Source organism: Schistocerca americana, chromosome 3 (assembly GCF_021461395.2).
Source record: "Schistocerca americana isolate TAMUIC-IGC-003095 chromosome 3, iqSchAmer2.1, whole genome shotgun sequence".
Taxonomy (NCBI): domain Eukaryota; kingdom Metazoa; phylum Arthropoda; class Insecta; order Orthoptera; family Acrididae; genus Schistocerca; species Schistocerca americana.
The window spans coordinates 555,556,549-555,628,637 of NC_060121.1; positions in this window are offsets into that span (position 1 = coordinate 555,556,549).

Genomic DNA, 72,089 nt, shown 5'->3' on the forward strand with positions numbered 1-72,089 from the left:
TTATGAAACAAGCGTACAAAGAAATATGCACAATATACAAATGTATAAGTACAGCTGCTTGACATGTGTACAACGCGATTTTGTAAATATCTCTATGGCAATGCCTCTGCACAAGTCTATGGACAGCTATTGTTTTTGCCTCAGTCGTTCGCGCTTTGTGGTTGAGAGCTGTCAAAAGCGTTGCCAGGTGTCATGGCTTTCCGTAAGTTGACTCAGCTGTGGCAGTTGCTTAGTGGTATTAAAACTTTATGCATCACACGGCGATTTTTAACGCATCTCAGTGTTTATGACGTCATATCTCCTGAATTTTGTGCCTTACAAAGACTTATTTGTGTAGTTACATTGGCCGGGCTGTGTGGCCACGCGGTTCTAGGCGCTTCAGTCTGGAACCGCGCGACTGCTACGGTCGCAGGTTCGAATCCTGCCTCGGGCATGGATGTGTGTGATGTCCTTAGGTTAGTTAGGTTTAAGTAGTTCTAAGTTCTAGGGGTCTGATGACCACAGCAGTTAAGTCCCGTAGTGCTCAGAGCCATTTGAACCATTTTTTTGTAGGTACATTCAGCGGCTAATGTGGATACAGAATGCGGAATAGAGTTAGTAGCAAAGACATTATAAATTTAAACATCATGCATTATAGTGGCAGCAATTCACATGACAAAAAATGGCTCAAATGGCTCTGAGCACTATGGGACTTAACATCTGAGGTCATCAGTCCCCTAGAACTCAGGACTACTTAAACCTAACTAACCTAAGGACATCACACACATCCATGCCCGAGGCAGGATTCGAACCTGCGACCGTAAGTCACATGACAGGAGGGATATTTGTACCAAGTTTGGTTTAAGTCTGTCCAATTGCTAAGCAGCAGACGTGCAACATAAACACATAGACTGAGGTGGCAAAAGTCGTGGGATACCTCCTAATATCGCGTCAGACCTTTTGCCTGGCATTGTGCAGTAACTCGACGTGGCATGGACTCAACAAGTCATTGGACGTCCCCTGGACAATTATTGTACCATGCTGCCTCTACAGCCGTCCGTAAATGCATAGGTGTTGACGATGCAAGATATTGTGCACGAACTGACCTCTCGATTACGCACCATAAATGGTCCAGTATCTTCTTCAAACCAATTGCGGACGTTTGTGGCCCGGTGACATGTTGCATTGTCATCCATGAATATTCCATCTTGGTTTATGAAGTCATAAATGGCTGCAGATGGCTTCCAAGTAACAGAACATAACCAGGGCTCAGTCCATTCCAAGTAAACACAGCCCACACGGTTATGGAGCCACCAGCAGAAAGCACAGTGCCTTGTTAACAACTTTGGACCATGGCCTCGTGGGGTCTGCTCCACACTCTAAACGTACCATCAACTCTAACAAACTGAAATCGGATCTCATTTAACCGGGCCACGGTTTTCCAGTCGTGTAGGGTCCAACAGGTATGGTCGTGAGTCCAGGAGAGACGCTGCAAGCGATGTTGTGTTGTTAGCCAAGGCACTCGTGTCAACCGCCTACTGCCATAGCCCATTAACGTCAAATTTCGCCGCACTGTCCTAACGGGTACATTTCTCGTTCATCCCACATCGATTTCTGTATTTATTTCACGCAGTGTCGTTTGTCTGTGAACACTGACAACTGTACTCAAACAAGACTGCTCTCGGTTGTTGAGAGAAGGCCGTCGGCCACTGAATTGTCCACGGTGAGAGGTAATGCCTCGGCACACTCTTGATACTTCCGACATCGGAATACTGAATTACCTAACAATATCCCAAATGAAATTGCCATGAGTCTAGCTCTAGTTACCATTCAGCATTCAGAGTCTGCTAATTCCCCTCTAGCTGCCACAATCGTGTCGGGCACCTATTCGCATGAATCACCCGAGTACAAATAACAGCTCCGCCAATGGACTGAAATTGTATACCTTGTGTACGCGATACTACCGCCATCTTTATATGATCATATCGCTATCCCTTGACTTGTGTCACCTCAATATCCATACATGCATGCATTTTTATGATACGTATGGATACTCAGAAGGTATCCTTCAACAACATTTGAAAGCTTGTCAGTGGAGTTCTGGATCCGCCTGTATACAGCGTCTTGTTTGTTTACTCCGATAACATTTTACTGATACCTCCCAAAAAGTATCCGATGAAAATAAGGTTTTAGTTTGTTTCGCGCTGCATCCTGTAGCGGTCTCAGTCCTCCCTGTGAGCTCATTAAAGATTCTAGCTCCATAAATGAAAAACGAAAAACTGCTCTTAATTCATTGTGATTCATTAGTTTTATTAAAGAGATGAAAAATTGGACGAATCTACGGCGAGATTGAAGCACGTGAAATTCTTGAATGGAAGCGGTCAGCCCATCGATATGCCAGCGGAATGCGAATAGCTTTAGTCCATACTTCACTCCAATGCGATTTATAGCGAATATTACCATTTAAAATGGTTTTCAAATCGTAGAACTGGATGGCTTTATCGACAGAACGCTCATATACTTCGATATACCACCCTCTGCACGCAACTAGTTAATTAAACACGATAAATTTCAACAGCGACCTTCGGCCAGGATCATATGTGTGTTTGTGTACTTATAAATATCAAGCAGCTATTCCTAAATTTAAGTGTGTGCTGTGAACTACAAATTTCACCGCGTATCTACAGTACACATATCTGCAGCAACGGAGAGATTATAAGTCTGTGAACTACTTTGAAAAATTAATGCACGAGTATATTTAAATAAAATTCAAAGCTTTTACCTTTAATAGTAATTAAAAGTGGGAAGCGAGACTTTTGTATTGTAATTTTTACATTTTTTTTTATCTGAGACTTTTGTTTAATTTACGACACTTGACATATCTATGGAACAAGAGGACAATGTGTATATAATATAACTAAAAACAACGATAAAAAGTAAGAGTGCACTAACCACTTGCAACCGAAATAAAAAAAAACGAGCGCACGACTTAATGATAAAAAAACAAACTCAATAATTTTCCAAACAACCCTAAGATGTGCTTTTGTGATCTAAGGAAAAAGCGGAATACAAATGCTGCAGTCAAGCTAACGGGAAGATCTCCATAGTATTCCATGCTTATTCCTGATTTCATCTGAAACAAAACAACAGTGGTCCTAGCCCCCCCCCCCCCCCCCCCCTATTGTCCACACCGATACTGTGTTTATTGTGTGGTATCTCTCCCTGTCATTCTAGAAAACTCAACCAGTACCCTTAGAGAGTAGTAGCGGTCCCATTACTAGACCTCTGTTAGCCACAAAATAGTTCGTGAATTATTAACCCAAATATTTTGTGCCTTTTCTCCTCCACGCTTCGCGCTGGAAAATTAATTGCGGTGCTGTTTCGTCCCGCGTACCAAACAGTCTGCACTTAGGCCTTCTTTCTCTATATCCATTGTGAGCAGGTCTTTCCCGAAATTCCAGTTGCTACTCATTGGACCTACCATGACTATAATCTGCCTCCTGATCAAGCCCAAGATTACAGAACTTCTCTTAAAACATGGTTTCGACATCATCATCTAGCCATGTTTTTGTTTTTGGGCTTTATCCAATATTCTACGTGCTGTGTTCTGATCCAGCTTCGCAGCTGAGATTTTAACACCGCCTTGATGATGGTTAAGACAGGTTCCGGTCCATCAAACGCAGTCACCACACCTGGCCTGGCCAGCCTATCAGGTTGTTCATTACCACAAATTCCTAACGGTCTAGAGACCCACGGCAGGTTTACACTCTTACTTTTTCCTTGTCTCGCAACAGTTTCCTGGCATTTCTGCAACGATCTTTGATCCTGATACCTGGATAATTAGAGACGGGATTATATACATTTGCATGTTGCATATGTGTTTCATATTTGGCTCCTTTTCACCAGTTATTGCATATTTTGACTAAAACTAGTGATGATGCATATTTTCGCTCGGTGTTTACAATATTTTACAAAATTTTAAAAATCTAGACGGGCAAGTTCTAACTCGATTTCGTTTTGAGGCCTCACAGAGTGACCGCGATCTTCAGCTGTGTGCGATTGTTGACAGAGGGGCTACTGGCTAGCGAACTGATTGCTGAACAGGGATGGGGAGAGTCAATGTGACCCCGCTTAATGTCCTCCCCTGTCATACCACACGCGTCGACAACAATTAAATTAAGCAAGTTTTTAAATAGAATGTCCATTGTTTTAGTTTAATTTTCTTTTTATTTGTAAAAAGCTTAACATGTTTACGTGTAGTGTGTAACGCGTTCTGCACCACGACGTCAGAAAAAAGAATGTCGTTTCGTTGTTAGATGACCACCGTGGAATATACATATGGCAAAAAAATTTTATATTGTCGAGTTTTCGAGAAAAATGTTTCGTGAAAAAAAAAAAAGTTTCAAATAGAGCAGCATGTCAAGACAAGTCTTCATATCGCAGGAATGCAAAAGAAAGGCCCGCAACAACAATTTTTGTCAGCGGGAAGTAGCAGTAGCAGTGATTTAACGTCCAAAGGTAACCAAAAAAATCGCTTTACGTGCATTTAAGTGAAGCATTCATTTCAAGTAATATTCCTCTTCACAAACTTACAAGCCGTATCCTCAAAGGTCTCCTGCACAAATATTGCTTAAATCAAAATATATCAGGTGAAACAAAATCGTGTAAAAATTGCAAACAGACAATTTACCTACATGTTCTGGAAGAAATACGCAATGAATTCAAGGACAACATAATTTGGATTTCAGTTGACAAAACTACCGACACTTTGGGTCGTTACTTAACAAATTTAATTGTTGGTGATTTAAAGCAAGAGTCTTCTTCTTCCTATTTAGTAGCCCGCAAAGAACTTGGAAAGACAAATCATTCTACGATAGCCAGATTTGTGAATGAGAGTATTAGAAAATATTTCCTGGATCTTCTGCAAATGAAAGGGTGTTTGTGTTTCTCACAGATGCTGTTCGGCTATATGATCAAAGAACGAGAAGCCTTCCAAGTATTTTATCCTAATTTGATTCATGTGGTGTGCTTTGCTCACAGAATATATCGCCTTACTGAAGAAGTACGACCCACGTTTGGAAATGTAAATAAACTGATTTCATCTGCAAAGAAAGTGTTTCTTAAGGCACCTGCTGGCATCAAGACTGACAAAGTAAAATTACCAAAGTTCCATAACCAGTGCTAATTCGGTGGGGTACGTGGGTCGATACGCAGTAAACGATTTCGACAGCGTACAGGCTTTGGAAATTTGCCTGTGAAAGCGAACGTTTAATGATTTTAGTATTAAAAAATCATTGCTATGATCAGCACTCATTTTTCCCATATACCTGTGAGTATTAAAAAGCCTGAAACTCAAGGTTTGACGTTGAATGAATCTATTCAGTTAATGAGCAAAATTAATCTAATAACTCCTTATTGCCGGAGGTATTGCCGGGGAAACTCAAAGAAAAGTTTGAAAACAATTTGAACAATAACCCGGTCTTTGAACCCTTGTCCCAAATTGATACTCTTACTAATGGGACGGGTGAACTTTTGCCAGAAATAATGAGTTCTAACATAGCAGTAAAATTCAAATATTGCCCGTTACCTCAGTTGACGTAGAACGGACCTTTTCTGCGGGTAAAAATGTTTCGAGTGATCGAAAACACAATCTTACTACCGTACATTTGGAACAGTACCTGATCCTTTATGTTTACAATGCCAGCTAAATGTGAAATAATTTGTAAACGATACTCAGTCCGATAATGTTAATTAAACGTCAACTTTGTTAAAAAATTTCTGGTTATACGTTGTTTCTTAAATAAAATATTACGGAGTTCTTGTGCATGCCCCTCTGCGTGCGATATATCTCGAAGCTGCTGTCATTATCGATTGTTTCGCGGCAACTAACTCGCATCGCATTCGTTTGTTACCGACAACAACAGCAAAGAAGGAATTATATTTGAAAAACGATGTGCGCCTCCTTCTTGCAATTTTTAAAAACTAATCTCAGAAAGGCTCCTGCCTAACCTCTACCACAAAGTGCACTGATAATGACATCAGCATTCTAAATGTCCCGATTTTACGCGTGGCCAGCGCTCTTCCTCGCAATCAATATGCACAGGCACGACTACGAGATAAATTGTACTCAGTAACTACTATATTTTTTATTTTATCTTGCATGTTTCGACAGTTTTCAAGCAAATTTTAAGCATTTTTCATTCATATCTGCATGCATATTTTGAGCTTTTTATGTTGGATATAATCCGATTTCTACTGATAACGAATTTCTCCGCCTGGAGTACCGTAGGAGGGCTTCCCTAGAGAGATTCCGTTCTCCAGTCGAGGCCAAAAACCGTATGCGCCATCCACGACAGCTTCGTCAATCTTCAACCCTTCAATAAACCAGACTCTGTCACCTAATCGGTATCGTGGTTCTTTCTTCCACTGTTTACTGAAGCAGCTGGAAATTGTTGTATAGTCAAACGACATTTCCCTGACCGTTGCTGCGTTTATAAAATGCATTGTATTAATGGGTGATTCCACATCTACACAACCGTTGTATCCTCTATTGAAACTGAAAGACAGAATTTTGGCATGTACGGAATGGTCTCCAACGCAGCAATGGTAGTACTGCCAATTTCACTCGTATCAAGATCTATTCGTCCCATACGTTTGCTACAATGTCTGGAGCTGCTGCGTTCACTGCTGTTGCTAGTTACTCGAAGGGTAGGCTCATAGGCGGAGAGTGTGTGTCACAAAACTCGCAAAGGAAATCACATACTGTGGGATCGGGCGATTTTGGAACAATGCGAGAACCTTCCATCGGTGAGGCATCTCACTGCTAAGACGTCACGCTGCACAGTTGTAACTGAGTTGCACATGTTGAAATGGAGAACACAAAAGGCCGTTTTTTTCTTTCTTTCTCGCCACCTCGAAAAAGCTGACAATGAACGAACGAAAAAACGAGTGAGCTAGCTAGCTGCACGAGAGAGATCCCTATCAGTATATACACGAATCAGCAAACTTAAACTAATACCACTGTTAACTTTCAGTCCACTCCAAGTTCCTGTCATCATTAATGTATAAGATACTAACTTGTGAAACCGGATGAATGTTTTTGAATCACGTTGTGTTTGTTATAAGAATACCGGTATTAAGGGAGTTTTAGAACATTTAACAGGGCAAGACTGAGCAAAAGGTAGAGTACGTCGCAAATGGTTAAGAAATACCGGCAAGTATTCGTTAATTACAAACATTTCGCCGAGCGATGCGGCGCACTGATTCTCACAGTGCACTCGCAGTCGGGTTAGATTTTCTGTGGGGTGTCTGAAGCGTTTAAGGCAATTAACGACATGGATCCTTTGAAAAGTACACGGCCGATTTCCTTACTCAACTTTTCGAAATACGAGTTTGAACTCCGTTGCTAATGACCATGTCGTCGCCGTCGTCGTTGTCATCGTCAACATCATCAGACACAGAAGGTACTGCCTTGTTGATATGCTCATTCTTCTGTGTCTCGCCATCTTTACTGTTAGGTTGTAGCTGCAGCACACATTCCACTGATCATACTTTGTAATCACATTCTAAGACAAAAAACAAAAATAACACCGCAAAGGAATTATGTGAAGAAAGAAATGGCAGCCCAGACCATCATTCTTGGTTGTTGGGCCATACGGTAGGCAACAACCATGTTGGTATCCCACCGTTGGCCATGGCATCTCCAGATACGTCATCTCACTGAATGGAGTAGAGCTGTCTTCAGTGATGAGTCCCGTCGACCAGCGAAGACGGGTGTCGAGACGCCCTGGACAGTGGTGGTATACCAATTCTCGCCGACCTAAAGCTCGTTAATCAGAAATGATGATCTGGGATGCCATTTCATCTCATAACAGGACCTCGTATGCTGTCATCCACAGCAGCCTTACAGCACAGTCGTACGTCGACGGTACCCTACGCCCCGTTTTGTTGCTCTTCATGGCAAACCATCCTGGAATTACATTTCAGCAAGATAATTCCCACCTGCACACGGCTAGAGTGCCTGATGCTTGTCTTCGTACTTGTCAAACCCTACCTCGGCCTGAAAGGTCCCGGATCTCTCCCGAGCTGAGGACGCGTGAAGCATTATTGGCAGGGACTTCCAACCAGCTCGAGATTTTGGTAATCTAACGCGTCGATTAGACAGTATTTGGCTCGATATCCCTCAGCAGGACATCCAACAACTCTATCAATCAATGCCAAGCCGAATAACTCCTTGCATAAGAGCCAGAGGTGGACCAACCCGTCATTGAGTTGCTCAATTTGTGAAGCTCTTTCCCTTGAATAAATCAAACAGTTTTTCTGAAATTGCAATCATTTATTTGTCTTTACATGTGCATCACATCTGTCGATTTTATTCCTATTCGGATAAATTCTTCGTGGTGTGTCATTTTCCTTTTTTCCCCCTAGAGTTTATAATACTCTTCCTCTTTTTTTCCTCGATTTTTGCTTCTAAACTATAGTTTTACGAAGCCGTGGTGTCGAATTAGGTATCCAGTTAATTGACGTTTCCTTCTCTGTGTCATGTTAACTAATGTCCTCTTTATTTTTTAATAGTTGTTCATTAGAATCTCTTCCAGGTGTGGATGTGATTGTGGTTATTCTCCATATCCACACCTGTATTGGCTCTACTCTTTTTCTTTTCCTGTTTCTCAAGAGTCCACTTTTCACAACATACATTAAGACGGTTGTTTACTCATAAATTACTGTTATTTCTAAGGATTTTTGGTCATTGGAATTCTTCTTTCAATATCAATTTTTTTTTCTGAAAGCTTGTTTAGCTATTGAAATTTTTTAATACCATACGTTACTCCAATTTCTGAAGCCTTGTTTTTCCATTACAATCCTCTTTTAACACTCACCAAACTAGTGTTTTCATCAGTTATTGTGCTTACGAAGTAGCGGAATTTATATTTGCATTAATATTGAATTTCCTATGTTAATGTTTGCTCTTACCTGCCTGTTAGATTCATCTGTCACCATTATTATAGGCTACTTTGTATTTCTCAGTTTGTCGTTGTCGAAATCCTCGGAAATTTTTTTAACATGTAGTTCACCTCCTATTCAGAATCTGATATACTGCTACATCATCAGCAAATCGAATACAATGAGATTAGTCTATCATTAATTTTGGTCCCTTTGGTCTCACTTTTCATTGCACTTTATAATGATAAATAAATATGGTGAGAAAGGACGGACGGCCTTGTCGGACATCTCTAAACGCTATTCATATCTATTTCTGCACTTCGATTTTTCTCCAAGTGTCTCCAGTCTATTGCAGTTTTATTCAGCTCTCCAAACAGTATCATTAAGTCTACTCCGTCAAAAACAGTCTCGACACCCAAAATTTTAGTTAATCTTAGGTTTCAATATTTCTTTAAGAACATTGAGTACATTTTTTGAGGTGTGGCTTCGTAATGTCTAGCGCCTATAATTTTTAAAATTACTGGCATTTATTTACTTAGATGCATTAATTATTTTACTTTTTATGAATTCCATTGGTGGTGTGCTATCCTCACTGTAGAGACACATTAATTTGTTCAGTTGTTTTTTTCGTCTTATCTGTTACATGCAATCTGCATCGTTTCCGAGATCTTTTATATCATGCAATTCTTTGTTCTTTCCTCCTATCTGTTATTTTCTCGGGTTCAAATACAGCATTACCTTTCATCGACTTGATGATGAACAGTAACATACCTTCTTTTCAAGCTTTTTCCATAGGAAGAGACGTATTACATACTTATTTGGACAAGGAATGCGTTGTTACATTATCGTAAAGACCATTGTGGTGTTAGCCGCAAGTGATTTTAGGGCGTCAATAAAAACCTATATCGCGGCGATCCCATGAGAATTTGAGTCCTTCCTACTACAGGCACGATTTCCCAGCCACTGTGCGATCTCGCTTCTTTTCTCAAGCAGTGAAGTCGTTAGTGACGCAGTTAAAATTATAAATGATCTCGATTTTTCTGTAAATTAATAAAGTTTTGGCGTGTAACAATTGGTAGTCTTTCGCCATTTAAGGAAGATTTTGCCACTGCTCAGTTACTGGAGTCTTCCCGTCAGGAACAGGAGTAGTAAAGTAATGAAAAGGAAAGGACCAAGGCACATGATCAAAGACAGCCTGCCGCGAGTACCCGTTCAATAACGGCTGCTGATGGTCGCCGGGGACGCAAGTCCGAAAGGAATACAAGGCGGGAGAGGCTGCTCCCAGTCGCAGGCGACGTAGGCACGGCAGTTGGGCACGCTAGTAAGAGAAAACATGTAAAGTGGAGGATCGTAGCAACTATCCCATTTGGTTTCAGCGTATAATCCTAACGCGCATTATGGCAGTAACTGTAAGACAGAGAATGAGCCTATAAAACGCCACTATTATTTTGTGAATGAAAGACGATATACCGGTTGGTATTATTAAACTTTTCCTATTCAAGACTTAGTAGCATTAATGTCCAGAGTGTGGGGTGCATGATTTCCATACGTCACAGCGCCACAGTCCAGTTCCAAATATGGGCACCAGGTGACGTGATCAGTCACCGTGATTCATAGTCTCATAGACATGGCCAGTCGCAGTGCACTTGTCGACGTGCCAACATTAGCGTGGACAAAAGGAGCAGGGCATTATTGGTGAAGCTCTATTATCAAAACAGCAGTAATGCTGCAGCTGCACTTCGAGAATATCGCCGGATGAAAGCATTACGGAAGGGTCTTCCATCTCCACCTGCCGAGCGGAGCATGACGAAGAAGTTCGAACCAACTGGAGTACTGGCCGTCGCTCCGGGAAGATGCCGACGACAGGTGGTTGATGGAGAAGGTGCTGCTGTGGCGGACAACGCTGCACGAAATTGCCGATTGTCAGGCAGTGCGCGTGTTTCTGCGTCACCACAGTTGAACGTCCCGTGGTCCACTGTACGGAAGGTGCTTCGAACCACTCTCAAATGGTATCGGTACAAGATCCATATTGTACAGCAGCTTGCACCACAGGACACACAGCATTGTGTTGACTTCGCTTTCCACTTGCTCGCAAGGAGTGAAGTTGACGGGGGCTGGCTGGCCCTGGACCATCCTATGGACAGACGAAGCTCATTTATCTTTGGCGGGTTTGGCGGATGAACACGCAGAATTGCCGAGTATAGGGATCTCCAACTGCAGTCACTGTGCATGAAGTTCCGCTGTATGGTGATAACACCGTATGGTGTGGCTTCACGGCTGCGTTCGCCACTGGCCCTTTTTTTTTTTTTTGAACGCTGAGGGACGAATGATGTGCACTGTGACTGGCCTCCGATACTGCGATATGCTTCGCCATCATATCATACCCGCCCTACAGGAGAGAGACGCATTGAACTCAACAGTTTTCATTCAAGATGGGGCCACACCGCACATCGCTCGTGAAGTTCACCTGCTTCTCCGAAACATATTTGGAAATGATCGAGTTATCAGTCGATCGTTTCCAAATTCTTGGCCGGCACGATCAGTTGATCTCACTCCCTGTGATTTCTGGTTGTGGGGCTACCTGAAAGACACGTTTTACCACGGTATTATTCGCAGATGTGCTGATCTGAAGTGCAGCATGTAAGAGAGATAGCCAGCATACCTTTGGACATGCTTCGTTCTGCTATGCAGAATGCAATCCTCTGCTTTCAGACTCTTCTGGACACTGATGGGCGCCATATTTGTAGCAGTAATGGCACCGGTATGTAATGGTATGATGTACCATAGCATCACATTAAAAGTTTTTCAATTGAATTGATTCTTCATTATTTCTCTTCCCCGTGTCCTCGACATTAATGCTATCAAGTTTGGTACTGGTACGGTAATCAGTTTCTGTGTTATATCGTGTTAAATAGAGAAACTTTAATTATAACCACCAGGTATATACCCAGTAAAAAGTTAGACTTTGATGGCCGATTCCATTAAGATCTTTAAAGATAAGTAGCATAACTGCATGATAAATTTGCACCCCATTCTTTCTAAGAAAGATTCAAGCCCCACAAAACCTCGATCGAATATCACCTCGAGTCAACTAGATTTTAAGCTCCGATCCTCCCTGTGGTTTCCGCTACATATAAGGCGGAATGTGAATGTGAACTGCAATACCGTATGATTAAAATGGTTGCTCAGTTGTGGGAAAACCATATTGTGAGCGATCTCGTTGTCTTTTTCGGCGAGTTAAGTAATACAAGGCTCTCGCGTTCCCAGTAAAATAAGTTCGTCGAAAAGGCGCTACCTTTCGATGAGATAGCTCCCCTCATCTTCTGGCGAAGCGTGGCGAGACAGCACGGCGTCTTGGCTGTGTTTGCAGAGCCGCTGCAGCGCGGCGAACCGCCCCTCCCATCGGATACTTGGGATCTGAAACCGTGGTGTTTCCGATCCTTTCGTAGGTGGGACTTCCGATTAAGCAGTTCCGCGTCGTGGGTCATCCGACCAGAGCCTTCACCGCTGCTTGTTTACGCCAGTCATTGAACAGCAGCAAGTGTGTTGTCACCGTCAGTCAGGCAGCGTCCTCGCCGAGCGCCTTCGTTCCCTTAATTTCGTAGGACTAAGCTACTTGACTCTACTCGCTGTGAGTAACGTAAATAATTACAACAATGAAACGGAAGCCGGGTCTTTTCAAGGATGGCATCATTGCCTGGTGCAAAAAGAAATATGATGAACATACGAAATGGTTGTGCGTGAATTCCGAACGGATTAAGCGCCGAGGCTGTTTAAAAATTGTGTAATGCATCTGCTTCATGTCAATACAGGTTTAAAATTTAAATGTGGAAGTAAAATGTTGAACGGAGAATACATCACGTAGTCGACAAGAAAAGGAAACTGTATTGTTGTAAAATTTGGTAAAGTGCTTTGAACTCTGTTTGGTGCGTGGATTGATTTTTCCTCGCATAGCTTTTCTTACAGTGTGTTTCTGACAGACGCCCACGACAGGTCACTCCAGAGGTATGTTTATCGAAAAAGCTATCGCTGGACTGAGTGGTACTTTCTCCCGCCCGCTACTCCTCGAGAGGAGAGAGATTTTCAAATGAACAGCATAACCGTAGGACCGAACTATGTCGCGAAATCGCGAGTCCTAAAATTACAAATAGTTAGCACAGTGAGTGATCTGCTTTAATAATATAGTGCAAAAAAAGAAGAATGAGGACTGCTATTAAAAGAAGACGTACATCTCGAGCTAAAAGTAATGAAATATTATTGTTGCTACAAGGGGAAGAGGCCGGGATTGTGTCGGGGATTTGGCGATCACCTATTGGAGCGGCTGAGAGCAACACGGACGCCAGCCTGTGGAACAGAACGTCACTCCCGAATGCGACTTCGTAGACAAGGGACGTGCCCCCGGGGCTGCACGATATTGGTTAAGTAATATGTAGCACGGGTGTATGGTAGACACGTGGATGAGTAACTACACTTATGCGCCGGGTGTCCCTCCTAAGAGTCGTCAGGTGCATATTCTCTGGTGCTTCAGCAGATACTTCCAATTTAGTTTTTACAATGTGTAGCTGGACTCAGCCCAACCAAATACTGCCCATTACGTCTTTCATACTAAGCCCAGTATCGACGGAAGGCGTCGGCTTGTTTCCCGTAACAAACAAAATGATTTTTGAAGTAGTATTTTACGTGTCCATTCGACAGAGCGGTCCCAGTTTAGTCCAGTGGAATATTTGCTTTATTGATGTATGTTAACACGAAGAATAACCAGTACTGCAGCAGTGCTGCTGCATGGTGGAAGCAGTCAGCGCGGGCCAGGGCGTTGCTGTCGTTGTGGAGTACTGGTTATTCTTCCTTCTTCACTGTTCCTGTTATACCTATCGATAAAACAAAATGTCACACTGGACTAATTTCAAACTCGACTAATTTGGGAGCACACAATTGAATAAACACGCAAAATGCCTCTTTAAAAATCATTTTGTTTGTAAATGGAAACAAACCGACGCTTTCCGTCGACATTGGACGTCGCATGAAAGATGTGATGAGCAATATTTGTTTGACTCCAGCTACACAGCGAAAAAACGAAATTGGATATATATGCCGAAACACCAGAGAATATGCGCCTGTCGACTCTTAGGAGGGACACTCGGTCTGTACACACTTCCATGCTACTCCTATAACTAAATATATGTACTAATAAATGACATTTCACATACAAAAGAGCATCAATATGTATAGGAGTAACATGTATGTGTGAATGTATTAGGATAAACGTGACAGGAAACTGTATGTGCTATTCCGTATTCTTAAAGTAACAAAAGTGCACTTTGTTCACTAGTAACAAATGTTTTACCGTGCCTCGCGGTGCAACCGTCGTTTAACATGTTAGTAGATGTACAACCTCACTGTTCAGGCTCTGAGACGAAGATCAGTCAAACTTTCTTCATCTTTTTCTTGTTAATAATGCCTAATGGTGACCCTCTTATTCAATATTTATTTTGTTTGTTACATTTCAGAATTAACAGTGGACTTGTTACAGGGCTATAATTAATTCACACTCTGGCTAGCTGTGGGGCAGTGTGCAAGAGAAATACAGTTTCTTAGGCAAACACGAGCTGATACTGGCAGGAAAGAACTTATCCCTTTCCCACCTCATACACGACCATGTTCCACCATTCTGTACTTCACTTTATTTCATGTTTTCCGCCAGTTTCTTTCCTCGCCGTGTCTGCAGGCAACGTCATCATTTCTAATAAGTCGACTCAATTTTTGGTACTCACCTGTTACAACACGTCTCAGACACATCGATTGTGTTCTTTTCCCGGTTTTCGTAGTGCCCATTGACTTCCACTCAATTCTGTATTCCATACGTGAACTCTCAGAATTATCTTCCTAAATTTTTAGATCTGTATTGTATAATAGAACACTTCTCTTGGCGAAGAATGTTCTCTTTGTCAGGGCTGGTATTCTGCATATGTTCTCCTTGCTTCCAGGATAGCAGACTTCCTTTACTTCGTCTTCTACGTGAACACCAATGTTGACGTTAAGTTTATCGCTAACCTCATTTTTTGCTGCTCCTCAATACATACAATTTTCTTTCGTTTATTTGTTATCCTACATTAGTGTATTGCACAAGGTGATAATGTAGACATGTTATTGGAATACACAAAATAAAACAATTACAGTCCAATCTACACTGACATGATTTTGGCAGGAATGAGCCATTGGAGGCAATATAGACGGACTTGATGCGGCAAACATACGATGCAGTCATCAGTCTTCCACATCAAGCCAGATCAGCCATACTAACACCTCGGTATTTGCCAGTGAGTGCTCGAGTTCAACTGACACGTGATCACGATACTGATGAATAGTCTTCTGTAAGACCATGTCCGGAAGCAGCACGTGTCAAGGAATATGAGCCGAAGCAAGACCTTTCTTTGGATGAACGTTGCCATAGTTTGATGTTCACATTAGAGCTTCCAAGATGTGGACATCTGTAGTTATTTTGTGAAATGATCTTTTCCGCTATTTATCTGTCCGCATTGCTAATTAAATACTCCTAGACGATGATATGGTTTACCGGTAACGTACAGTTCCGTGTAGAGCCACTGATTTGCTCAGAGAGTGTCAAAATGTTAAGAACGCCAGAAATAAAAATGATAAGGCCATCAACCTAGGTTTGTTGAACCTAAGTGTATTTGTCTGCACAAAGCTATCATTAAATGATTTATACCTGTGTTATCAGTGCCTATTAACATATGATGATGTCTATAGGAAGGTTGAAAAGCCAGACGTCTGCAGAGGATCAGCAACTAATGACGGGAATGGCAATTGCAACTGAACGTACATAAATCTATTGGACTTAAACAGATGAAGAAATCCACTAGAGTTTTATTACAGCGAGAAACCAGTGGAAAAAGTAAGTAGTTTAAAATGCCTAGAAAAACCGAGTGGATCGACCTACGGTGGAATGATCTCGTTGAAGAAATTACAGGAAAAACAGATGTCGGGCTGAGTTTGATTAGGGGAATCGTCTGGAAGTTTAACTCTTGGCACCCTGCTAGGCGGATATGTTAGACCTTAGAGGGCACGGGATCCTTCCAATTAGTAAACCATAGCAGAAATCATTTCCCCAATATCGCTTGTTGAATGGTGAGCTGCCACTATTACCAAGCAGAGGGAGGGAATGTATTGAACCATTCGTAAGTACAAACAGTAAACACAAAAGTGATGTCATTTGTGTAAGCAGAAAGACACCACGATACATACTCAGATTTGCGGGTAATTTGCTGTGTAGTTACGCACACTAACACAAGTTAAATAAATAGCAACGCAACACAAGTTAAATAAACAGCAGCGCAACACAACTGAAACCACACAACTAGCTGGAAGCTTCGTAACCCTCAAACTAATGTGTACCTAGCGTACTGTGACAGAGGAACATATCCAAACACTATGTTGACCGAGCACCAGAGCAACGCCTCTGATCATAGCCGCACCCAAACGTCTTTCAGCCCCTCCTATAAGCAAGAAGTGTTCATATCTCAGAAAGTATACCATTCCGGACACATCTTTACTTGACTACTTCCTTTTGTTTCGATGAGTACCATCTCTCAAAATTTTCGGCACTTTTTTTTAATATCCTGTAGGGGTAATATAATTCATCTTTAGTATTAGTGTCTAAATTATTTCGTTACTGAAATTTGTTTTCGTATTTTTTCTTAGTGAAATTTCCATGTGACGTTTTATTGCGTCTGTGTCAAATTGATACTAAACAATCGTGGTCGCATGGCAAACAAATGGTTGAACTTATCCTGCATCTTCAACATTACGCATGATCTGAGGTCAGTTTTAGAGTATCGAAGCAGATACAAATTTTACTCCCACTCATAAGTATAGAAGGAACTAAGATTTCACAACATGACGAACGGTTCAAGTATCCTATGGTGATTACGCTCATGTTGCGTGTATCTATAGAGAATAGGCTGGGCGTGTTTCTCGACTATACCAATTATTATAAGTATCTGACATAGAATGGAGATGGCGATATGTAAACTTGATTGTTGTAGATTTTGTTAAAAAAAATTATTTGGCCAAGATCGCAATGTAGATAACACTGATTACTAGTTTCAACTGGTCAAACGGTCGCCTTCAGAAATGGAAGTTCTAATAAGGTTACAAGTCAGAAATATTTCGGAATGCAGTGGCACTGACCGGAAATAATTATGCAAAAGCTGAAAGAGTAAATACCTGAATGCAAACATGCGATGTCTAAATCAAGGGAAAATGGTAAAACACTTTGTCATTATATTGTTAACGTACTTAAGAAAATGTCACTGTGAAACAACGCAAATTTACATGGGTGAGATACAAAGTCAGTGATACGAAACTAGCACAAATTTACAGTGACAAATACAACTTAATCATATTTTCAGTATACGAACACGAAACGTTGCACAGACATCGTTATAGTATATGACATTAGCCATCTTACCCGTCTGCAGTCAGTCAAAGTTAACCGAATCGAAGTAGCACACATACTCACTAATGTTTATCTGGGCTCAGTGGTCAACAAAAACACCCCTAGGTGGCTATATAGCGTAATGAAGTGGGTTACAATAATTAAAAAGAGAGAGATATACAAAAATAGTAATTTAAAGTAACTGAAAACCAACAGTTATAACTACAAAATTTTACAATTTTGTATAATAAAAAATAAATAATGTAAAACAAGATAAAATAAACTTGCACAAATAGATGTCTACACATGGGGCAGTATTATGGTGAAACTAATAATGTCAAAGACAGAGAATTAACATTACTAATATTTCGTTCCTTACATCTACATTATAAAAGTACTACCTATTACATAACCATAGCTAAATGGAATTATTAACGACTACACTGTACAATAAGAAAGCCAGAAGACACAGTCTCTATATATGACAATGGCCTTATAATTAAAAGCAATGCCATCCGATAAATGCTGTTGTAAGAGATATATAACATGCAATACAATATGTGTAATATTCAACTACACCTTGTAGTGCGAAATAAAATAATTCGAATAAATAGGTAGTAGTGAAATGATACATGGCTCAGTATACTGAAACTTTTGCTGATATTCAGTAAACATACTGATTGCTTTCTTACTATAAGTTTTCTTTAGGGCGTGCCTATGGTATTGTACATAAAACATACATAAGTATTACCATTAGTAAATAATTATAACAGTTTAGATCGGAAGGCACATTTGTTGAAAGGTGACCGGTTTCCATTACCACATGATCAACCTCAGACCTACAGCCATATCGGTGGACAATGGCTGTGCATGGAGCAGGAACCGCTGAATGAGGTTAGTCAACTGCAGTCATCGTTATTCAGCGGTTCCTGCTCCATGCACAGCCATTGTCCGTCAGTATGGTTGTACGTTTGAAGATGATCATGTAATGACCGAAACCGGCCACCTTTCAATAAAAGCAATAAAAGTGTCTTGCAATCTAGATTGTTATAATTATTTCCAGAGATTATAATTAGATCGCAGTCATGTCTCATAATGTTTTCAAAAATAATTATTACCACTAGAGTTATATAAAAGATAACACATACTCTCAAAAATCAGCCTTCGCCAAACGCCGAACTGTAACAGGGATCAGTCTGTGTGCTACTTACTATAGATCCGATAACTTCGACTAACACTGTGGCCAGCGTAATGTCTGTATCTCATGTCACATACGACAACAGTGATTATGTAATATACTTGTGAGCCTATGTACACAGTACCAGTCAAACCGCGCTGCTATTTTAATCCGGTTAACTTTGACTGACACTGCGGTCGGGTATGATGGCTGTGTCTCATGTCATATACGACAACGATGTTTGTGCAATGTTTGACGTACGTGTATTGAAAATACGACAGTCGGTTATGTTTTCCGCTGTAAATCTGTTACGCGTAGTTTCATTCCATTGGCGTTAAGTCTTTCCCATGTAAACTTATTTTGTTTCACACTGATACTTCCTTAAGGATTTTAACACTATAAAGACAAAGTGTCTTAGTTATTCACTTGATTTAGACGCCGCATTTTAGTATTCTGATTTTCACTCTTACAGCTTTTGCATCATTATTTGTGGTCAATGTCTTTGTATTACGAAATATTTCTGACTTCTAACGTTACAACAACTTCCAGATCTGAAGATGACCGTTTAAACAGTTGAAACTACTAATCAGTGCTCTCTGTATTGCGATGTTGGCCAAATAAAGGCTTTCAACAAAATTTGCAAACGTCTGTGTTAATTATGTTCTTACTGATAGTGCCTACAGTATGTAGACAATCAATCATCTGTAAGTTTCCAGTGAAATTTCGCCGTTTGACGAACATTTCTAATGAAGCAGGCCACTGTTGCGAGCGGTTTGCTGCGATGACGTAAGCCAGCAGCCAGCATAACACTCAGCCGAAGCAGGCATTGCAGTTTGAATTTTTTAGTGTAATCTCGGCATACAAAACAGAAGCGTAGAGGCTGCAGAAACGAGCAAAGAGAAGTGCCTGAGTTTTCTGAGAGCGCTCCAAGCATCTGAGAACTTCTACTTCGGGTCGATCGAGTCATTTCCGTGGCCGGTAAAATTCGCCCCTTTTGCTGCTGGTATATTAAACATCCGAGGAAAGAGAGCAGAAACCTGCTACTGGACGAACTGGGTCTGCCGCAGGTGTTAAATAACCAACTCCTTATTTTTTCAGAGACAGCCTGAATGCTTATTGTGTTTATGTCTAATTTTATTTAATCTGACCAAGTCTCTAAACGAGTAATAATCAATGTAGAATTTTCGAGAAAAGTCTTTTCAATTCTAAGACTCAATAGATACGATAGCTCCTGCTGCAAGTGTTAACAGTTGGTTGGTATAGGTGAATATTGTTAGTCTGAATTGAAAATGGATTTTTTTGTTATTTAGTTCCATAAAATCACCAACAGAGTGCAAAAAGGATCTGAATTCTACCAACAAGTAAGATCACTTTTATGGGATGACTTGATTCCAAAACCGGCAAAAGCGATGATGTTTAATAGTTATTTCATACAAATATTAAATAGTATTGAAATGTGAACCCTCACAGAAAGAGAATCATCAAGACTGCAAGCATCAGAGGTGAAATTTCTTAGATCCACCATCCAGAAGATGGACAAGTTAAGGAATGAGGAGATGAGGGAAGAAGCTGGAATAAAGACATCCCTACTAGACCGAAATGGCGCATCTAGACTTCGATGGTACGGAAATGTGATGAGAATGGAGCCAACTAGAAGAGACAAAATAAATTTGCAAAGCCAGGTGGATGGGAAAAGACCTCAAGGAAGACCTCGAACCAGATGGATGGACTTGATTGAGGCTGATCTAGTGAGCAGAGGATGGACAGTGGATGATGTTCACCATGAACAGGTGTATTTGGACACGACCAAGTGGAAGAGGCTCATTACCAGTACCCGGGACACTGTAACTGTTAAATGATGATGGATCCCATGTTCATAATTTCTTTTCTATATGATAGCTATTGCAGAAAATGCTATCAATTCCTGAGCCAGGAGCTCGTTCCAGTTCTATTTCCTCAATATATACGCGTTACTCGTACTTCAACCAAAAACATGAGCGCGTCCTCCGAATTTATGTCAAAACTCTTAGTGCATTTCAAATAAAGCAGACGTTATTAACATTCTAAATCTTTATTGTTCATGTCGATATATTTACACAGGGACCAGTTTGTTGACACCGCCGCTGTAAAATGTTTTGATTGTTCATGGAGCCAAAACCTTATCTCCCATTGCACCACTTCATCACTGTCAAAGTGAAGTGTTGTTTAAGTTCTGGGAACAGATTTAAACAGATGGGCCCAAGCGGGGACAAAATGAGGATTATCGATGACGGTGAACCCAACGTGTCGGTTCAAAAAATGGTTCAAATGGCTCTGAGCACTATGGGACTTAACTTCTGTGGTCATCAGTCCCCTAGAACTTAGAACTACTTTAACCTAACTAAGCTAAGGGCATCGCACACATCCATGCCCGAGGCAGGATTCGAACCTGCGACCGTAGCAGCAGCTCGGTTCCGGCCTGAAGCACCCAGAAGCGCTCGGCCACCGCGACCGGCGCCAACGTGTCGGATTATTGCAGATCGCTCGTTTGTAGTCTGGCATTGTCATGCTAAAGGAGAGGGTGCTTCATGTGTGGAGAAACTCTTCGAATTGAAAGGAAGAAAGACTGGTCATTAGAGACGTAGCACAAGCTCGGATTGTGTCAAGGATAGGGAAGGAAATCGGCCGTACCCTATCAAAAGAACAATCCCGCCATTTTCGTGGAGCGATTTAGGGATATCACAGAAAACCAAAATCTGGATGATCGGATGCGGGTTTGAACTGTCGTCACCCAGACTGCGAGTCCAGTGTGCTAAGACTCTTCGAATTCTTGCTTTGTATTCTGAGGGTCTGTTTCTCACGACCAACATAGTTACTTTACGAGGTGCATTCAAGTTCTAAGGCATCCGATTTTTTTTCTAATTAACTACTCACCCGAAATCGTTGAAACTGGCGTTACTTCTCACGCAATCGCCCTGCAGACGTACACATTTTTCACAACGCTGACGCCATGATTCCATGGCAGCGGCGAAGGCTTCTTTAGGAGTCTGTTTTGACCACTGGAAAATCGCTGAGGCAATAGCAGCACGGCTGGTGAATGTGCGGCCACGGAGATTGCCTTTCATTGTTGGAAAAAGCCAAAAGTCACTAGGAGCCAGGTCAGGTGAGTAGGGAGCATGAGGAATCACTTCAAAGTTGTTATCACGAAGAAACTGTTGCGTAACGTTAGCTCGATGTGCGGGTGCGTTGTCTTGGTGAAACAGCACACACGCAGCCCTTGCAGGACGTTTTTGTTGCAGTGCAGTAAGGAATTCGTTCTTCAAAACATTTTCGTAGGATGCACTTGTTACCGTAGTGCCCTTTGGAACGCAATGGGTAAGGATTACGCCCTCACTATCCCAGAACATGGACACCATCAATTTTTCAGCACTGGCGGTTACCCGAAATTTTTTTGGTGGCGGTGAATCTGTGTGCTTCCATTGAGCTGACTGGCGCTTTGTTTCTGGATTTAAAAATGGCATCCACGTCTCATCCATTGTCACAACCGACGAAAAGAAAGTCCCATTCATGCTGTCGTTGTGCGTCAACATTGCTTGGCAACATGCCACACAGGCAGCCATGTGATAGTCCGTGAGCATTCGTGGCACCCACCTGGATGACACTTTTCGCATTTTCAGGTCGTCATGCAGGATTGTGTGCACAGAACCAACAGAAATGCCAACTCTGGAGGCGATCTGTTCAACAGTCATTCGGCGATCCCCCAAAACAATTCTCTCCACTTTCTCGATTGTGTCGTCAGACTGGCTTGTGCGAGCCCGAGGTTGTTTCGGTTTGTTGTCACACGATGTTCTGCCTTCATTAAACTATCGCACCAACGAACGCACTTTCGACATATCCATAACTTCATCACCACATGTCTCCTTCAACTGTCGATGAATTTCAATTGGTTTCACACCACGCAAATTCAGAAAACGAATGATTCCACGCTGTTCAAGTAAGGAAAACGTCGCCATTTTAAGTATTTAAAACAGTTCTCATTCTCGCCGCTGGCGGTAAAATTCCATCTGCCGTACGGTGGTGCCATCTCTGGGATATATTGACAATGAACGCGGCCTCATTTTAAAACAATGTGCATGTTTCTATCTCCTTCGAGTCCGGAGAAAAAAAATTGGAGGCCTTAGAACTTGACTGCACCTCGTACAAGCTGCCATGTAACACGATACAATTCGGAGCCCTCTATGGACAGAGGGTTGCGCCTTGTCAGCGAAGTAGAAAAGCTGACCGTATAATATGTATGGCATGTAATAACTCAACCGGTATAGAGAGCAGAATAAAAATTTCGGAGGCATCACTTTTCAGCTCGCCCTCGTATTATGCCAACGCCTGAATATTATATTTATGTTTGTTCTACCCTATTTTGAAATTCGCTATCGTATTTTTACTTGGTCGCTACGAAACAGGTGAAAGACAGTACAGTGATCCACCAATCATGTGATGATTTAGCGTTCATTAAAGTTAACTAACCTCTTCTCAGGATATGAGCTGTAGTGAATCAGACATACAAAACGCAAAAAGAAGTACTACTGAAGTTTTCGTTCAAGACTTACGTATCTAATAGAACATACGTATTGTGTCATTCAGAACCAGACAGAGGTGAAGTCCATGTCGTGTCATAATCCGGGAATCTGTTGACGAGTTCGATTAGATACCAAGCTTCGTAACTTGGGGCAGGCTTTGGATACGTCTCCAAAATTATTTTTATAGAATAAGACATAGTATTGATGAGGTACGTCGTGTATAGAAAGTTGGAAATTGTGGTAAGGTTTTATGGGACCAAACTCCTGAGATCATCGGTCCTTAGGCTTACACACTACCAACTAATCTAACTTAAACTATCTTACGCTAAGGACAACACACACACACACACACATGCCCTAGAGAGGACTCGAACATCCGACAGGGGGAGCCGTGCCAACCGTTACAAGGCGCCCCAGACCGCGCGACTACCTCGTACGGTTATAGAAAGTTTCTGTGTGTATGGAATCCATTATGTTGCTAAGGTGGAAATCAGCTTCGGAAACGAACTTAACGCCTGATATGTGTCATGAAAAATGTGGTGTCACCGCCAGACACCACACTTGCTAGGTGGTAGCCTTTAAATCGGCCGCGGTCCGCTAGTATACGTCGGACCCGCGTGTCGCCACTTTCAGTAATTGCAGACCGAGCGCCACCACACGGCAGGTCTAGAGAGACGTCCTGGCACTCGCCCCAGTTGTACAACCGACGTTGCTAGGAAAGGTTCACTGAGAATTACGCTCTCATTTGCCGAGACGATAGTTAGCATAGCCTTCAGCTAAGTCAATTGCTACGACCTAGCAAGACGCCATTTATCCTTTGCTATGTATCTAATGAAGCATGTACAGTAACAAGACCAATGTTCACCAATTGTGGATTAGGTCTAGAGAGACGTCCTGGCACTCGCCCCAGTTGTACAGCCGACGTTGCTAGGAAAGGTTCACTGAGAATTACCCTCTCATTTGCCGAGACGATAGTTAGCACAGCCTTCAGCTAAGTCAATTGCTACGACCTAGCAAGACGCCATTTATCCTTTGCTATGTATCTAATGAAGCATGTACAGTAACAAGACCAATGTTCACCAATTGTGGATTAAAGTTAAGTATTCCAGCAGCTACGTACTTTTCTTTATAGCATTCATTACGTATCCTGTTTCAGACCTCACGCCAGCCTGCGTGAGTTTAAGCGCGTGCCTTTCGGCTACCTTTGTAGCTCACTAAAGTGAAAGAAAGAAAACCACTACATTTTCTTTGACTGAATAAACTATATTTTCGTTGACAGAATAAATTATTTTTCTATCATATGCCATACGTTTTTTTCTTTGTATCACTCGTCTGACGTTTGAAGGCTCTTTCACAAATTCCTCTTCTGTGCCAAACTCTTCATCTCAGAGTAGCACTTGTACCATACGTCCTCAGTTATCCATTGGAACTATCCCAGTGTCTTTCTTCCTTCACAGTTTTCGCCTTCTACAAGTCCCTCGAGTGCCATAGACATTAATGCTTGAAGTTACAACAAATGACTTACCACCGTACCCCTTCTTCTTGTTAGTATTTTCCACGTATTCCTCTAGTCGCTGATTCTGCGAAGAACCTCCTGAATTTCTTATTAATCCACCTAATTTTTAACATCCTTCTATAGCTTCACATCACAAACCTTTCGCTTATCTTTTTTCTGGGTTTCCCACGGTTCATGATTCACATTCATACAATGCTGTGCTCGAAAAGTACATTCTCAGAAATGTCTTATATTATTGCTGGTGTTTCATACTATACGCTCGGTCTCTTCACGGTAACAGTGTGCTGTTTCTCCGTCATATGTCATTTCGGTTTCGAGATAACTTTAGTGCTTCACTTCATGTACGAGTTCGAGGTTCCCCAGTTTTTATAAGTTTATCGCTGATCTCATTTCTGCTACTGCTCATTACTTTTATATTTCTTTCAGTAGCAGCAACATAAATCATTCAACGAAAATATGGCTCTCTGAAGTGTCATTTTCTCTTTTATAATCGAAGCAAGTGCAGAGTTATCGTATCATCAGGGATAAAGTATGACTAGATTCATAGCGAAATTGTTACTTATTTACAAGCAGAGCTCAGTCCCGATCCAAGCATGCTCTCAAAGCCAAAGTCCATTGAAAAAAAGAGAACAATTTGAATTTTATGACAGGCATCCTTAATTAGTGAATGAACAACGAGCACATGGAGACAGCAGTTTGCGCGCGAGGGCGCGCCTGTGTGTGTGTGTGTGTGCGAGCGCGATGAGGGGGAGGGGAGAGAGAGAGAGAGAGAGAGAGAGAGAGAGAGAAAGAGAGATTGGTTGGTTGGTTGGTTTTGGGGTTTGATGGTGGCTAAACATCGAGGTCATCAGTCCATCAGTCCCCAGTTCCAGACAGACATACTTGTAAAAGGCCTATACAGTAAAAGCGTAACCTCTGCACCCAGAGGGAGGGAACACCAAGGAGTAAAGAGCTAAAATGAACACCGCTGTAACACAAAATAGAGGATACTTAAAAGGAGCAGAGCAAATAGTTGACTAGAGTAAAACAGACTACAGTGGTTGATGGATCAGGTAAAAGGTCAACCACTCAACTACAAACGAAGAACCTCCAGCTGGAAAGCGTTGATAGAGGTATCAACGCAACTTGTTACCATAAAAGACACTATTTTGGTATTCAAGTCACAATTAAAAGTCGCTGGAGTGGGTGTAACCTGAGAAATCATGCGAGAGCGCCCACACTAGAGCGAGTGATAAAACCCAGCTGCACGAGTAAAATGTAAAACTAAGACAGCTATAGAGGCATCGTCACCGAGAATTAAAGGAAGTGCAGCTGGTAAATTAAAGGACTGCTGCAAGGGGGCTAAAAGGGGGCAGTCCATCAGAAGATGGACCACTGTCAGCCCTGCATCACAGCGACACTTGGGCGGGTTCTCACGGCGAAGGAGATAGTTGTGGGTCAACCGCGTATGTCCAATTCGGAGACGGCAGAGAACAACTGAGTCCCTACGCATGCCCCTCAAGGATGAGTTCCATACGGTCGTGGACGACTTGACCATGCGGAGCTTATTTGGCGTGTTCAAGACAGACCATTCAGAGCTCCAGACATCGCGGACCTTGCGATGTAGGGCTGACCGGAGGTCTCTTTCCACGAGACCATGCTCCAGGGGTGGCGAAGTGGTGGCCTGCTTGGCCAACCGATCGACACGTTCGTTTCCTGGAATGCCGATGTGGCCCGGGTTCCACACGCCAGTCTGAAGCCACAATGGAGAATCGGGTCAAGGATCTGCAACGTTGAAGGTGCTGCTGAGTTGTACATCACGCTCCCGTAGTCGAGAAGGGACTGGACTAAGGCCTTATAGAGCGGTAGGAGGGTTGTTCGTGCAGCCCCCCAAACGGTGTGGGTAAGGCAGCGAAGGATGTTGAGGTTCCGCCAGCACCGTTGTTTAAGCTCGAAAAGATGAGGTGTCCAAGTGAGCTGAGCGTCAAACAGCATGCCATGAAGCGAAGGAGTTCATTGGCAAGGTAGAGCTTTGGATGGAGGTCGACCGTTCGACGACGACAGAAATGCATCACTCGTGTCTTAGAGGCTGAGAACTGAAAACCATGATTGGATGCCCAAAAATGTGCCTTACAGATAGCTCCCTGCAGCCACCGTTCAGCGACACTGACGCTTGGGGAACTGTAATAAAGACAAAAGTCATCGGCATATAGAAAGAAACAGACCGATGAGCCCACCGCATCCGCAAGACCATTAACCGCCACCAAAAAGAGGGGAACACTGAGAACCGAGCCCTGCAGGACACCGTTCTCCTGAATATGAGCAGAGCTAAAATATGAGCCAGCTCTAACCCGAAAGGAGCGATTGGAGAGGAAATTCCGTAGAAAAATCGGAAGTGGACCCCATGAGCCCCATTCATGCAGCGTAGCAAGGATATGATGGCGCCAGGTGGTATCGTAGGCCTTCCAAAGATCAAAGAAAACAGCAACTAGATGTTCTCGCCGAGTAAAAGCTGTACGAATAGCCGACTAGCGAGACTAACTTGTCGATCGCTGAGCGACCCTGACGGAAGCCCCCCTGTTGCTGGGCTAGCAGGCCCCGAGCTTCGAGGATCCACATGAGCTGCAGACTCACCATCCATTCCAGGAGTTTTCACATAACATTGGTAAGGCTGATAGGGCGATAGCTATCAACCACCAGTGGATCTGCACCAGGTTTCAGCACCGGGATGGTAACGCTATCCTGCCAACGAGTTGGGAAAACACCCTCCAACGTGGTTAAACACGGCGAGTAATTCACCCTGACAGCGCGCCGAGAGATGGCGAAGAAACTGGTTGTGAATTCGGTCTGGACCTGGAGAGGTATCGGGGCAAGCTGTAAGAGCAGTCTGGAATTCCCATTCACTAAACAGGGCGTTGTATCGTTCCCAACGGTGCATGCGAAATGACAGCTGCATACGCTCAGCCTGCTCCTTAATGGCGCGAAATTCTGCGCTGTAGCCTGCTGTCGCGGAAATACGAGCGAAGCACTCTGCCAGATGTTCGGCGATGGCGGTTGAGTCAGTATAAAGTGTACCCCGAGGAGAAAGGCAAGGGACAGACGCATGAGGGCGACCACACCTGAGATGGGGAAGTGCGAGAACCTATGGTAGCAACATATCGTTCTCCGCCGGATTAACCGCCGATACCGGGCCCGCAGCCGTTTAAAGGCAACCAAATTCTCTAAGGAAGGATGACGCCGGTGTCGTTTCAGGGCTCGCCGGCGGTCCCAGATAGCTTCTGCAATCTCTGGTGTCCACCAAGGGAGTGACTTACGCCTTAGGGTACTTGAAGAGCAGGGGACAGTTGCCTCAGCAGCAGAACCAATGGCCACAGTGACCTCGTCCACTGCCAAATCAGTGTCAGCAGGAAGGGGAGCAATGGCCATAGTAGCTGAGGTGTAGGCTGCCCAATCAGCTCCACGAAGAGACCATTGTGGCAGCTAGTCAGGGGGTTGATATTGAAGAAGAGAAACCAGGATAGGAAAGTGGTCGCTACCACAGAGGTCGTCGTGAACCCTCCAACTGAGATATGGAAGAAGACCAGGGCTACTAAGAGAGAGGTCAATGGCCGAGTATGTGCCATGAGTCAAGCTAAAATATGTGGGAGCACCAGTGTTAAGGAGGCAAATGTCCTGCTGTGACAATAGAGCCTCAACGTTCCTACCCTGGCTCGAGATCTGGGCCCCACCCCATAAAGGGTGGTGGGCATTAAAGTCCCTCAAAAGGAGGAATGGTGGGGGGAGCTGGGCGAACAAGGCAGCTAAGTCGGCAAGAGGGACAACCTCATCCGGGAGAAGGTAGAGGCAACAGATGGTAAACTCCGTTCCTGCCCGGATTCGAACAGCCACCCCAACCCCAAAGAAGGAGGGGTTGTTACTCCCGATGTTAATAACAGGGAAGCAACGGAAGAGGGTGTTCCCCCAACTACCTGGGGGACAGGAATAGATGGCCAGGCTGGAGGGCACACAAAAAGCGGCATAGCTTGGGGGCTTGTCGCCAGGGATGGCGACATCGAAGCTGCTGCAGCAAACGTCAATGAAATGCACACAGGGTGAAGTTGGTCGTACTTGCATTTAGTCTCTGTGTAAGTGAGCCTGTCCAAGGCCTTATACTCCATAATCTTTCTTTCTTTTTGATAAACTGCGCAGTCTGATGAGCAAGGTGAATGTTTCTGTCCACAGTTGACACAAACAGGGGTCGGCAAACATGGGGTGTTGGGATGGGGGGCACATCCACAATCCCGACAGGTAGGGTTGGCGTCACATCTCGATGCCATATGCCCAAACCTCCAGCACTTAAAGCAGCACATGGGAGGAGGGACGTAAGGCTTAACATCACATCGATATATCATCACCTTGACCTTCTCGGGCAGGGTGTCTACCTCGAAAGCCAAGATGAAGGTACCGGTGGCGACGCTACTATCTTCAGGTTCCCTGAAGACACGTCGTACAAAGTGGACACTGCGGCGTTCCAGATTTGCACGAAGCTCGTCGTCAGACTGCAACAACAGGTCACGATGAAAAATAAGTCCCTGAACCATATTGAGGCTCTTATGAGGCATAATGGAGACTGCAACATCACCAAGTTTGTCACAAGCAAGCAATGCCCGTGACTGTGCTGGGGATGCTGTCTGTAAAAGGACTGCTCCAGATCTCATTTTAGACGGGCCCTCAACTTCTCCAAACTTGTCCTCTAAATTGTCCACAAAAAACTGAAGCTATGTGGTCAGAAATGACTCCCCATCTGTTCGGCTGCAAACCAGAAATCGAGGAGAATACGTCTCACCAGGTAATTTAGACCGCCGTTCCTCCCCTGGTGTGGACAGGGAGGGAAGTGAACGATTGGGGTCATACTGTAAAGCAATGAACTTTCCTTTCTTAGAGACTCGTGCTTGCGCACTATTCGTATTTCGTTTCATGGTGGTCCCACGAGCAGCTAGGGGAAGGAATGTCCACCCAGACAGAACCCCACTTGCCTGGGTAAGCCTAATACAACCGGCGGGCGGCAGGTTCGCCAGAGGTTGCCCGCTAGCAACTATTCTACCTCAACAGCCATCCTCGGCGCACAGCACACCTTGAGATTGAGTTTTTTTTTTTTTTTTTTGTATAGAGGTTTATACCATCCTCGCGACCCAGGCAGTTAAGCTAAGATCCCCGGGCTCTGTACTGTACAACGTTCCACTTTCGCGTCTTACGGTGGTCGTTGAAGCATGCTCAGAGCTTACGGTATTGAGGACTGGTGGCGCTTCCCAGTCCCCAGACCAGGGACCCCGGGGTCACCATGCCCGCACCCAGCAACTAAATGCTGAGCCCCCTGAGGGCGAGAGAGAGAGAGAGAGAGAGAGAGAGAAATCACTAGCTTGTTGGCATGACGTATCGTCCACAATCATGAACTATCGCAGGCCAGTAAAAGACTTTCTAGCCTTTACTTGGCATTTCACATGTCTCAGTAGCCGCTTCACAGACAGGAAAAGAAGATCTAATCCACACTGGATACATAGGCCCTATCATTGCTTCAATACTTCTCACTGACAACTAAATGCCTTATTCCTCAAATAATCGATAAACAATGGTAATTTGTTCTCACAGAAAGTGCACAGGAAAATTCTGAGAGAAAACTACATTTATTGCATATTTTATACAACAATAAAAGTATTCATTGCATCTGTAAGCCGTATAACGTTAACGTAATTTAGTTTGTTTCAGCAACTAATCGGAAGAGCAACTACCCTCCAAGAGGTTACATACTAGAATATTCCTGTGACATAATGCAATTCGTGAAGATGGCTGCTATTACGCAATTAATTCTTTAAATACTGCCACATGTGTCTGACACAAGTGGAAGCCAGAATAACTCACATCTTTAACAACCTTAAGTCGCTTGAGACACACACTGCAGTAAAATTTCAGTGTTTTTTTTTCACTTACTATGTAGCTAAAACAAGCCTCTGCACCGTTTTTGCTCCATACAGCTTAATGTTTCATGCAATATAAATCATCCAAAATTTGTCTGATCTCTCAACACATCTCAGGTTGATAATTAAACTCGAATGGTTTCCAAACGTAAATGCCGTTAATGGTTTAACAGTTACAACCACTGCTTCCTCTATATTAGTAATAAATTCAACTCTGTTCTTAAAGAAACAAATCCTCTCAGTTTAAACTTTTTCTGTGACTAGCTGGTAGGGTGCAATGACCGCTGGTCGGTGGTGAAAGCCGTCTTCTTGTTTGTCAAGAGCTATTAGACCGCCACTTGGGGCATCCTCAGTTCTGCTGACGGCGATGGAGATTGGGAGACGTTGTGGGAGGGGGGGGGGGAGGCTGCAGCAAAACCATCGGTGGGCATAAATATTCGTCATCCCATGTTGTCCCTCCATATGGCATGCATTGCCTACGGCCCAGTGGTGTACACACACAGGTCGAAGGTGGTCTACTTACTTGATGAATACCAACTCGGCGGATGCTGACACTGTGGTGGTGGAGTGAAGCACTTGACATGGCTCTGCTGCTAGCAAGAGACAGCAAATGGTCATCGGCTAGCACTGTGGCAGACGACGGCGTCGCCCAGAGTAAAACTCTGGACCACTGGCTGACGGGCAGCAGCAGGCGACTGACAGACTCCAGCTGCACAGAGCTAGGCGGCTGTTCGTTCCTACTTCAGACCACGAGGTGGCCGAATGTTGCTACGTATGCATGTATGTATGTATGTCTGTCTGTATGTATGTATGTATTAAACTGGGGACCTAGAAACGACGGAGAGGCTTTGTCCCGCCGTATCCCACAGTGGTTCACAACCCCACAACAGGCCACAGCAGTCCACCCACCCCACCGCCGCCTCACACCGAACCCATGGTTATTGTGCGGTTCGGACCCCAGTGGACCACCCCCGCTTCCTCCCCTCCCTCTCCCCCCGGCAATGTCTCATATTAGACGAGTGTAACCCCAAATGTTTGCATGGTATGGTAGAATAATTGTGGTGTACGCTTACGTGGAAACAGTTTTTGCGCAGCAGTCGCCGACACCGTGTAACTGAGGCGGAATAAGGGGAACCAGTCCACATTCGCCAAGGTAGATGGGGGAAACCGCCTTAAAAGCGATCCACAGGCTGTCCGGCACAACGGAGCTCGACATTAATCCGCCGGGCGGATTCGTGCCAGGGACGGGCGCGCCCTTCATGCTCGGTAAGCAGCGCATTATAGCGCGCGGCTAGCCAGGCGGGCGTGCTAGGTAGGTGGCCATGTGGCATTCGCCAGCTCACTGATTCGTGACAATATTAGTAGCTGCGTCATATGTGCGGCATTGACTGGAGCAGCATAACTCAGCTGTATCGATTATGACTGCATCAGTAGAATGTTGTCGATCTCGTGACAGCGACTGACAAAGGGGGAGCCGTAACGTTGCCCTACCTTGCCGAAGACCTACTTGGCTGGGCCAGGGTTTAGATGCAACTGCCTGGAGCTTATCACATGGAAAACTGTACCACTGCCGCGTTCCTAGGACACATGGGTACTTCCCAAACTGGGGTCAATGTCCTTGTTGGGCTGTCGACATGTGGAAGGATGTTGGCACAGCAGCAGGCGCACGGCAGAAGCTTGCTGTGTCAGCAGTTCGTTGGTCCCGGCTGCTTGGCACTCGATCCTGGCTTTGGCCTGTGCTTTTACAAAAGAAAGTATCCTCACAAGTATCCTGTGGGCTGTGATGAGCTACTGAGTCTCCTATCAGCAACTTAATCGGCTAATACTGTTAATTATTTCTTACTTCCTTCTGTTGCGAAGAACGTAAGAACAGAAATATCTTGAATCAGGAACTGGACACAGGTATATAGTTGAAATATATCTCCAGGCACCAAATTTTTAATGTCTCTTATTCCTTAAACAACAAACATTGTTTATACCACCAGGGCACAGTGCACTTTCCTTACTTTTGGCATAGCAATTATCGATGTAACCACTACTGAGTGTTGAACAATAGTGGAGGTTCTCCTGAATTTTAACGCAGCACGTTTTAACCCAGTGGGCTTGTCACAGTTCATATCAGACGACTTCTGATTAACTTTAGCATGTGACGTAGAACTTCTGCCGTGAACACAAATATTTAACATTTCTATGTAAGGTCTGGTCTATAAACTCTCATGGGCGTTACATATTTAAAACGAGTACTAGAAAGCAAGAGAATGAAGCAGGGGAAGTCAATTACTTCTTGTATATTTATAATGTGATATAACCTGAATGCCTGCCCTAAATATCGCTCTATAAAGAAAGAGTACAGTTCTTTCTAGAAAGACATAGTCAAAAGTATGTTTTCAGATGAGATATTTTGATCATCTCTGCATAGGAAGACCATGTGTTTGCCTTCTGTACTGCACCTGCATTTTAAGAGAACTGCTCACGAAAGGCAAGATACCGGTTTCAATTTCCACTCCAGTACACAGTTTTAATCTGACAGGAACTTTCAAACCAATGAACACTCCGTTGAAGAGTGAAAGACTCATTATGGAAAGAACTGCGATTTTGTCATAATATAAAAATCGTTGTAATTTAACAATCACAGTCGTCCCCAGACGATAAAAATATCGTCCTTCATAAATTCTAAACATAAAATCACAAAATCGTTACATATTCTACCCCAAATTCCTTTCTTTATAGTTCTTCATTTATACATTCAGTTACAATTTATCGGGAAAAAGCATATCAGTCATTAGTCATGTAACGTTGTTTAAAAAATCTTCTTTCTTTTACATGGAATGAATGACTGAACTGGGAGTGCATACAAAACTGGAGATATCGTGTAGCGTGTTGTAACTGTAGGTGGGTGTACTTACTCTGTATTATTATTATTACACACTTTATACGAACTGATTGGGCAATGCAACTCCAAATACCAATAAAAAATACAGTCACTGCAAATTACAGTAAACCCCTTAGGCACTGGATCCTCTGGCCCTGTTCGAAACTGGTAACTTTGGTTCCTGTGAACATAACAAATAAATAACATTGTTTTAACTCTGAAGCAGCAACGGTGGACGAAAAAGAATAAACTAAACTAGCTACAAGCTCAGCGGTGTGCAGTTGTGTCCGTATTGCTTTGAAATGTGCATGGAATTTCTTTTGGCTGATAAATGAAATCATTTAAGAAAAATTCAATGTCTTTGAAAAACATATGACCTGGACAGGGAGGCGGTGCTGATTTGGGTGAATTACTAACACTGGCCTTTTCAATAGTGAGTCTGTAATCGAATTAAGTTTGGCTTTCCAAAACATCTGACAACTGAAATTACATTACTCAGAAAAATTACCTTTTTTTACTAATTGAGTCTCGAACAATGAGATTTATACAGCAAGTATTATCTAACCTCACTAAAAAAGCGTAGAGATAAATCATCAAATTACGTAAAATTGTGTTAAAAATCTTAGAAACATTACGAAATGGAAATATCTAACTAGCCTTTACATCAAATCTGTTTACGTAAAATCTGGGGTTACTCAACAATTGTTAGTTATCAGCCAACTCATCTATACTAATACTTAACATCTTTACCTTGCTTGCGTGAATACTTCTGCTTCCACATTTATATTTCTAACAATACATGTACTCGTAGTCCGCCCCCGGCAGTTGCGTGGTCCGCGCGACAGAATGTCAGTCCTAACGGCCCGGGTTCGATTCCTGACTGGGTCGGAGATTTTCTCCGCTCAGGGACTGGGTGCTGTGTTGTCCTAATCATCCTCATTTCATCCCCATCAATGTATAAGTCGCCGAAGTGGCGTCAAATCCAAAGACTTACACCCGGCGAACGGTCTACCCGACGGGAGGCCCTAGTTACACGACATTTATTTATGTACACGTAATTCCTATATTATAATGTAACACTTGGTGGCTTCATAATGCACACCACAAAAACTTCCTACGCCATCTGTAACAACACCAACGCTATACTATTGTACATATAATAAATTTTTCTTCTAATTTTCGATAAATTAGTGTAATCGATGTTCTTATTTCATTTCTTTTTTGTTTCATGCCATTATGTTAAGGAAACTATAAACAACTTTCGATGTGAATATTAATATTTATGTCAAATTTCAAGCAATGTTATAACAGAATTGAAATGTAAGAAACGTTGAAACTATTGTAAGATGTCAAAGTTGTAATTGTGCATCTGGTCCATACGTAGGCAATGTATTAGGATATGTAGAATGCAAAACCTCGGGTGAATACCCTGTCTGTAGGAGAGCGGTAAAAGGTAGATGGCAGGCGAGCGCGGGAAAATGCACATGGGCGCTGCACGGTATAACGGGCTCAGCAGCAGTGGTAGTCGGAGTTGGGCATCGGTCTGAGAAACACGTTCTGGATCGAGGAGGCTCTCCTGGAAAACGTGATTTCGTTGAGCCTCGGATGTGCCGTTTCCGACGCCTATACAGCATGGCAATATTCCATAGGCACTAAACGGAAAAGTATGGCGACGCTAAGAAGAAGCAAAGCGCCGATACATCAAGAGCCATTGCTGTGATTGTATGTGTGCTCTGGGCCTCGCCATCTCGCCGCCTGCCGACCGCCGCAGCGATACGAACAGGTTGAAACTTTTAGTACTGTATTCGTGTGGACCAGTGTTAGTTTTGTTCCATACTGTTCAATAACAACTTAAATTTTACCAGAACTGTACTATCATTTAATTATCCTCACAACTAACCTAGGCAGGGTCCCTTCCACATATTGTGCAATCCGAGTGTCCCGAAATGAAGATTTAAAGTTTATGTTAATAATAATTACCTGCAGACCTATCTATGTTAGAATGATGTTTAAAGAACTTTGTTGTTAATGAATATGTCGGTAAATAACAAAGGTCTGACAAAGTTGGAAGATAATGTTAAAATTGGTTTAGTAAGGAAATTTAATTAATTTGAGACAAAAATAATGGTAGTTAAATGAGCAGGAAATAAGACAAAAAGAGTAGTAACTCATATTTTGGAAATCTTGAGTGCTTAATGATTTCAATAATCAAAATTTTAAATACAGTGATCATAACAGTTTCAGGGTCCCCCCCCCCCTTTTCTTTTCTATTCATTTGAATTCTGAAGTGTACTGAACTGATTTGACCAGCAAAGTTAAAGTCAATATAAAACAAAAATTTATCAGTGTTTTACCTTTTTCAAAATTGACATTGTATGTGTGTTTCGAAAGTGCTATTTCTAGGGTAACCTATGCCTGATTTTAATCAGATCAATAGACAGTACGAAGTTTGTAGTAAACATTATAGTGTAATGGTATGTATTTATGGTTTATCCATATTGGTACAGAAAGTGAAATTATCAGTTCAGTAGATTTTCCGGTTCTAAAATTTACCATCTAATGCAGTGTTACTACGTGTTGTTATGCTTGAACGTACATCCACTTGTACAGGGAAGAAACTCAGTTAATGCCTAATTAGGCTGGCGACCGTATTATTAACAATTGGTAGCATCTGCTGTGTTGTTTCTTGTCCGTCCTAACGTGTAGTTGCACTTCAGACTTGCTTGACGTATCATTGTTGTTACTGAGTGGGTGTAAGTCTGATTTTGCCTCCATTCAGGTACACGCGGTCAACATATATACCAAAATCCTTTCTTATAAGGTGAAGCCCGTCAACTTACCATAGTACAGGCTTTAAAGAGTATCGTGCGCCCGAGCGTAGTGTTACCCCCTTCAGTGCGCCAAGCGCTCTCTTTCTCCAACACTACAATCTCATACCTGAATCAGTGTCTTTGGCTCTGGGGTCGTGCACAGTCAGCGATCTGCTTTACACAGCCCATCAGAGACATACATCATTTACAATATAATAGTTTCATTTTAGTTTACATTAGTATCATTCAATATTCGGGCGCCACATATAAGTGTACTCCAGTGGACCCTTTTAGTCACACCATTGTTAAGACATTTGTGGACTTGCATTACAAACAAAACTAGAGGATGCGGTGGCTTACGGAAGCGCAGGGCTCCAGTATTCATCCATTCATCGAGATTCAAGTCTTCAGTTACTGTATTTCCATAAGTCGATTCAGATGAAAGCTGAGATAGTCCCTCTGAAAATGCTATTTTTTTTTTCAGTCCTTGCAGTATGCTAACTTGCGTTCCATTGCGAATGATCTTGCCATCGACGGAATTTTAAACTATTATCTTTCTTATTTACCTTCCTTTTCACCATATTGCATCAGATGTGTAACAACGATCCAAACGAAATACTAACTTGCCCCGGCTTCACATGAGTAGCTTAAGTATCATCTACGGCCCGGCGAAATATAAACTGTGCACGCAAAAATTTGTCGTGAACCAGTCTATCAGTTATAGGACATTTTGAAGTTTTCGCCTCGGCTCGGGAACTTCAAAATGTCCTTTAACAAATTTATGGCTGTGATACCCCATATGAAGAAATGATCAGTCTATTAGTGAAAATTTATCAAAATCCATAAAGCAGTTCCTAGGAGTAGCCTGAAAATACAGAGAGAAACCGCAATGGGGAACTTTTATCTATAGATACACAGATGAAACAAGGGGCGATAAAAAGTTTCTGTTCGAAGGCTGTACAGTCCAGAATCGGTACGCCAATCAGGCAAAATCGCCGTGACCACTGAGGTAGCGTGTTCTGCTGCGTGAGAAACTGTCCTCGTCCTACAGGAATCATCGATCCTTCAAAGCGATCTATTTTCATCCAGATTTACGACAAAACGCTGTTTTCTCAATTCCATAACAGTCTAATTTCCGGATTTGAGTTCCAACTTTTTCACCACATGGAGGACATACTTGTGCAACTCTTCCGCAGTCACTGTTATTGCTGCTTGTTCTAATACACTGAAACGACGAAGAAACTGGTATAGGCATGCGTATTCAGATACAGAGATGTGTAAACAGGCAGAATATGGAGCTGCGGTCGGCAACGCCTGTTTAAGTCAAGTGTCTGGCGCAGTTGTTAGATCGGTTACTGCTGCTGCATCGGCAGCCTTATCAAGATTTAAGTGCGTTTGAACGTGGTGTTATAGTCGGCGCATAAGGAACGAGACACAGGATCTCCGACGTAGCGATGAAGTGGGGATTTTCCTGTACGACCATTTCACGAGTATACCGTGAATATCAGGAATCCGGTAAAACATCAAATTCCCGACATCTCTGCGGCTCGAAACAGATCCTGCAAGAACGGGACCAGCGACGACTAAAGAGAATCGTTCAACGTTACAGAAGTGCAACCCTTTCGCAAATTGCTGCAGATTTCATTGCTGGACCATCAAGGAGTGTCAGCGTGCGAACCATTCAACGAAACATCGTCGATATTGATTTTCGGAGCCGAAGGACCACTCGTGTACACTTGATGACTGCACGACACAAAGCTCTCCGCCTCGCTTGGGCCTGTCAGCACCGACGTTGAACTGTTGACATGTTGCCTGGTCGGACGAGTCTCGTTTCAAATTGTATTGAGCGGATGGGCGTGTACTGATATGGAGACAACCTCATGCATCCATGGGCCCTGCTTGTCAGCAGGGGACTTTTGAAGATGGTGGAGGCTCTGTAGTGGTGTGGGGCGAGTGCAGTTGGAAGGATATGGGACCCCTGATACGCCTAGATACGATTCTGAGAGGTGCCACGTACGTAAGCGCCCTGTCTAATCACCTGTCTGTAACTTCACACGCCACATGGTGAACACAACGTTTCCCCTTATTCGAAAATCTATTACCGTGAAAGCCACGTTTTTCTTAAAAAAAATTCTTTTTTTGGCGTCATACTTTACTTTTTTGACAGATTTACTAATCTATTCGTCACTTTTCCTCCGAAACACGTTTAGCTCTTCGACATACAACTCGTGTTTATACTATGAAACGATACGATCGTGTTTTTCACAGTGCTACCAATACAAACACGTAATTTAACCTTTGTAACGCAGCAGTCCACAGCCTTCTACATAAAAATTACCGATGTTATTAGATCTTGAAGTAAATGTATGTAAAAATTTTAACATTTTTCAACCGGTGTAGATTATGTTTAAAAAATAGAATAAAATACTTCCCATGTGAGTTTATAAGTGATATATATACATCATTTTTATTCGGAAAATTGCAAATTTTATAATGAGATAAAAATCCGAAAATGTGAAAAAAAAATTTCCGTTCTAACTGCCCTTAATCACTCCCCCTCTTACTCTTACGGATTTATGGGCAGCCCTACAGGATTAATGGTTTCAATTCCCTTCAGTACTACTTCAGACATTAGTTGAGTCCATGCCACGTTGTGCTGCAGAACTTCCGCGTGGTAGCGGGGGCCCTACACGATGTTAGGCACGTGTAACAGTTTCTTTGGCTCTTCAGTTCAGTTGTTTAACTTCTGATATTTTGTATGTTTATTTCTTGCTGGTACATAGCCTTTGATACTGGCCCAAATTAACTCGGTCCCAAACTAACTCGATGGCGTTTAATTCGCAGTGGGACGAATTCGAAAAACAGTCTTCCCTGCACTCTTAACCATTTCATCTACTGCCTATTCGTACGCTCTCCAGATTGGTGAGCGTTCGCAGCGAATGCTCGGAACAGACTGATGGCATAGCATTTGGAAGTAACTGCTGGAAGTGACTGGACTTGACTTGTGACTACGTCAAAGCGTCCTGAACAGAGTCCGCAGCCCACAGTAAATTCCTTCTCGTCGCGTTGGACACAGCAGCGCGCCTTGAGCAAGCAGCAGTCTTTCACCCAACGACATGAGCGGCTTCTCGACAGAGAAGATCACGAGGCCCCATTACGGTCTAAATTTAGCCCGGCAAATGTGTGCCGCTTAGCTCTGTACAAACGGGTGTCTCTTTGACGACGCAGGAGAGCTGGATTTGACGTAATTCCCGTGGAAATGAATGACTTGCCTCTGCAGAGCCGAATTTAATAACGAATTTTGCACTGGCGTAAGAGGCGGATGCTCGACTTCCTCATTAGTGAGACTCCTCTTTAAACAGGTGGATTACTGCTCGGTCTCACTCGTGCCCACCACTGTCCGGTGCGCCTCTGGGTAGACTCGGCAAAAATTTCGAAATGCGAACCGTACGACGTGGTCATCTATTGAGGACGCACAGCAATCTGTGTCGAAGTAAATTATGATTCCAGTTTTATGAAAAGCGAATTTGGTTGTTCTATTATATCAGATGCATGACGGCACAGCAAGAATTTCAATAATATGTATGAAACGTGAAATAAGAAGGCATGCTGAAAAGTAATGCCTCCAAATATTTATGTGAAAACTCTTAAAAACTTCTAAACAAAACTACCGTTATTAACATTTACGTTTTTCTGTGTTTCATTCCTGCATATTTGCAGCCCTCCGCCGTTGGAGCGCTCTGCATTGTAACGTGTAACATAGCGGTTTGTAACGTAACTGTGTCTGTGTGTGAGAAACAGCGTGCTGTAATCGAGCTTGCAATTCGAGAATGTCCACATATGGGGCACCTTCTCCTTCGATATGACAATGCTAGACGAGATACGAACGCTGCGACGTCTACACTAAGCCGACGCCTTGGGTTCACTGTCATTAATCATCCTCCATACAGTCCCGACTTGGCCCCATTCGATTTTCATATGTTCCCAAAACTTGAAGAACACCATCGAGGCGTTTACTTTGGCAGTTTGAAGCGTTGCAAGCAGAGGTGAGATTGTGGCTCCGTCCACATTGTCAAACATTCTGAAGTGATGGTATCAACAAACTGGTCTCTCATTGGGAGATATGTGTTCGTCGCCAAGATGACTATAATTATATAGACACGAAGAGCAAAAATGTAGAATGTTATTAATTTCGATTTATATTAAAATCATTAAGAATTTTCACATAAAAAATCCAGAGACATTACTTTTCAGCTTACTGTTTGGTAAAGTGATAAAGCATAAAATGGAAAAACAAATAACTGAGTCGGAGAAAAATGGGTTTATATTGGGACGCTCTTGTAGGGATGGCATATTCTCTCTTAAATAATTCTTTGGAAAGAGGCTAGAGAACGGAATGACGGTTTACTTTATATTTATTGATCTGCAGAAGGCATACAATACAGTCCCCCTAATTAAGTTGTAGGTAACAGTGCAAAATTTTGGCTTCGGTAATAGGTATATCCAGGTAATAAGAAACTTGTATGAGAGTGCCAAAGTATGCTTAAAGCCCGTAACAAAGTATCAGAAGAATTCTCCATAAATTAGGGTCTAAGACAAGGATGCTCATTAGCACCGACATTATTTAAAGTATACTTGGAAGTGGTTTTGCGAAACAGGAAGAGGAAATGTCATGGAATGGGAATGCTTGTAAGACAAGAAATACTGTCTTGCCTGATGACCAGGGCGTGAATAGGGAGAAAAACCGACTCGAGCTACATGTTAATAAAACTGCAGGAAGAATACTCAGAATCGGGCCTGACAATAATACAGAAAGGTGGAATACACGGTATTGGAGGAAGGTGAACCAGAAGACTTTGGTGTAGGATTTTGCGAAATTAAAAATATCTTTCAATTTGAATTCTTGGGATCATTTTTTACAACAAATGGAAGAAGCACGCAGAACATCACAAATAAAATTGGACAAGGAAAAAGAGTAATTGGGCAACTTATCTCCATGCTACTGAGTGACAAAATTACTAAGAAAACGAACGTCTTTCTGCATCAGTCAATCGTAGAGTTTATCGCCACATATGGCACTGAAATATGGGAGCTAACCAGAAATGAGAAAAATAAATTGATGTACCTTGAGACGGACTACGGCGAAGAAGTTGTCGCATCTCCAGACTGGAACACTTCACAAATGAAAGAATACAGGAAACTATTGGAAAGAAGGAATTGTTCTCGATGGCAAAGATATTAACTGGTATGGCCACTTCCAACGAATGGACGATAACCAGTGGCCAAAAAGAATCTATGAATTAATACCAACTGGACGAAGAAAACGTGGAAGACCAACTAGAAATGGATGAAGATGCTAATGATAGGAGGAAGTAAAGGGGCCATCTGGAATAAGATTGATCAGCTAGAATACAATGGAAGCTGAGAAAGCGGAAGACGGTGACCATCGTAAAAATGCCGCACATGTTCTCTATGTACAAACGACAGATTTACTTAAGAATCGTTATTTATCGAGTTATCGGGCAAGCATTCATCTGAAGTGTCAACGTAAAATTTTTGCAAAGGTCAAAGCTGCTCTTTCAGTCTAATCACATGAATCGAAAAGTTCACATCTGTACTAACACGACAATACTTCATAGTGAATTCAATGGTGGCTCGTAACTATAAATTTGTAGTTACCTGGCAAACGGCTAGTTTGCGGACTCGTGTCAACTCGCACGTTTTTGCTTCTAATATGGTTTATTTTCACCCACAGCTGTTTCCGATATTGTGATGTACCCTGTATTTCGAGTACGCGTACGCGCAAGTTTATAAATTGTTTGTAAATTACACCTACTTCAACTCTGCTTTCTCTATTTTAAATAAAATCTTTGCTGCTCTTCGTGAGAATGGTACGCATGTCGTCTGAATCCATGCCGTCGAGAAAGAACGTAATCACGGCGCAAGAGGAGGTCGTTACCCATTATCCGCCAGGTCTGCTCCACCGAGGCTGGCGCCGCCTTTTCGGTTAGCCGCAGACATCCGAAACCACAATTGCCAATTTTGTTGCTTATCTGGCAACTCTCTAATGGATACAGCATGCAATTACTCCCGGTTTTCTTCACATTCGCGGGAATGGAGGCAGGGACAGAAGATAAGGAACGATAACGGAATGGGAAAGGGTTCCGGTACCTCGAAGGGAGGAGGCAATTAAGGACCGTCGGCTTCTCTTACTACAGCTGACTTCGCTTCTGCCCAGAGCACGATTCTCGATTACACGAATTTTTCAAAGTTAGAATTTTAAATGAAGTATTTTACCGCAGAGATCATCTATAAGAGAATTCGATTCAGTCTGCTGCCTTCCTCTCTAGCGTATCGAAGACCTTCCCAAAAGCCATCGGACTTCACAGTCCATATCCTTTGCACGTCAACGGTGCAAACATTGATTTCTGTACCACATGGGTGAAGAACTTTTACTCTTTGAACGTAAAACTTCAGCCTGCCTGCAGCTTATTGTCGCCTGCATCGTCCGCCATTTTGTGGTTAGGCAAAAAGTTTCGATTTGTCTCTACGTTAATAAACAATTGTTTCATAATTAAAGCCTGACTCTGCTCTTCTGACTGTCTGCGACTGAACTCCACTATGTGGTGAGTAGCAGTCTACCGTTTTCATATTGCTCTCATTATTCCATCCTGGATTTTCCACTGTTTAAATCTTATAAACATGCTAACAGGACATCGCGCTTCGAACATTTTCATTTTTGTATACATATTTTACATAAATTAAAAGTTACTGAACGTAGTTGAGGCCTTAAGAAATTTTTCCTTCATTTTAATGAATAAAAATGGAAATTCACTAAGGACTCTTACTGTAAGTTTAAAAAAAGGGGATCAAAAAGGAATATATTTACGAGATATCCATAACTGTGAGTGTAGTACATTTCAGCGTGAATGACGCGTTATACAATAGATAAAAAAACATGAAAAACATACTGACAGCTACTGTGTGTCGTATATTTTCGTCGTTGTTTATATATTTAAAAAATGCAAAATTACAGAATATACCTGAGACTTAGAAACTGCCTTTATTTTAATGAACAAGAATAGAAATACACTGAGGACTTCACTATCACTCGCATATGTCACTTGCTGTCTGGGCTCCTCCCCCAAACAACAACCCGTTATTGCCTTTTTGTTCCAACTTGTATCTGAAGGTGATCTCCAATGGTGTGCAATGCAGATTGAAACTGGTTGTCGATAAACGAAAAGTCGTGATTTAGATGTGTGTATTTATTAATACGATTATTTACTTATTTCTGGTTATTAGTCTCATATTAGTGGTGTTTCAGAGCCAGCTGCAGGACATTACATATCAGCACATCATTAAAATATTTCATTATAAAACATGGCCACTGTCGCGCGACCCATGCGTCTTTCGTTCAGTCACTTGTCCCAGCAGCTGTCGTAGCGAGTTCTGCCTTCTAGCGGAGTGTATTTCTTGGTAGTACGGCCAGCTTTGACCTGTGGCAGCCAATTACGGTGCGAGCTGACAAAATTCTTTCTGTGCAAAACTGTGTGGCTGAAGACAGCATTGACTCTTCTTTCTGGCACCTCATCGAACGGTTATGTCTAAGACGCTTGCTCGTGTGTTTGGAGATAGGCGCATTGGACATCCGGTTACAAAGTATTTGGTGTGAATGCGGCTGCTTTGTGGATCTGCGTTCCGTTGCTGGACTGGAGCCTCCATGTATATTTTCAAAACCTGCAAAAATTGAGATAATTTATCGCGTTTCATTTTCTTTCGATTTGCTGTAGTGAAGTGTATGTTTTTGCACGAGGACGTGCTGAAAAGTAATGCCTCGGAATTTTTATGTGGAAACTCTTCACGCTTTTTAAATAAAATAAATGTTATTAAAATTGTACATCTTTATTCTTCAAGTCTACATGTTTACTTCCCAACATAGTCACCCCGGTGACGAATACATTTCTGCCAACGACAGACCAGTTTGTTGATACTGTCACTGTAGAATGTTCGACTTTGCGGACGGAGCCGCAACCTCACCTCTGCTTGCACCGCTTCAGACTATCAAATTAAAATCCTTGAAGGCCTTTAAGGTTTGGAAACATGTGAAAATCTGATGGGGCTAAGTCGCGACTGTATGGAGGATTATCGATGACAGTGACCCCAAGGCGTCGGATTGTTGCAGATGTCACAGCACTCACGTGTGATCTGGCATTGTCACAATGAAGAAAAGGGTGCTCCATGCGTAGACGAACTGCAATATTAAACTCGATTACAGCACGCTGATTCTTACGAGCCGACATGTTGCAGACCACAATTCGGAGAGCGCTAGCGGTAGAGGTTTGCAACACGTGTCAGCAAAGTGGGAAACTCGACCGAGTAATACACAACACATGCAATACGTAAGAAACAGTGAGTTGAATATAATAGTGATAGCTGAAACTAGTTTTCATTAGGAACGTCCATGAGTTATGCTAACCTAAAAGTAACTCTTAAACTAGGTGCGTTTAATGACTGAAGAGAGGACCATCGGATGCATATATTATGGCAAATGAACGTAACTGCCGAGAGCGTCCCCTAAAGAAAAATTAAAAACTTTACATTCTTAAACTATTTTTACTTTCATGCCGTCAGTAAGAGGTAGACTTGGTCGTGCCCGTGTCCCGCAACTGCGCGTAATCTGGAAAGTGTAAGTGTGTTTTTCATGTTCTACTTTTCCGTCAATAAGCTATTTAACCGGCTCATTTTGTGCAGGTTGCTCATTTTGTTTAGGTTGCTTTTGCTGCAGCCAGACTTTTTATAGTTAGCCACTTACTAGATCTTAATATTTTTCATATATTTTCACCTTACCAGTGGATCAGTATGGTATAATTTTTTAGGCCCCACCCTCCACATTGGATTGGAATCCATGCATGTTTTATCCAATGACACACCGCCTTGTAGGAATGCTTTATTTCAACAAACAAAATATGTTCTGTACCAATTACCGAGCTTTTTAGCTCTACTGTTTTAGTTTCACGAGTACAAATATTTCGATATTTTTATGTAAAATCATTTAAAAGCTTAAAAAATATTTTTTTAAAATATTGAAACACTTAAATGGTTCAAATGGCTCTGAGCACTATGGGACTTAACATCTGAGGTCATCTGTCCCCTAGAACTCAGAACTACTTAAACCTAACTAACCTAAGGACATCACACACATCCATGCCCGAGGCAGGATTCGAACCTGCGACCGTAGCGATTGCGCGGTTCCAGACTGTGACGCCTAGAACCGTTCGGCCATTGAAACACTTATAAAATTGTCATAACAGTGAATGCTTTAGGGTTGTTCTTACTTCCTGATTTCTTGTTATGCAGGTGTTCACCTGAATATCTCTTACTGCCGTGAAACCAGTAGTGATCTAAAAATACAGGACGAGTTACAGCTGAAGCGGTTTACTAATACCCAAGGTGATTGCATTACTCGTACCTGTGGTTGCCCTATGTATTTCGTCGATACAACTGTTCGACCGCTTCAGATGGTGGCTGTTGCCCCAAATGATCACGCTGTGGATAAAACTTCAGTCTTCTTGTAAAACATGCGGTATCCCGTGATCAGGCAGTGCCGCGCTACCGCTGATATATCTGGTTGGCCCAGGCATGTACGACAATGGTTTTCAACACAACGTTCTTGCATGGTTCAACGTGTCTGCCCAACATAAGATTTTCCACATCGGCGCGGAGTCTTATTTGCGCCACGTTCTCTAACGCCAAGATCGTCTTTGACCGAACACAAAGAATTCCTTAATTTTGCAGGTGAACGAAAAATACATTTGATGTCGCGTTTCTTGAGAATTCTTTGTATCGGCCAGAACGTGTTAGCAGCGAGTTCCTATGTATTTTCATTTACGTCCCTGCACTGAACTTGCTTAGAACAGAATACATGGCGTATCTGTCTGTCAGAATAGCCGTTCCGCTGGAACATCGTTCTTAGCTGTTGTACCTCACCAAACAGACTGTCGGTATCGGAGACTACATATGCTCTGTGTACCACAGAGTGTCAGACATTACCACATTGTGTAGGATGATGACACCTTGTGGCCTGTAAACATAGCTCTGTGTGAATTGGTTTGCAGTAGACACTATGACCCAGTGTACCGTCCGCTTTTCTTCTGACCATTATATTTAGAAATTGTGTTTTTAAGGAGGCCGTACATATCCGTATGGCTGACAATTTTATCAACAGGGATGCATGTTTTCAACCAAGCACCTACTGTAATCCAGCACTGGCTGCCACTTAACTAAACTGTGAGCGCCGTCCTGGTCCTTCTTGCTCCTGTCCTGATAAATTCGACGTCAACGTGCGATTATTATCAGTCGCATCAGTGACAACAGCTACTAGCACCGCCTGAATATATCGAACAGATGCACTGATGAAATGTTGTGGGATTTGCAGAATATCATACAGCAGCAAACCCGAGAAGTTTATTTGCAACATATCTATCGGGAAAGCGTGCAAAGTTACATCTAACACTAAACATTTTCAAGTGTAACTTTTACCTTTCGTGCTCAGTATCTAAATTTTAATGCCCCATTTTCGTGTCTAATGATGTATACTTACTATTTATCAGCCAGAACAGTATAGGGTCATTCCTTTGTTACAGACTTAACATTTGTACTATTTACACTAAACTAATAACAAGAAAAAGAAAAACAAATAGATCTGAAAATAATACTCTATACAGCGAAGGTGTGATGATGCGCGAGTAGTTTTGATTCACCACTAAACACAGGAAGAGAACATGTTAAAGGTGTAACAAAACGTTCACTTTTCATGGAATGACTCTATAGCTCTTCACATACCGTCATGCACAAGTACTGAATTCTGTGTCGGTACAGGTTATGGAAGCTAGGCGAACGTTAACTGCTGTAAATTGTAAGGACACTAGTCAACAAGTGAAACGGAAAAATTCTGGGGATGAGGAAAACTCTAAGAACTGTCGTCCAGTTAGTTCGTTATCATATTTTTACAACGTACTGTCTGAAATTGTAAATACCAGCCACACAAGAAAACTGGATTTCTGTGAGCCTATTGAGCGAGAGGGACGTCGGAAAGGTTTTTCGGCTACGGATCACACCCAGACTAATGGCATCCTCCTTGAGAAAGCAACTGCGTATACTATCGGGATTCATATGCCCCGTATCGAAATGCTATCGACTCCGTGGAGATTTAGGCAATTACAAAGGCCTTTGAAAATTCCAGGAAAAAAATTGAAGATGTAAAAAGCTTTTGAGATACATCCAAAAGCACGCAACAAGGATAATCAGAGTGGATGAAGATCTTATCAGTAAGGTCTCAATCGGCGAAAGAAGTTCACCTATGTGACATCATCTCTTTGAAACTATTTACTCGTGTTTTGGAAGATATATTCAAATCACTAGACTGGAATAACAGAGGAATAAAAACCAATGGCTCGTATCTGAACTATCTGTGTTTTGCCTATGATGTTTTGCTCGTAAGCGAAATTTTGGGAGATAGAAAAAGTATTGTCCAAGGACTAAAATTAGCCTCTGCAAAGATTGACAAGGAGATGAAAATCTGTGAAACAAAAGCATTCATCCCAGACGACCAACCATTTACAGTCGGAAACCAGTATGTAGAAGCTGTTGATGAATGCGTCTAACTTGGCCACTAAAGCTATAGAAAACGATCAAAATGCAGAAATTTCTTGTAGAATAGGGTAGAGCTGGACAGCGTTCCGAAAATTAAGCTTTATAGTGACCTACAGCTAGTTACAGCACAGAGTCTGAAAACTATGACTCCGAAGCAAGTGCTCGTAAGTGGACACATCGAGCATTGGAGCGATAGATGCTAAGAGTCAGCTTCAGGGATAGCCTTCGTCCAGAGGACATTAAGAGGAGAATTAAGGCAACACACGTCCTAAATAGAATTGCAAGGCGAAGTGATAATGTAGCTGGACAGGGCTATGGCAGGTAGATCCATAGGAATCATGGGGCAAAGAAAGAGGCATTAGAAGACCACAAAATAGATGGCATGACGAAGTTGCTGGATGGAACACGATGGTATCAGGCTGCTCAAACCCGAAAACAACTGGAGCGTATGGGGGAGAGCTATGAAAACAGTGGACTGAGGTAGGCTGAAGAAGGAAGAAAGTAAATGGATCACGAACGTCCACTGAGTTCGCTACACGGTAGATAACGACGTGACGATTAGTGAACTCTGAGCAGGCATCCGATGTCATGCCAGATTTGTTCAGTGCAGTTCATATGTACTAAATATGAAAGGCATGCGTTTAAATGAAATTTCCCATTGAATTCCCCAAATGGCTGTAACAAAATTTTAGCAATTTGTTAAGGACGAAGGGCCTGCTGGAGAATGCCATATCTACTCTAGAATAAACCATGTAAGTGACCGCAGTGTACTGCAATAGAATGGGCATATGCCAACAGTCTTCATAGTGTCCTTTCCAGTAACGGGTGATCCAAGGGATGCTCAGGTGAACGTCCTCAGAAAGATACAGGGATAAGAAAAAACATTTCGAGTCTTGGCTCAATGACGACGTTGAAATCAAAGAAATTTAGGTGCTGTTACATGTTGCACGGTTCAGACAAAAATAGAAACTTTTCAAATGTTGTGCTTCACGAGAATGCCGAACTTAAATAGGTAAACTGGATAACTAATGAAGAATAGAATCTGAAAGGAAAGAAATCACTAAAATACGGATTCGGTTGATATGACACGTCCTGAGGCATCAAAAATTCATCAATTTCGTAACGGAGAAGTTTGGAGAGTTAAAATTGTTGGGGGAGACCAAGGCTTAACTACAGTAAGCAGGATAAAATGGACGTTGTTTGGTGTAGTTATGCAAAGACGAAAAGGCTTGTACAGAACAAACCCGTTCGGAGAGCTGCATCAAAAATTTTGGTCTGAAGACCATGTGGGGTGCCGATTGTGCTGTTTAGCATACCCATAAGATGTCACACATTCGATCTCTGGTAACCTACAGAGAAGGGAAGTTCTCCATAAGATCATTTACAGTATTAAGGAAATGATAATGTCAAGCAAGGGAAACGTCTCCTTGAATGTTAATTAGTAGGGGTGACACAATCAAGCATGAAAATATGGACACCACACCACACATGGATATGTTAATAGACAAGGTACCGTACAACTACGTATAGCAGAAACAAGTGGGCACTGTAGCACTCAGGTTTATTATCATAAAGCATCAACATATGAGTTAAGTAAATGAACATTTAAAATGGGAAAGGGATTATAATCGTGAAATCTAGTCTTGGCACCGGTGGGTGAGTATAATACAAATATAAAGAGTGCAAGGACGGTTAACAGTTAAGGAACTAACCCGGAAAAATACACTCTAAGAAAACAAAATTACGCAGCACGGAGAAAGTATTCGAATGAAACGGAAATCGTTAGATGTGACGTACATGTACAGACGAACAAATGTTTCAAATTTCAGAAAAATTGGATTAATTATTCAGGAGAAATAGCTTTACAAATTGAGCAAGTTAATAAAGTTTTTGTTTATTTATTTACACGTCAAGTTCCATAGGACCATATTGAGGAGCAAATCTCCAAGGTCATGGAACGTGCCAGTACATGAAATTACAACATAAAAGTAACAGCAGATAAAAATAAAATGTTTATAAACCCGAAAAAGTCAATCTATAAGTTTAAGTAAAACCAATAAACAATACAACAAGAATCAGCTTACTTTTCCAAGGAACTCCTCGACAGAATAGAAGTGACCCTTGAAGAAACTCGATTTGAAAGCACCTGGATTACTGCTAAGACTTTTGAATTCGAGTGGTAGCTTATTCAAAATGGACGCAACAGTATATTGCACACCTTTCTGCACAAGAGTTAGGGAATTGCAATCCAAATGCAAGTTTGATTTCTGCCGAGTATTAACCGAGTGAAAGCTGCTTATTCTCGGGAATAAGTTAATATTGTTAACAAGAAATGACAGTAAGGAATATATATATATATATATATATATATATATATATATATATATATATATATATATATATTGATATTGAGTGGCCAATGTCAAAATACACAATACACAGACTCGTGAACAGGCGTCGACAAGAGATTCGCAAACTTACACCACTTATTGCCCGAACCGCCCGTCAAAAATATCCTTTTAGAATGGGAAAAATTAACCCAGAATATAATACCATACACATAAGCGAATGAAAATAAGCAAGTAGACTAATTTTCGTGTCGATCACTCACTTCAGATGTTATTTAAATAGTGAAAATGGCAGCATTAAATTTTTGAACAAGATCCTGAATGTGGGCTTTCCACGACAGTTCACTATCTATCTGAACACCTAGAAATTTGAGCTGTTCAGTTTCACTAACAAATATGTCCATTCTGTGAAACTAAAACATCAGGTTTTGTTGAATTGTGTCTTAGAAACTGTAAAAACCGAGACTTACTGTCATTTAGCGTTAGCTTATTTTCTACAAGCCAAGAACTTAGATCACGGACTGCACTATTCGAAACCGAGCCAACGTTGCATTCAACATCCTTTACTACCAAGCTAGTGTTATCAGCAAACAGAAATATTTTAGAGCTACACATAATACTAGAAAACATATCAATTATATAATAAGGAAGAGGAGTGGCCACAACACTGATCCCTGGGGCATCCCCCCTCCCCCCCCCCCCCCAACCCCCGCTTGACTGTACCCCACTCAGACCCCACGTCACAGCCATTCTCTGTTGCTAAAGTAAGATGTGAACCAATTGCGAGCTACTCCCCAATTCCATAAAGGTCCAACTTCTGGAGCAATATTTAGTGATCAACACAATCAAACGCCTTAGTTAAATATAAAAAAAAAAAAAAAAAATATGCCTAGCGTTCGAAACCTTTTGTTAAACCCATCCAGTACCATACAGAAAAAGAGAATATAGCATTTTCAGTTGTTAAGCTTCTTCTTCTAAAGCCAAACTGTACGTATGATAGCAAATCGTGTGATATAAAATGATCAATTACCCTTACATACACAGCGTTTCAATAACTTTAGCAAACAGTGATGGCATAGAGATAGGTCTAAAATTGTCTACATTATCCCTTTCTCCCTTTTTACAAAGCGGCCTTACTACTGAGTACTTTAATCGTTAGGGGAACTGACCATTCCTAAAGGAAATATTACAAATATGGCTAAACACATGGCCAACATGTGCAACACAGTACTTCTGCTAGGAGCTCCATCATAACCATGAGAGTCCTTAGTCTTCAATGATTTAATTATTGTCTCAATCTTCCTCTTGTCTGTATCACAGAGGAGTATTTCAGACATCAATCTCGGAAAGGCATTTGTCTAGAGAGATATATGATTCCCTGTAGAAGATAAATTTTTATTTACTTTACCAGCAATTTTTAAGCACCTTACAATATTGTTTGTAATGGGCCACTGCAGCTTGATTGTGACTACTTCTAACATTTTGATGTAATTCCCACTTTGTTCTGCATGATATCCTTATCTCACTAATCAGCCACCTGGGCATTCTATTACTGCTAGTACGCCGTTTAGGACGTTATAATGGAAAACAACTCTCAAAGAGCATGAGAAATGTGTTAAGGAAAGAATTATATTTATCATATATGTTATTGGCACTATAAACATCTTGCCACTCTTGTTCCTTGAGAAGGTTTAAAAAACTCTGTTGGTGTTGGATTAAGTGTCCTACATAGTTTTTAATTGCATGTTACATTTGTTTGAGTACATAAGCCTTTTAATGTTAAAATTTGTGCATCGTGGTCTAAGGCCACTCACGCCTTTACTAACAGAATGCTCATCTAATAATGAAGAATGAATAAAAATATTATCTATGGCTGTGCTACTGTTCCCTTGCACCCTAGTAGGAAAAAACAGTCTGCCTCAGATCATATGAATTTAGGAGATCCAACAACACCCTTTTTCTTGCACCATCATACATAAAATTCATATTGCAGTCACAACATAACTAATTTCTGGTACTTTCCGCAAAGTGAATCATGAGCCCTCTGTAGCTTGAGCAGAAATGCTCTGAAGTCAGATTAGGGGACCTATAAACAACAACAATCAGAAGTTTAATTTCGTGATAGATCTATGGACTCAAATGGAATACGTAAATAGCCACTCCCCCAACCGGTGAAGAACTCCTTGAAAAACAGCCAGCTAATCTGTATCCTGGTAAAAGAAACCTCTGAATTGTCAAATTGTTTAAGTGGTGCTCCGACATACCAATAATTTGAGAGTCAACATCTGTAAGCAGTTCACTAACTTTAATGCCTCTTATATTTTGATGAAATATCCTAATTCCTTTTCTACTTGGAAATATGACATCCTCTGAAGGTGAGCCCTTAGTTAGGGGGACTTCCTTTAAGCAGGTATAACTATTAGCTGACTTCAATCTAAAAAAGGTGCAACTCTATCAACTACAACAGCAATTTTTCCGTGAGTGATCCCACCATCACCCACTACACTGTCACCTATAAGCCTTGCGAGCCTCCCCTTCCCATACCTATTCAGGTGCAGGCCATGCCCAGTGAAACCTGATCTGCTGATAGACCCAACTGGCACCACTGAAATGTTACCTATGCCCTCTACCATCAGTGCCCTCTCCAACCCCACGTTAACGCACCTAACAGCCGCATTAAGATGAGGCTGAGCATGACGCTGAAACAGTTGCACGAAATGCACATTAATGCCACCAGTTTGAGAAGCTATCTTTACCAGGTAACCAACTACACCATATTCCCCGTCCCTATTAAGACTGTTCCCTCCTCCACCCACTATTACTGCCTGATCCTCCTTTGTAAAATTCTTACATAAGTCCCGTATGCTGTCAGTTAGCTGAGCTAACCCTGTACTGTACGAGGCTTCACAATGCTGGTGACCTGGTACTCGCTCCCTAATACTACTTGCAACTGCTGGCCCACACCTCTACCATGCGAACTACCTATCAACAGAACCTCCTCCTTTCTGTTTGACTTTGCAACTAACCTAGGCCTACAAACTGCTGAGAACTGCTGCCTGTTTCCTACATCTATAGCTACCAAAGGCTTCTCTCCACTCAACTCTGACTGTTAGTCAAATCTATTGCATATACGCACGCAATGTTTAAATGTCTGAACACCTCCTTCTCCTAGCTGCCGTCTTGCCAACTGCCAGTTCCTATTCCCTACCACCCTTCAACCTCATCAACGTATCTAGTTCCTCGTTTGCGCGTTGTAACTGCATCTGAAGGTCACAGATCTTACGCTACTGCTTCTCTATCAAGTTATTTCTACTACAGATTCTGCATTCCCAGAAGAGGATATCCATAGAACCCCCACTGGCTTCCCCACTGGCTTCCCCACTGCACCCCCCCCCCCCCAATGAAAATACTTTGAACAAATCCCACACCGTAATCCACTACTTACAAACCTACGACAGAGTCTACACTTCTGGCTCATGGCTCATGGTAAAATTTTACATTTACTGAAAAACACTATACGTCTACGTTACCTAAGTTCAGTTACACCAGTAGAACTAGTTATAGACCTAACAATAGTGGTCTCGGAATTCTCTGTCTACTAAGAAAGCAACTACTTGTATTAATGCTACTACACCGCAGTTAATACCAATACCAACAAAACTTCACAAAATTATTAGCTAAAGCCAACAATTCAAGCGGCCACTGGAACACTTAACGAAGTTAAAACACTGAATGAAAATTTTACTAAAATATTTCGCTAGAAACAAAAAGAAACGTCAGCTGAAAACTAAAGCACGAGATTTACTAAAAGACTTCAGTGCACAAAAAACTCTAAAAAACAGCGAGCGATCGTTTCCGAAAGTTTATTAAATTGTTATTTCACCACAAAGAGCACGAAACACCGCTGAAAACTATTAAATTTAATAAATGTGTAACATGCACAAATATCTTTGTCAGTACTTAGTTTTATACTCGCTACAGGTGCAACTGCACGCCGCAAAATGTAAACACACTACTGAGGCGTGAGTCTTATGCAAGCAGTTATTCGGCTTGGCATTGACTGATAGAATTGTTGTATGTCTACTGAGGGATATCTTGCCAAATTCTGTCCAATTGGCGCTTTAGACCGTCAAAATCCCTAGCTGGTTGGAGGGCCATAGCCATAATACTCCAAACGTTCTCATTTAGGGAGGGATCTTGGGACCTTTCTGGCCAAGGCAGGGTTTCGCAAGCACAAAGACAAGCAGTAGGAACTTTCGTCGTCTGCGGGCTAGCATTATCTTGCTGAAAGGTAAGCCATGAAGGGCAACAAAACGAGGCGCAGAATATCCTCGACGTACAGCTGTGTAGTAAGGATGTTGCGTGTGATAGCCACATCATCACTCCTGTCTCTCGGGCCGTATGGCAGGCGACAGGCAGATTTATATCCCACCGCTGTTCGAGGCGTCTCCAGACGTGTCTTCAGCCTGGAATCTAATTGACTGGATTAGAATTGTCTTCAGTGATGAGTCCCGCTTCGAAATGAGCCCCGATGACCATGAAGACGTGTCTGGAGACGCCCCAGACAGCAGTTGGATACCAACCTTATTATCGCCCACCATACAGCCTGATAACCAGAAATAATGATCTAGGATGGCATTTCATTTCATAGTAGGACTCTTTTGGTTGTCATCCGTGGCAACCTTACGGTACAGCGTACGTCGACGATACTGTACGCCCCGTTTTGTTGCCCTTCATGGCAAGCTATCCCGGGCTTACATTTCAGCAAGATAATTCCCGCCTGCACACTACAAGATTTTCGTGCTTGCCAAATCCTACCTTGGGCAGCGAGGTCGACGGAACTTTCCTGCATTGAGAACGTCTGGAGCATTTTGAGCAGGGCCCTCCAACAAGCTCGGGAGTTTGACGATCTAGCCCGCCAATTGGACAGAACTTGGCAAGATATCCCTCAGGAGGGTAGCCGAAAACTATCAACCAATGCCAAGCCGAATAACTGCTTTTATAAAAAGGCAATGGTGGATCAGCGCGAAGTTGTTTCTCTGAAACTGTAATCATTTGTTTGTAAATCCCATTTGCCTATTTCCGTCCCATTGGGATAATTCCTCCATTGTACATTTTTTGTGTTTTATTGTAAGCACTAACACCAGTACGTTTCCCAGTGTGCATGGGGAAAGCAAACTAACTGGCTCCGTACATTAAAACTGTGCATTTAGCTCTTGGCCCTTCTAAATCGATGATACCTCTGTCCGTTCATTCTTACCACGCTCATACAGCGTGAATGTGAAAGGTGGAGGCAGTAGCGGCTGGAGATTGGGGAGTCCAGCTCGCTTTCTGCATTCAGTGCTAAACTGGAGGCGTCCATCTATATCGCTGCAAGTCTCGTCCCACTGATCTCTCAGAAGCAAGACTTTACTCAGCGATCTCTCAGCAGCAAGTGATTTCTTTTCCCTCATCTCTCCGCAAGTATTCTCTGCCGTAATCCTCTGAAACTTGGCTGTTTCTGCAAGTGTGACAATCACGCCGGCCAATTTCAGCAAATCTTGCTAGTTCCGTCCAACAATAATTTCATAAATCAGTTAAAAGATCTCCTACTCCTTCAGATTCTGCTGTCAGTGATCAATGAAACCGTAGTGTCAGAAGACAGGCAGAGAACCTTTCCCACTTCATGATAGAAATCCGAAGCTGATAAACTGAAAGGCTTGCATGTGGACACATGAGAAATAGCGCACTGTAAGGGAATAAACATTACGCCCCAATCGAAAAGCCTCTTGCAAGGCTTTCAAATTAACGTTCTGTTGTACCGAGGCCGGAGAGTAACGGCTGATCCCACGCACCTTTCGGCGTAGTATGCGCACCTGGCTGCACCCCTTATCTTTCCAAAAGGGTTTATTTAGGAGTGGTACAATTGAATTTTACGGCATATAGGCCGACGCTTGGACTGCCCGCTGCTGAGATGGCCCGAAACGAATTCTGCGCTGTCTACCTACGCTGAAAAATAGCCCTCAGCTTTGAACACGCTTGTAGCTCCTCCTGGCCAATTTAAGTAAATTATGTCGCCTCAGTCAGCTCGAAAGCTTTCAGCTCTGTAGAAAAATAAGGGGCGCTTCACCGTAATTTGCTGGTCAGTCAGTGGTAATACTGAATATTGTCTGCACTTGTGATACCGCATAAGAGATTGACCATGTTGAGCTTGGGTGTGTATAATATTATGAAATGTGTTGCGTGTCAGTTTGGAGGAAAGTCTGCCATGTAATAACCACATTAACAACGTGTCTAGTGTCAACCGAATTTGACAAGTGGTTTTGTTTCTACGGCTTTTAATGTAATCATTTTGCGTGTGTTTTGTTCAAAAACGAAAATTGTTACGGCTTATCTCGAATGGGAAACATCCAAATCAACTGAAGGTTTATAAATGATCAGCTTCTACATTTTCAGCAGTTAAGAAATTGGCGGCATGAATCAACCTTGGGTATGAATCAGCCTTGGGTATGAATCAGCCTTGGGTATGAATCGACCTTGGGTTTACTGGTCTTGAAAGTGATCCACAAGATGATCGTCCCAGTACTGCAAGCAGCCACAAAAATCGAGAAAGTGTCTGAAAATCGTCGCTTGAAGATGTATTTTTATTTATGACCCCAGAATCATATCAAAAGAAAGAATCCAGGACGTTTTACACCAAGAATTGACGGAGATAAAGTTCTGTACTATACGAATGGTGTGCTTGTCGAATACTGGCCAAAAGTACATGCTGAAACGAATCTACAGCCGTGTTGGAGCCTTCTCCAAAAGAATCATTCTGACTTTTTGCAGTGTTGTTACTGCGGGTACAACATAGTTCCACTTCTTCACGTCAGAGATGAAACGGCAATCAAATGATAGAAGCGTATTGCCCTATACTGAAAAAGATGAAGCCGGCTTTATCTACTACAAATTAAATGACGATTGCTTTTGATAATGGAAAAACAACTTCTTGTTAATTACCTTTCACCGTGCGTAATACTAAGTGGAAAATACTACGAGCGACTTCCATGCGAACTGGGTGAAAATAAACACGAGAAGAATCCAAGATCGCAAAATAGAAAGAACGTAATTTTTCCCGTCATGTCGTAAAGATACTTTAGCAGTAATAAAATCGAGTAATCTGAAGTACAAATTATTGGATGATGAGAATGACATTCTTCGAATAACAGCTATTCTCTCATGCGATCTCGCAGAATAACGTTGCACTGCTGGAATCTACTCACTAGAGAAACTTTAGGCAAAGTTCTTTCGCTGAAAGAGGGCCACGTCGAGTGCATTTTTTACTGAAGGAACACGTCCCTCATTGCACGGTAGAGAAATTTTCCCCTTGCCTCCTTCATACTGTGAACATCTCTTACGTATAATACGCAGTGTATGTCTTGTGGAAGGTGTGATATAGTCATCGACTTTATTTATACTGCTGTACAACATTTAAGGACAAAAGTAAGTGTCAGATAGTCTGTCATTGCTAAGCACCACAGCTGGATGAAACTTGAGCCGTACATAAAAACAACTGCTACAGTACAGTACAGAAGATAAATGAAAAAAATACGCAGTGAGACTGAAACGGCAGGAAGAGTGGGAATGGATGCTGGTTGTTTCACTAGAAAAATATGGCCTGAACATTTATTAATAGAAACAAAAATGTGAACTTTACACTTCATAGAGAGAGCGATTAACAATGGCGGATCACAAGAGTTTGATCTCGAAATATTTTCTGATAACGTTTAGCTAAATGCAACAATCTTTAATCTCATAACTCTATCAAAATGCATGTCTATAATATCTCCTGCATGTTATACAGAAACATCAAATAAACTGAAGCATACATATTACCAAAACAATTACACATGAAGACTGAAATTGAGTGGTAACGACTAATATTAAAACTCAAAATATTAGGACGAATATTTCATCAATTTCTTTAAAATGAATATTCATGAAGAAATTTTACAGAACTTTAAGCACATCGAAATGTTTGCGTACGCTGGCACAAATGGCGCACTAAGCTTTATCTATTGAGATTTGGCAATACTCTCTTAGGATTTAAAGGTTGGCTACAGCGAGCATACACAGGCTCTGGAATCTAAGATATTGTTGGCGCTCTTCGCAGCGCACGGTTTAATTAGTGGCAGTTTGGAAGCCAGTGTAGGAGCCCGCCTGCTGCGGTGCGCACGTGTGTTGGGCGAGGGGTCGTCGCCGAGCTGCCGTACTGCCGTGTCCGCCAGCAGCGACACAGGATTTGGTATTTTTTATAATTTGCAGCGCGCTTATTAATTTAAAGAAAAAGGTTTGTGCATGTGCGTAGCAGCAGATGGTAATTTTGATGATGATAGGAGTTGAATTCTTAAGGAAACCATTGTTAGGCAGATAGATTAAGTATTGATGTTTGTCATCGATTTCTTTTGTAATTGTCAGGGAATTGTTTCACTATGTATTTAATTGAGAAGTATTTCAGTCTGTCTCAAGAGTTTGATTAATTTGTAATATTGCTTTAATGCCACTGGGGGCAGATTTACATACGAAGCGATTGTTCAAAGAGCTTCTAGCGTTTTATTAATTGAATGAGAAAGAATCGCTTTCAGAATATAGTTTTTGAAAAAAGGAATTACTTGTTTGGATTGTCATTTATCGAATTTAGATTTGACCAAACCCTTTCTCTTGAATTATATGTAGTTGTAGCAAGCAGCAGCAGCAGCCGCAGCAACAGCAGGAGCCGCCATACAGAACATGCATTGCACTCAGCATGGATAATAGTTTTTTTTAATGTTTTTGTTCAATAATAGAATGCAGCAGATCAAGCAGTGGCAGCAGAAAGACCAAGTAAGTTATTTGTTGCGCACAGGACAAATAAAAAAAATAAAGTTTAGGCGATATCTGTAATAGTAAAGTTAACAAGAGCACAAGCACGAGATTTTCAGTAGAAAACAGGAGATAAGAAGATAGAGCTCGTAATACCTCAACCGATACTGAGAACAGGATAAAAAATTCGGAGGAATTATTTTTCAGCATGCCCTCGTATAACACTACTTTCGCGTACTGAGATTTATCAGAATTTATCCTTTTTTTGTCAAATGCTAGTTTCTATCCTTTGTAGCCCCCTATGCTCAATGAGCAATGCTTCCAAAGACCACCCAAGTGTGGTCAATAACGCTGGTGGAGAAATGACATGCCCTACTGAACTGCTTACCAACTTTGTGGCCAGAGCATGCATTGCTGTTCGTGGTGATTACTAAATTTTCCACTTCCCTTTATATTTTAATTTTTCTTTATTTTTCCCTAATTGTTTTCGATCCAGATTCTGTTATCGCCGGGGGCATTGGCCCGGTTGTCTCAACCTAGTTACGCCTATACTATTACCGCTGGGATGTCTGTCTAACTGTGCCGTAATTATTTCCCATACGTCCTCTAAAGTAAACAACATATCGCGACGTGACTGTGTTCTCAACAATGCACGAGTCTCTGTAGCGGAGCACGCCGTTGCTTAGCATCTGTCTGAGACGAAGCGACTGGCGAGCAGCATGAATGTACCCATCTGTAGTTAGAAGAATCATTGGCATACCGTGAAATAAAGCAAGAATGCGGAACAACGACAGCATTCAGAAGGTAAGTCATGAACAAACACCTGAGTTCCGCCAGTCTGCGGCACACAAAACAAGGATCAGATCGACTGCACCTTTCGGCGGACGCTTAAAACATGACGTGTGCCGTTGGTTGGTTTATTCGAGGCAGGTAACCAAACAGAGAGGTCATCGGTCCAGACGGATTAGGGAAGGATGGGGAAGGTAGTCGGCCACGCCCTTTCAAAGGAACCATCACGGCATTTGCCCAAAGTGATTTAGGGAAATCACGGAAAACCTAAATCGGGACGGCCGGATGGCCAGACGCCGCTTTGAATGTATGCAGAGCTGTTCATACTGTTAACCACAGGCCTTACAGGACATCCTTCCTTGAGTACCTTAGATTGGGTTCTTGAAAGGGGAGGATTGGGGATCATATAGATGATGTATTTCTTTTCATATTCAGTCACTCAGAAATGTGTTTCCTTGAAATGTCCTTTGACTTTTTTGTGGAATTGTTCTACTGGATCTTTGTTTAGTTGCATTATGTTGTTTTCTCTGATGAATTGAAGAGTTTTCAAATTTATTCACTTACTTTCATAACGAAAATTCTGTGGCTTTTATCTGATTTTAATGTTAGTGCCTGATTTTCTCCAGGTTTTTTGTCTATACTGATTTTCTCTTTAAATAATTTTGTATGTGTCTACAGTTCTCTTTGTATCTAACTACTTTCTTTTCGACTAATTTGTTTGGTTTGTGACCTATGACAGTATTTTAATTGCTGTTTAGTTTTACAATGTCCGTTGCATTATTTGTTGCCACTATGAGGTGTTTCAGTGTGCTTCGTAACAGGGCTTCTTTTGCTTTATATTTTAAACCTTTATTTAGCAGGTTCAACTCTCTTTCGTTGAATACTACGTCTGTGTTGTTCACTACTCTGCCATAGATTGCGTACGTGTTTTTAACATTGTTCCCTTATTCACTAGCCCGATATTTTTTAGATTTCACTTTGTTCAGTTTCTTACTCTGTTACAAATCTTAAAGTACTCTTTACAACTATGATAGGAATTTTCTCCCACGTAAGGTTCCATATATTAGGATCCATGCTGTTTGCTGTTTGTAAACGTATGTCCAAAAAATAGCAAACCTACTTTGGTCACGTAAAGTGAAAGTAGCTTTCTCCACAAACAACAGACTACAGCAGAAATTATTAGTCCACACCTTAAGCAATAAAAAAGTTGAATCCTCAGAACCAGGAATAGAAAGAAAAAAAAAATTGTAAAACTTGCTCAAGCTGCGACATAGGACAAACGGGCAGGAAACCTTAAATTAGATACACTGAACATGTCAACAGTTACACACACAACCAATTTAAAAGATCAGGAATATCAGCACACACCAAAAAACACTGGATACCCATTCAGAAACATATATGAAGATCTTAAGATACTCCACCACTTCTAGAAATCACATGCCATACATTTAAAGGAGGAGCTTGAAATTTTTGTACACCGCAAAAAGCAAAGAGAAAAGATTCTCAGTGACAAACTAGGTAGTTCAATCAGTTATTTTCAAATGTTTCTCCTGCTTATGATAACTGTAGTAATTTTCGTAAATATGAACAGTTCCTCATTTTAAAAAAAAGTAATCTATAATTCGGTAGTCGATAGACGTAAACATACAGACAACCTTGTATATATAACGTAATTCGAAGACATTATAACAGCTCTGCCAATGCACGAAATCTTTGTGAAACCATAGTATAGTAATATATTTGTAGCATGTTTTGATTACTAAAACAAGTAGTGCAAGTGACGAAAACGTGTGTATGATATTCTGTACAAAAGAAGAGGCAGAGTATCTGTAACTAGACAAATAAAAATACCACTTCTAATATTACTAATATTAGCATTAGACACACTCAGAGATCGATTTTCTTAGATTTTCCGACTGCAGTATAACCCAAAAAAGACGCATGAGAGGCAGAAAATCACACATGTAAACATCACCAAAAATATTCATGTAAACAAATGCACTTGAAATGTGAATAAATTCTTCTAAAACTTTGTGCTAAGCATGAAAAAATAAGTAATTGGTGCAATTTTCATTATTTAATCAAGATCTTTTAATTACATGCCACACATAATCTTTACACTCAAGTTCTGTACTGTATAGTTTACATTAATAAATTATTGTAAACTGTTGCTAATCTATGATGTCATAATTTCTGCCGTAGTTTGCATAAAGCATTTGGCCCTTTGGCGAGGGTGTACAGTTGCTGGGTGGAATAATAATATCAACTACTTTGGTAGTAGTGGGGTTCTCTTCATACCACATTTATGTTTGATGGCAAGAGCATTTGGTGAGTAAAACAGATATAATAAATTACATACATATTTGGCGAATGCGAACGTCTTAGCACCGGCTATGTTAGCTATAGATGTATAATGACGAATGAAAATTTGTGCCGGATTTCCCGCTAATTGCGAGTGGTCACTCTAAGCGCTTAGGCCATCAGTGTGTGTGAACTCAAAACTACATAGCCAAACATCATGTTTACATTCAACTTACTGTACACCTCATATTTATTAATTATTATAAATTGTTGCTAAACTGTGACTGTAATAATTCCTGCCGTAGACGACTATTCGCGCACGTCGCCAAACATCCATATATCACACTGTCAAGGTCTCGATGCCATAGTCCCCTACATTCATCATTTAATGCTCGCAGCTTTACTCTGTATTCCTGCACCATTGAGAGCGAGACTGTGAGGAATTGAGACCCGCGATATCATCGTCTTGCTCCTGCCTCTGTATGTAATATTTACTTGCATGTCTGCATGAACAGACATTAATGACGATTGACAGGCGTCTGAAATTCATTCGAAATAAATTCGCTGTATACGAATATCTTGGCATCAGCGGTGTTAGGTATAGATGTACCACATAACAGTGACATAAAAATTTGTATCGGATCGGGACTCAAAGCCGTATTTCCCTCTTATTCGAGCGGTCGCTGTCATCACTTCGGCTACCCGTGAATACCTCCAGGACCATTAATGTCTGTTCTTGGAAGTAAATGTTACGTACCGAGGCGGGCGCTAGATGATAATATCATGGGTCCCGATTCCTTATAATTTCGTTATCACTGATGTGGGAATACAGAATAAAGCTGCCAGCAGTAAGTGATGAATGCAGGGGACTACGGTATAGTGATGTAGACAGTGTGACATGACAGTTTGGGTCGGTCCGGGAGGCGTGCACTGATGGCCGAAACTGTCGGGGCTACCATTCACGTAAGAGAAAACTCTGGGTTCGATTTCCAGTCCGGCACAAATTTTCATGTGTTACTGTTAAGTAGTACATCTATATCTAACACAGCTGATGCACTGATACCCGCATTCAGCGAATTTATTTCGAATGCATTTAGGACGCCTGCCAATTGTCATGAATACCAGTTCACCCAGACAAGCAAGAAAAGAGATCATGGAGCTACAAGTTTCTTTTCTTTAAGGATTATAAATACAACCTTCGGACTCGGGAACTTCTGAATGTGTGCATCTGGCTATGTTAAGCGGTGCCAGTTAAACCAGTCCTCAGGAGACAGTCGAAGAGATAAGGACGTCAGGACTTTAAAAAGATGGACGTTAATGGGTTGAGATAAGTGAGGAGGATTTTTCTGCGGACAGCCAGAGAGGCAGGGCGCAGCCACCAACTCCCCCACGAAGACCGTGAGGCAGCCGCTGGGGCAGAAAGCGACGCGAAGCGAAGCGGAACGCAACTTTACAACGCGCTTACGCCTACGCCCGCTCTCTTTACAACTCAGCAGCTGCCGACATCTTTCGGGCATGTCACTTGCCGACAGCCTTTATTCTTTAGCGTCCTCTATGCCAGTATTACACTGAACAGAGACAAGTAGCCTGTCATCCGTATACTGATCAGGCAAACACCACACCGACTTTTGAAACATCAGTTTGCTTATTTCGTTGCCACGTTCGATTTGTTGCCGTACATGAGGAACCTAGGATTCCTACAGAGCCATGTTAATTATGGAAAAGAGTGATCTGTATCAAAAAATTACGGAGCTCTTCATAGAATCACTGACACTTCGCAGTTTGGAGTAAACTGTTTTTCCGTAAAATAAAAACGTTGTTAAATATTGTTGTCGATCATCATCACAATGCCCCGCATGTCTTTTTTTGTTGTTTTGCAGCAAGGCGAAAAATCACCTCCACATCCGGCGCAGTGTAGGAAATAATAAAGTCACTAGATCAGAGCTCCCGTAGAGGCTGTCACTAGAGCGAGTCAGTATTTAATAATTTTATCTTTCCTTAGATATGACCAACAGGTACATCTCGTGTTCGGGAAGAGTAACGACGGCTTCTGGAGACCAAACTTTTCTCTTATGCCTTGTTTATTTCACGTAAGCGTCAACTGCCGGAAAAGGCCTTACGCGGTACTAGTAGACCCTTTTTTTGTAGTGTTCTATTTAGGGTCGTGTTTGTTCCACGACTGTACAATGTAGAACTAAGTTTCTACATTAGGGAACAGCTTTCTTGCAAAAGCTTATAAAGAAAGTAGTGTTGTGCGTTAGGGGTAAACCGAAAGTGTCTGCGCTGTTGTAGACAGACTGGTCTTGTATTCGGAAGAACAGAGGCTCTAACCTCCATCCAGCCATCGTGATTCAGGTTTTCAGTGGTTTCCCTAAATTACTTCAGGTAAATTCCGGGATGATTCCTAGTATAAGACCACAGTCGAATACTTGTCCCATCCTTCTCCAACTAGACGTGTAAGTATGTAAACGTCTATATATGTTATCCTGATCGAAAGGTATAATACCGTGACACGGCCAATATCCTCGTAAAAGTGATCCAAGGATTAATAATACTACTACTACGGCATCCATAATATACAATATGTGTCAGCTACATATACAAATGTGTGTGTGAAATCTTATGGGACTTAACTGCTAAGGTCATCAGTCCCTAAGCTTACACACTACTTAACCTAAATTATCCTGAGGCCAAACACACACACCCATGCCCAAGGGAGGACTCGAACCTCCGCCGGGACAAGCCTCACAGTCCATGACTGCAGCGCCCAGACCGCTCGGCTAATCCCGCGCGGCGCTACATATACATGTATGATGTATGGAGAGGGATATTTTGGGCAGCACTATAATTTCTCTGCTTTCCTATCTATTCACGAATGGTGCGCAGTAAGATTAACAGTCAATAAATATCCAGATGACCTCGACTTCATCAATTGCCCGCTTAGACCACTGCGCGATATGTACATAGGAGGAAGAAATGTTGCCTCACACTTCTCGTCAAGTCCGCTCTTGGAATTTTTTGAGAAAACGTTTGCATGGTGCACAACGCCTTCCATGTGGCGCCTGCCATTGGAATTCAATTCAAATTTCTATGAGGCCCTCTTGCGAACCTTTTATGAAACGGACATCACCTCGGTTCCGAAAGTTCCGGAACCTGTACAGAAAATTGGAATAGAGATCAACATAAACATCATTTCCGTCCTTCTTATTGCTCATGAAAACCACACATTGCATGTTGTAACACCATACAGCGAGACCTTCAGAGGTGGTGGTCCAGATTGCTGTACACACCGGTACCTCTAATACCCAGTAGCACGTCCTCTTGCATTGATGCATGCTTGTATTCGTCGTGGCGTACTATCCACAAGTTTATCAAGGCATTGTTGGTCCAGATTGCCCCACTCCTCAACGGCGATTCGGCGTATATCGCTCAGAGTGGTTGGTGCGTCACGTCGTCCATAAACAGCCATTTTCAATTTATCCCAGGCATGTTCGATAGGGTTCATATCTGGAGAACATGCTGGCCACTCTAGTCCAGCGATCTCGTTATCCTGAAGGAAGTCATTCACAAGATGTGCACGTTGGGGACGCGAATTGTCGTCCATGAAGACGAATGCCTCCCCAATATGCTGCCGATATGGTTGCACTATCGGTCAGCGGATGGCATTCACGTATCGTACAGCCGTTATGGCGCCTTCCATGACCACCAGCGGCTACGTCGGCCCCACATAATGCCACCCCAAAACAGCAGGGAACCTCCACCTTGCTGCACTCACTGGACAGTGTGTCTAAGGCGTTCAGCCCGACCGGGTTGCCTCGAAACACGTCTCTGACGATTGTCTGGTTGAAGGCATGCGCGACACTCATGGGTGAAGAGAACGTGATGCCAATCCTGAGCGGTCGATTCGGATTTTTGTTGGGCCCATCTGTACCGCGCTGCACCGTGTCGTGGTTACAAAGATGGACCTCGCTATGGACGTCGGGAGTGAAGTTGCGCATCATGCAGCCTACTGTGCACAGTTTCAGTCGTTACTGTGGCTGCACGAAAAGCATTATTCAACATGATGGCGTTGCTGTCAGGGTTCCTCCGAGTCATAATCCGTAGGTAGCGGTCATCCACTGCAATAGTAGTCCTTGGGCGCCCTGAGCGAGACACGTCATCGACAGTTCCTGTTTCTCTGTATCTCCTCCATGTCCGAACAACATCGCTTTGGTTCACTCCGAGACGCCTGGACATTTCCCTTGTTGAGAGCCATTCCTGGCACAAAGTAACAATGCGCACGCGATCGAACCGTGGTATTGTCCAACTAGGCATGGTTGACCTACAGACAACGCGAGCGTTGTACCTCCTTCCTGGTGGAATGACTGGAACTGATCGGCTGTCGGACTCCCTCCGTCTAATAGGCGCTGCTCATGCATGATGGATTACATCTTTGGGCGGGTTTAGTGACATCTCTGAACAGTCAAAGGGACTGTGTCTGTGATACAATATCCACAGTGAACGTCTATCTTCAGGAGTTCTGGAAACCGGGGTGATGCAAAACTTTTTTGATGTGTGTACGTCCATTGGTTCAAAAACAGTTGGAATTGTTCCATCTTCAGTGTTTCCTCAGCGACGACTCTGTGTAGACTGTGTAGGCTAGTTCTCCCTAGTATTATATCCCAGGCTCTAATCACAGTGCGGAACACATTTCCACACTTCGCCGCTGGTTGGGCGTAAAGTCTGGATGCGACTGACAGCAATAGTTCATTCCCTTTCCTTTCCTTTCCTTTCCTTTCTCCCTCTCCATCCTCGGTTTGGATAAGAAAAGCACTGAGTTTGTGTGCTGATTCTGCTGACTTATTATAGATCTCAAATGCGTGTATGGCCATAAGTAGAATGATAGAGGAGTACTTCTTAAACTTTGTGGGCATACTGTTAGAAGCTAATTTCCATACGGACTACATTCGTTGGAAGACTGCAGGAGCTTTTCCATTTCTGCTGTTGATGTCTCGATCTAGGTCTCTGATCTTACAGATAAGGTTATCGAGGTAGGGAGATCGGTCAATATCTCGTAGCAATTCTTTTTAGCCCTACAGAGCTGGCCGCTACTTTCAGCGTGGTAGTTATTGGTTGCATACTCCTTGGCGTTTCTCCCAGAAGAACTATGTCATCAACGAAATACAGATCCGTAACTCTCAATTACTGATACCGATATATGCTACGTTGAACTTGTCCACGTGAGACCGATGACCTCGTCGTTTTGTCCCCTCCTCCAAATCAACCAACCAACCAACTTGTCCACAGTTTTTCTCTTTATAAAATCCGTGACTGATAGTAAAAGGAATTGGCAAACTTCATCTTTGTCTGACTTCTGTTATAATGCTAAAGGAAAGAGTATTCCCATCTTCTTTTCTAATACAGCAACTCGTAGCTAGATAAATGTTTGTGCAAACATCAACGAAATGTTTAGGAAAACAAAATATTTCACATGATGATTGTCGTTGTATATTGCCAAATGCTTTTTTAAAATCAATGAAATTTAGGTGCAATGGATAATTAAATTCTATCCATTGTTCTATTATATTTCGCACAATAAATATATTACGCATGTCACTGTATCGTGTAAGCTTTCTTTTTATTTGCGCGCTATGCGCTACTTTTATTTATCCTGAGAAGCAACTGTCAGTCATTGCACCATGATTTAATACTCTGCGGGTCTTCCGGAATTTCACTACAGTTTTCTGGTGTTTCGACTTTGCTATATATACAATAGAAACATGTGTCAAGAGACTCACGGACACTCTGATGTTCCAACCAGGTCATTTACAGATACCGTGAACAGTTACGTGTGTGTATGGTATTCTTGAATTCCATGGACTATAAGTGTCCTATGCTCTCCCGTCGTTCGTTACAGAGTAACTGAATTTCTTTTGCTTTCTTACCCCAATTATCTTTGTATCTGTAATGCTCTGAAAATATATGCACAGCAATTCAAATGTCGAAGACATGTACTGGGCGTTTTATTTGGAAACAAACTTCTTCCGTCCACTCACGGTATTTTCTGCTGGCCACTTTACTCTTCGACCTCAAGCCTGCATTCAGTATTGCTCGATTCTACCTCAGGTTTATTTTTCCAGCAGTGCCAGTTGTGCTTCAACAGTGATAGAAATCAACATGGATGGGTATTCTTGTGAAGAGTTGGCCGATATGCACCTCGCGCGTGATTTCAACGAATGCAATACAAGAGCGGCACTATGACAATACGCTGAGCAGTTCCAGTACTTTTGCTTGTGAGGATGTTTTTATTACTCGGTATTTTGTGTTGTAGTTTTAAGAATGCACTTTACACGATTTGTCGCCGTTGTGAAGGTATTCTCACAGAAAAAGGGTAATTGGGGTAACAAACTGAATAAATAATATTTTAATGGAACTGTGCGATGTCTGTTCCATTCAACATGTCCGACAGAGCAGACAACACTCAGTTACATTAATACGAGTATAATCGAGTGCGACGTATGTTTCAGTGGAGATGCAGAAATACACGATGTTATCAAAAGTATCCGGACACCTGGCTGAAAATAACTTACAAGTTCGTGGCGCGCTCCATCCGTAATGCTGGAATTCAGTATGGTTTTGGCCCACCCGTAGCCTCGATGACAGCTTCCACTCTCGCAGACATACGTTGAATCAGCTGCTGGAAGGTTTCTTGGGGAATCGCAGCCCATTCTTCACGGAGTGCTGCACCGAAGAGAGGTATCGATGTCGGTCGGTGAGGCCCGGCACGATCTCGGCGTTCCAAACCATCCCAAATGTGTTCTGTAGGATTCAGGTCAGGCCTCTGTGCAGGCGAGTCCATTAAAGGTATATTATTGTTGTGTAACCACTCCTCCACAGGCCGTGCATTATGAACAGGTGCTCGATCGTGCTGAAGGATGCAATCTCCGACCCCGAATTGCTCTTCAAATAGTGGGGAGCAAGAAGGAACTTAAAAACATCTATGTACGCCTGTGCTGTAATAGTGCCGCGCAAAACAACAAAGGGTGCAAGCCCCCTCCATGAAAAACACGACCACACCATAACACCACCGACTCCGAATTTTACTGTTCGCGGTGCACACACTAGCAGATGACGTTCACTGGGCATTCGCCATACCCACACCCCGCCATCGGATCGCCACATTATGCACCGTGATTCGTCACTCCACACAACGTTTTATCCACTGCTCAATCGTCCAATGTTTACGCTCCTTACACCAAGCGAGGTGTCGTTTGGCATTTACCGGCGTGATGTATGGTTTATGAGCAGCCGCTCGACCATGAAATCCAATTTTTCTCACCTCCCACCTCACTGTCATAGTACTTGCAGTCGATGCTGATGCCGTTTGAAATTCCTGTGTGATGGTCTGGATAGATGTCTGCCTATTACACATTACGACCCTCTTCAACTCTCGGCGGTCTCTGTCAGTCAACAGACGAGGTCGGCCTGTACACTTTTGTGCTGTACGTGTCCCTTCACGTTTCCACTTCACTATCACATCGGAAACAGTGGATCTAGGGATGGTTAGGAGTGTGAAAATTTGGCGTACAGACGTATGACACAAGTGACACCCAGTCTCCTGACAACATTCGAAGTCCGTGAGTTCCGCGAAGAGCTCCATTCTGCTCTCTCACGATGTCTAGTGACTACTGAGGTCGCTGATAATGAGTATCAGGCAGCAGGTGGCAGTACAATGCAGCTAATATGAAAAACGTATGTTTTTGGGGGTGTTCGGATACTTTTGATCACATATGTGATAGTTAATGTTCTATGAAAGTGGGTGTTACATGATGTGAACTTCTTTCATAACGCAGTGATTGTTATTATAAAATTGTTGTTGGTAATGGTGGCGAGGTGTCCACTTCATTGCTTTCATAAGCGATTGAATAGAGATTATTACTTGTACAGTGTGCAATAATATATTAAACTAAATTTTATATTAGAGTAAACCATCTGTTGTGTTTTTTATCGAACCCTAACCGTTCTACAAATGCCTTATTTCCCTTTTTCCTCGATACTTTCTCTCCAAGATGGGTTTAAGGATAGTTAGTTTTCTGTAACATTCCCATAGAATGACCTAGTTTCAGTTCATCACTTTGGAGTGTTACCCTTGTCAAATACTGCTTTATCTCTGATTCTCTCATAATCATCTCGTCAGTCATCCACGACACTAATAAACAGTAACAGAGGGATGTGATTACGTGTAAGTATGGTGGTAGACGATATAAGCAGGGTGTACTTGTCATTAATTTTTTTCCAGTATACCCATATAGCATGTAGGGGAATATAACAGTTCCTTCTCTAGAACAGAACTGCACCTCTCCTGCTCGTGTTAAAGGGAACTGCCGTGTGCCTTCCCCAAGATAAACTTACCAACGTTATGAATACAGAAAGAGTAAAGCGATTAAGGGGGGGGGGGGCAGAGGAGAGAAGGGGAAGAGAGGGGAGGGGAGGTGACCTTGACTATAACAATAACAACTGCTTCAGGTGTAACACGACATCGAAAGTGCAGTTACTGGAATGCTGACACTAGATAGGGCTACTGGAGTTCCTGAAAGTGCTGATATCATCGATTTTTGGACGAGAGTGCCCACTACCCTCCTACTGATGCCTGTGTCTGATTACTAACTAACTGCGTGTTGTAGAATTATGAGAGTATGATGCAGATGAACACGGAAATTTCAAAATAGAAGTAGTTGGAATCCTACCTAAATCCCCTTGAAGAATACAAAACTGACGGAGGTGGGCAGGTGTAGGGGATATACATGGCAGTCTGATGAGTGCTGCATCGAACAAAAATTTTCAACTATGAATATAACATACACTGTGAGCACGACGAAACTGACAAGGCAGGTACAAGTACAGGCGACCCAAGTCCTCAGGACTAGACTGTTACACTCAGGCGAAAGTTCCGAAACTACAGGGAATACATCACTTGCAGATAAATGCAGGATATGTCCAGTGTGCTCACATGAGGCAAAGATTAGCAAAGCGTAGATTGCCAGAATTCCTGGCAGGAAAATGACAGCCTCCTATACTTGGTGCAGCAGCTCGATAACAACTGTCAAACATGGTCTTGGATTTGGGTTACAGATCGGTCCTAGGAGTTTGGCTGGCAGTCTCTTTCCCTCGAAATCGATTTCCACCTCTCCTAGGATATACATATCCTTTTCTAGTTAATTAGTTCCTATCCATCCTCAAATTACTAGTCCGAAAATCCTATTTTGTGTCATCACCGTTGTGACTGGTTTGAAGCGATCCGCTAAGAATTCCCCTCCTGTGCCACACTCTACATCTCAGAGCAACACTTGCAACCAATGTCCTCAGTTATTTGCTGGGTATATTCCCAACTCTGTCTTCTGCTACAGTTTTTACCTTGTACATCGCTGTCAAATACCGTTGTTTCCTCAAGTCTAAACAAATGCACAATCATCTTCTCCCTTCTTCATGTCAATGTTTTGCACATGATTTCCTCCTCGTCGATTCTTCGGAAAACTTCCTCACTTCGTATCCATCTAAGTTTCAACATCCTTCTATAGCACCACATCTCAAACCCTTAGTTTTTCTTCTTTTCCAGTTTTCCTGCATTCCACGACTCTACTTCATTCAATGCTGTGCTTCCTTCCTTCAGTTAAGGCTGGTGTTTTACCCAAGTAGACTTTTGCTGTGCCATCTTTGGCTATGCTAAACTGCTTTCTTATGTCTTTCTTGCTTCGTTCTTCGTGTGTTATCTTGCTTCCAAGATAGGAGAATTATTTCACTTCATTTATTAGACTGTCCCGAATTTTGGTGTCAAGTTTATCGCAAATCTCATTTCTGCTACTGCTTATTACTTTCGTCTTTCTTCAGTTTACTCTCCGTCCATATTTCGTTCTCATCAGTATCTTCATTCCACTTAACAGTTCCTGTAA